This window comes from Ochotona princeps, chromosome 6 (genome assembly GCF_030435755.1).
Source record: "Ochotona princeps isolate mOchPri1 chromosome 6, mOchPri1.hap1, whole genome shotgun sequence".
Lineage (NCBI taxonomy): Eukaryota > Metazoa > Chordata > Mammalia > Lagomorpha > Ochotonidae > Ochotona > Ochotona princeps.
In genome coordinates this window covers 55,675,409-55,747,497 of record NC_080837.1, presented here as the reverse complement: position 1 = coordinate 55,747,497, position 72,089 = coordinate 55,675,409, and the positions used below count along the sequence as shown (strand labels likewise).

The window sequence follows — 72,089 nt, the reverse complement described above, 5'->3', positions numbered from 1 at the left end:
AGGGTCCCAAGGCTTTGGGCCATCCTCCACCCCATGTTCCCAGGCCATAGGCAGGGAACTGGATGGGAAATGAAGCAGCTGGAACTAGAATCAGTGCCCTTATGGGAGGCTGGCACTTACAGGTAGAGGATTAGCCAATAGAATCATTGTGCCAGCCTCAATATTCTTAATTCTTGAAAACATGAGAGGGGAATAAAAGCTATTTCAATACCATCTCATGTTTTATTTGTCCTATTATTTTGGAATTGGGCACATTTTTGCATGTCTATGAATTTATTGTGTTTTTTCTTAAATTTTCTGTTTACCCGTGATGGCAGTGGTGTGCTCCCTTGCCTGCACAGGGAATGATGGGAAGAAGTGAGCTCTTGAGATTCCAGGCCAATGGCAGTCGCCCTTGTGCATGCACACAGCCAAATACTTTGAGATCCCAAGAAGGGACGATAGGTTATTGAACCTCTTTTAGCTCATAATCTGGAAACCAAGGTCCAGGTAAGTAAGGTGCTTGCCCAAAGTCACAAACTGAGTTATATTCAAAGCAATATAAGCCTAAAGGAAATACTCAAATATTAATATAACTAGTCAGGCTTTTCAAAAATAATCTGTTGAAACATCTACATTTGGAGGAGTCTTCTACTTTAAAGTTGTCATTCAAGTCAGATTAATACTTCATTTTAGCAACTTTTCTGGCCAGAACTTTTCTAAAATTCTTTTATGAAACGGGGACCAACAAGTCACCATGGGTAGTCTGAGTATTCTAACATTCATTTTAGTAATACTGGCACATTCTTCTGATTTTTTTTTTTTAATTTTAGGCCTGAGTCAGACACACACTCTTCTACCAACACAGAGTTTTATCTTGTTCTGGAAAATAAATCTCAGGGTGAATAATTAGGTTTATTTTCTTTAGTTACAATACTAATTTTTAAAGTATACATCCGTATTAACTTAACTGGACTCCTGTGTCTTCTAAGACTCCTAGATAACCCATTAGATTAATGCAATCCATTATGTAAGTGGTTCCCAAACTGATGATTACCCCGGGTGGTGGTTAGACATACAAATTCAAGCCCACCCTGGGCCTCCCGAATCAGAATCTTTACAAGACTGGAAATACACGATACTAAAAAATTAACACAAGTGTGAATTTTGAAAAAATGATGAATCTGTGTAAGTTTGAGGTGTTTAACTTTCAGCTGACACTTTTGCCCCCAAATCCTCCTACTCACGGATTACCCTTTGGCTCTGAGGGCAGTCAATGCCACGAAGACTTTTTGGTGTAGGGCAAAGTCATTGGAATAATGGCACCACTTCCAAACACAGGCAATGGTTCATCAGCGTTTTTGGGGCTGCTTTGTAAAGGCATGAGCGCTTTAGTATGATCAGGTCTGTGCATGCCACTTTACAGTGAGAACCGCTAGACAGGAAGCAAGGGAGGTGACAGCAACAAGTTGTCAACTGCATGGCCAAAGACAGTCAGTCCTTCAGTCAACAAGAGTTGATGGAAAGAGCACTTGCCCAAGTACCAAGGGTGATTCATTGACCCCAATAATGCAGGTGCTGTTCTACATAGACTGGCAGACATCAGTGGGAGTCACTTGTCACCCCAGTTTCCTTTCACTGCTTCCAGTAGAGCTGTTGTCAGCTGCTGGTCAATTAATTCTTTTGTTATCCACTTATCTGTGAACATATTGTTTTTCCTTCTTTAACACTTAAAATCTAAGAACTAAGTGGGTATTTTGTGCAAGGATGGGGAAACAGTTTGGAGAGCTACTAAGAAAAATAAATACTCAGCCAAGTTGTTGAAGCTATAAAAATACTTAAGCAACAATTCCTGCTCAAAAGGAACTTAGTCCACTTGGGGGATAAAACAAACAAATAACTATTAAAACTTGGCAGGCAGATTAGCTAAGGAAAGATAGGTATAAAGAAAGTATTTTTTTGCAGTAATAAAAAAATTTCATTCTAGCATATGAATAGATAATAAACTGACAGATGAGCATAGCAATAAAACCAAATGTATTATATTTGATAATGATTTTGTTGTAAGTTGATAGGGAAAATACAGATTATACAATTAGTAATTATGGCAAGCAAATGTATGTAAATCCTTCCCTCCCTCCTCACACTGTTAATTCTAAATGGATTTAAATTGCTAAAATTAAGCCATAAATGTTTTAAAGAAATCACATACTCTCTAATCTTCAGGATTTAGTCAACAGAACTTTTTGAAGTATGAAATAAAAGGTGGAAGTTTGCTAATAAATTACTTATTTGCAGGCTGGGGGGTGGGGCGGGGAGGGAGGGAGAGAGAGAGAGAGAGAGAGAGAGAGAGAGAGAGAGATGCAATCCACCAGCTCACTCCCTCTGCAAGTCAAAGCTAAGAGTTGGAAATTCAATGTAATGTATGCATCGTGCATAGTAGGGACCCAAGCACCCAAGACATCACTACTGCGTCCCAGGGTGAATCTGCAGCAAGCCTGACTCAGGAGTGAAGGTCAAATGGAAACCCAGGCACTGCAAAATGGAACAGAGGCATCTTAACCAGCAGGCTGAATATCCTCCCCTAAAAAGGTTATTTTTAATACCCCAAAAAATCTAAAACATCCCCTATACAACATCAAAGGTCAACAACAATGGGAAAAATATTGGGATACCATAATGACATAGCATAGGACAGACAAAAGGCTGATACTCATAATATTCGAAGAGTTGCACATGTGAATAGAAAGGTAAAGAACTCAATAGAAGGATTATAAAAAGGCAGGATTGAGAATTCATAGTTGTGCAGATTATTTGCCTATTGCAAATAAAATAGTCTTTAATACTTAAAAAAATAAAAATCAAAATTTTGTCTATTTGATTGGAATTTTTTATTAAGTTCCCAGAGAGAATCACTATAAGTGGGGTATACATGAGTATACACTTTCATAAACAAACTGGGACCATTTGCTGAAATGGAAATGTGGATTCTCTCACTCAAAAATACTATTTATAAAATTGTAAGTTTACTGTGTACAAAATCATAAGAAGGAATTTCAAACAGTTTGCAGGAAATAGGATTAAAAGATAAAGCTTATTTTGATGCCAACAATTTAAAAATTCATACATAGTTTCTGGTAAGTGCATGTCCGTTAAGTTTTGAAGGTCCCTCTGATGTACAAGGTTATTCATTGCAGTACTATGTGAAAAATGGCAGCAGTCACTGAGGTAAATTAAATAATCACATTAGCACCCAATGACAGAGCAGAGTAAAAGGCTTCTGTTCTGATAAGAACTGCAGTAGGGGTGGGGTGGCATCTGTTTTGTAGTTAAAATGCTGCTTGGTGGCCCTGCTTCCCATCCAGCTCCCTGCTGTGGCCTGGCAAAGCAGCCAGGAATGGCCCAAAGCCTTGGGGCCCTGCCCCTGCGTGGGAGACCTGGAAGAGGCTCCAGGCTCCTGGCTTTGAATTGGCTCAGCTCTGGTCATTGTGGCCTCTTGGGGAGTGAATCTATAGATGGAAGATTTTCCTCTCCGTCTCTCCTCCTCTCTGTATATCTGACTTTCCAATAAAAATAAAATAAATCTTTTAAAAAATGCTGCTTGGGATACCTGCATCTTCTATCAGGGTGTCTTGGTTCAAGTTCCAGCTGCTCTGCTTCAAATTTCTTTTTCTTGCTAATGTGCACTCTGGGGAGCAAACAGGTGATTGTACAAGTATTTGTGTTCCTGCTGCTCACTGGAAGACCTGGCGACTCATTCTGGGCCACTCTCTTCCATCTGGCCCAGCTCAGACCATGGTGGGCATTTGTGGAGCAAACCAGCAGATAGCAGGCAAATATCTTTGTTTCTTTCAAATGCAATAATAAAATTAATTTTTAAAAAGAACTGTGATAGGTCTTCATTGAATCTTTTGTTAAATTGGAATATCAAAATTAATATACTTTAAACATAATTTTGAGCTAAACTAATTTAATGGAGAATTGCCAATCTTACATTGCTGAGACAGACTCTAGCTTGATTAAAAATCCAGTTCTTTGTTGAATTCAATTCTGTTTGTCTTTCTTGCATGAACTATAATCTCTCTCCTCACCTTCCCAAACTGCTCTCTTGTCTTTTCCACCTTGCTTACATGGTGCCTTTTTGGTCTTCCCTTCTCTTGCCTGTTTGACTGGTTGGCTCTGGTGCTATGCTGCTTCTTCGGACAGATTTTTTTCCTCTCTAGTTCTCTACTCCCATTCCTACCCCCATCACCTGAAATTACTGTGAGAACGCAATCATGTATGGACCAAGAAGTGACCGGTCCTTCACCAGAAGCCAACCTGCTGGTGTTGTGTTCTTGGGCTTCCCCGGCCCTCAGAACTGTGACACAACATCAGTTTATGGTATGTTGTTGCTGGAGTGTTCCTGGATTAAAATGCTGAAGAGTTACCCGATCTCAGGTTAACTGACACAGAGGGAGTGAGCCTAGCCACAACATAGAGTTGTCTTTCAACGAAACAACATGTTCTCTTGCAGCCACATACTGAAAGTAGTTCTATAACGAGCAATGCCTTCAGGTGAGGCTCTCCTGTGAGCCTGGGCAATCCCCTACAGAAGAGCAGCAGCTGGGGACCCCAGCTGTTAATACTCATGACAACTAGAGGTTGTGTGAGCTCTCCAGAAAAAAACAAGGGAGCTGAGCATTTTAGAGGCACACAGTATCTACCCCACCACTCGGACCAGAGAGATTGCTGCGCCATTTGGCTTTTGCCTGGCAAGGTTCTCCTTTGGAACTAAGGTTTGGGTGTAGTTTTCTCTACTAAATTCACATATGGGAACTTGATACCCAAAGTGATCATAAGAAGATGGAGGGCCTTGAGAAGGGCTGCGCCCTCATTACTGGGATCAGCAACCTTGTAAAAGAGAGCCAGCAAAGCCTTATTGCTCCTTCTGCATGAGGATGCCCAGAGCAGCACAATGTCTGAAGCCCTTCACAGATCCTGCACCTGCCTGTGTCTTGACATTTGACTTCCTGGCCTCCACAAATGTGAGTAATGGCCTTCTATCTTTTATGAATCACCCAGTCTAAGGTATTTTGTTTTAGCAACTTGATGAGCTGAGATGGATAGGTCAATCCCTCCTACCTAATACTGCTGAAAAACTCATGGAATGTAACAATGAGGATTGGAGAGAATATATGGTGATCAGGTACCCAAAAAATGTTCATATTCTTCATATCCTTAGGTACTTGGTGTGTCACTCTGAATTTCCTTTAGAGCACTTGACATAGTCTGTAATTTTTTCATTTATTTTCTGATTCCAAGGTATAAGGTTCTGTGAGACTAGGAGCCTTATTTCTTTGGCTTACTGCTATAGCCTAAGAACCTATTGATATGACTGGGAAATAGCATGATTTCAGTAAATGATAATTGCGTTCCAGATAGCACCCAAAATAAGCAATGCCACAGAGATAAGAAGAAAAGAAAGTGTAGGCCAGGAAGACATTCTGGGCCAGAGATTCTCAAACTATAATCCCTTGAACCAGAAGCAGTAAGGTTCATGGAAATTAATAGGAAATGCAGACACCGAGGTTCCAGTCCTCACACATCAGAAACTGTTGGGCTGGGCTCAACAACCTGCATTTAATAAGACTTCCAGGTGATTCTGATACACAGCAGAGTTTGAGACCCATCGTTTACACCAATTTGACTAACACACACATATGATTTATATAGGGGTGGATGGTAGGAAGGAGAGAAATTCAGGATCATATTATTGTGATAGGAGAATGTGTTGGATTTTTAATGTGGTGATTACTCTTACGTGTTGGAGGTTTGCTTCTGCTGTTTTGAAACCTAATTGAGAAAGAGAGGAAGAGGTAATTCACATTCCTGTTTTATTGGGAGAGCCATGAGTTCTTCGGATTCGAGACAGTCTTGCTGATGCTTGGAAGGCTGGTAGAGGAGTGGATGTTTCAGTTTCTCAGGGGAGGGGTTGTGTCACTCTGAAGATTTGCCTGGGTACCCCTACTTCATCCTCATCCACAACCAACTCTCTGCCTTACTGCACTCTGTTTTTAAGGTTACATTTAGGTTTTAAACATGGTTTAGATTCATGAAAAAAATTGCAAGTACAGTAGAGCGTTCCCTTATAACCTACACCTAGTTTCTACTATTATTCACATATTCTTTAAATATTTGTCACACTTCATAAGTGAAGGCTGATACATTATTTTTGACTAAAATCCATATATTCTTAAGATTTCTTTAGTGTTTACCTATATCCTCTTTTCCATCCCTGCCTGGATCCACCCAGAATCCCATACTACATTTCATTATCATATCTTCTTAGGCCTCTTTTTGCTCTTTCCCAGATCTTTGTTCTTTTTGATGACAGTAGCAATCTTGAAGGTTACTGGTTTGGTTTTTTTGTAGAATATCTCTAAATGTGGATCTATGTGACATTTCCCCTAAGGTTAATATGGGGTTAGGGTCTAGGGAAGGTGTAGATGATCAGTATGGTTGATCACTACTGATGTTGACCTGGATCTAGAACCTAAGAATAGTTACGGAAAGAAAATTAGTGAAACGTTACACAGGGAGGGTTTCAGAACTTGACCTTTATTTATACTTCAGTGGGATGGTTGATCGAAAAGTCAAAGGAGAGAAGCGAGCTAGAACCTCTGCCAAGTTCTTTCACAGGAGACTGGGCAAAGGCTTAGTGTTTACAAGAGCAGCTGAGGCACAGGGACCCTTACAGGTCAACAAATCTAAACTACAGTCAGTGAACTACCTCAGGAGTTTGGGGACAAGCTAGGGCAGGGAGAGCGTCCCTGGCGGAGGCTTCCACAGGAGCAGAGCAAGGTACCTGCTGGTCGCATCTGTCACTCACATCACCTGTGAAAGTTTCTTCTAGAATCTTTGTACTGGTACCTGGAAGATCTTTCTAGTACCTTGGACACCATGTAAGAATTTGCAGGCATTCCTCAGCATTCTCTCAGCTACTTAGTTCCTTGGAAAAGCAGTGGATGCTTAGTTCCTTGGAAAAGCATAAAATCAGAACAGTGGCTGTGGTTTCATTTGGTAAGGTGCCTTTAGCTGCAGAATGGATTGAGGAACACACTGGAAACGTGTGGCTGCACATCAAGCAACATGAAGATCCTTCTAAACCACTGGGAGTTAAGAAGAGGCAAGGGAGGTTTCACTCTGAGGGAACAAGGCTCTGCCAACACTTAGATTTCAGACTTCTCACCTCCAGAATTTGGAGACAATAAATTTCTGGTGTTCTGGGCCATGCTTCCAGTCTTTGCCTTGGTCTTCACCAGGGCCTGCCTGTTTCTGCATCCAGATTTGCCCCTCCTTACAACAATAGCTCAATGAAGTTTCAAGCCCATCCTGGTCTAGAAAGACATCCTAACAGGCATACACCTACAGTGGCCCAATACTCATTCACAGGTGCTGAGAAGAGATGCATTTTGGCAGGACACCATTCAGGCCTGTGGAAGGATGATCACAATTACTTTTCCATATATTTCCATATGATCCAAGTTTCTTTTTGCAAAAGCACATGTGACCTTTATATATGTTGCACATTACTTCTTAACCAGCAAGAGCCAAATAAAACATGTAATTCCTACAACCAATACAATGTTTTTCCCATTGGGGAATATATATATAAGAAATTACATGTGTGGAAGCATCCAGAGCTGTCCTGTCTGTGCCGATCAGGGTGCTTTGTGCTGTGGACCTCCCTATACACACCCGGCCAAACCCTGGGGCAACCACAAGGAGGAGTTGGGTTGCAGCTGTCTAGCAAAGGGGCTGAGCCTCTCTGTGTTCAAGCTAAGACTGAGGGTGGGGAATGTTTTCTGTCTTGCTGTGGGGTGGGCTGCCACCTGCCTAAATCCTGGCTTTCCCAGGGTCACCGCTGGGATTCTCTATAGCAGCATCCTGTTCTGTACACCTCAGGAGGGAGGCTGTGATCACTGAAGGCACACTTGGCCTAGCTGGGTAAACACTCCCTAGGGGTCGGCCTGTTTGCCTAGCCTTTCTCAGGTGCCAAGAGCCCTGTGGGGAGGCGATTTCTCTCCTGATGGCCACACCCCAGGCTGTCCTTTATTAGTCACAGCACACGCTGCAGTCTTGCTTGCTTTTATGTTCCCCTGATGTTCTGCACGCCCTGCCACGCAGTCACGCATGCTTCGCCCTCCCCAGGGTGACTTGGACTGCACAACATGCAACATGTCCTAAAGGAGTAGCTGGGATTTGGGATTTATACCTCAGATTTTCGGCACAACTGAGTTTAAAAAAAAATTCCCTCCAACGTGTCTGCTTATGTGTGCCAAGGACAGAGAGTGAACAAGAGAGGGAGGAAAAAAAAAAGGAATCCCTGTGTGTTCTGCTGAATCAAAAGTTCAGTCTGTTTCCTTCTCAAGGCTCGGGTGTTGGAGGGATGCTTTGTGGTTTTTTTTTTGTTTTGAATGTAAGAGCATCCTGTTTTGAGAGGGGGCTTTCAATGGATAGTTCTGGCGTTTAAAAAAACAACTGGTCCTTTAAACATGCAGAAGGAATGAGTGTTCTTTAAACAACCGTTCCTGGGCCTAAAACTCCTCTAGAATGTCAATACCAAGTTCAGTCCCACATGATAAAGCACAGATAGGCTTTCATGATTTTCCTGTGGTTCCTTAACCCTTTCCCAGCGTGGAAAGGACAGCAAAGGAGGAGAAAGAAGAAATCTACATCCTCTTTAAAGAAGGTTCCATTTGTTGCTGAAACACACCTCTTCCTGCTGGCTAGGGACAACCTTATGTAAATGGTCTCGCTCTGTCCTCCCAGCACCGCTGCTATTCCCATTTCACAGAAGAGAAGACAGACTCAGGGAAGTTGAATGATGTGACCCAAGCTGTGGTTACTGGCAACTTGAACCTAGCGTGGAGGGCAGGCAAAGCTTGGAATCTGGACCACTGCACTGGGCTACTCCCACAGGGGGCAACGCCCTTGGCAGTGCCCTCAGTGGAGGCTGAGGAGAACAACAGCCATTTGTAGCTGGCGATGGATTTGCCTGCCCTTTCCCCTCACCTGCCACTGACTGGGAGCCTCACAATCACCCTCTGTTCAGAGCCATGGGTGACCCACTTGAGGAGCACGCCCTGTCTCAGGGGTTTTCCACTGTTTCTCCAGCAGGCATCAACCATAACGTCATATTTTTTGGCAGCCCAAGGTTCCAAGGAAGAACCTGCAGGATATTATTGTCAGCCATGAATGCCAAAGACAGCCCTGGTCTGGAGCTTTTGGCCATCCTTGGCTTTGCAGTGGCACCCTGCATGTTTTGCACCTGGGTGCGGTTAGCAGCTGGAGGACCCTGCTCTGTCCTCTCTTGTGACTGATAATGGTGGCAAGCCTGGCCTCCTGCCAGGCCCATCCCTTCTGTCCATTTACTATGACACTTGCATCCTATGATGGTATAATTGTTATCTTCTATAACAATATGCAGGGAAGCACAAATTAAAAAAAGAAATTGCCACCCATATTCTTACAACGTACAGTTAGTGAGGATTGGCACGTTTGCTTCAGGTTCTATAGTTTATTCATAAATGACATGTATGTTAGCACATTTTTCTTTGAAGCAATTATTGCAATATGGAATAAGGAGGATCCCTATGATTGACATTTCAAAACTGAATTTCTAGTTTTTTATTCAGACAGCTCTATGTTTGGGATGTCTTTTTTGCCAGTATTATTTTTTAAAAATTACACACACAGCTAAGTTCTACGGATTTTTTTTCCTTTGGCATTTGTTCCTTCTTTACTTGGTATCATGCTGCATGTATTACTTTGTAACTTGCTGCTTTCGTTTGATGTAGTTTAATGCCCATTTTGACATACATTGATGCAGTTTACTCCTTTTAATAGCTCTGCCAGTATTCCACCTTTTATTTCTGGGTAAGTGCACTTGAATTTTCGATGTTTTGCTGTTAGAACAATGCTGAAATAGACATGCTTGCAGGCAGGACTCCCACACGGCACAGTTCCCAAAAGCTCCATTCACCGCCCTGTGAATGCGCGCCTCTGAGGTACAGCTCACAGCCTGCTTGCAGCACTTGGCGGCCCTTGCCCGCGTCTCCTCCATTCATTCTTTGGAGAATATTTATTGACTGCCTACTGAATTCAGGGCATTATTCTTTTTATTCCTATTGCTGTATTGCAGCCTACCAAAATACTAAGAAGTAAGTGCTGTTTTAACCATTTCCATGTTTCAAAAGGAGGAAAATGAAGGGAGCTGAGAGTAATCGTCTAGTTAGGTCATTCTGTAAGATGCTGTGTTCATCTCTGAGCAGCTGGGTCACAGTGTGTAAGATGCTGTGTTCATCTCTGAGCAGCTGGGTCACAGTGTGTAAGATGCTGTGTTCATCTCTGAGCAGCTGGGTCACAGTGTGTAAGATGCCGCATCCGTCTCCAAGCATGGGTGCTAAACCTTAGGCCTCAGGGCCCTCATGGCTGACTCTCCACTCTTACCACAGGGATCCTGGGCAGCCACCGATTGATTTGATACTGCCTAACCTCCATTAGGGGCTCAATAATATTCTCATAATGGAATTAAAAGATGTTCATTTTGGTGTTCCCCCCAAATGTCAAATCAACAGCTTTTTTTGTAATAGATTTTTTTATGAGCTTTTTAAAGACCTCTTATTTGCAGGAAGTTCAGATTACTTTTGTACCCAAATAGGCTAGCCTTTTTGTTCTATTTTCCAGGAAGTTTTGGAAGCAATGTCTCTCTCCCCACAATGATCCAAGCCTTCTTTCTTCCCACTGGCTTTGAAAAAATGACACATACACTTTTTAGTTGTACACATTGAACAGTGTCCCCACCCACTGCACTGTGAGTTGGTTTGGGGACAGTACTTCCCCAAAGGGCAAATAAGGACTGCATATGTTCTGCCCTCAGGAGGCCCAGACTTAAATATCCAGAGGTAGACAAAGTTACAAGAGATACTGCAGTGTTCACATGCCTGCTACAAAGTACTTCTAATTCTGTCTTTCAGCCGGCCCGCACGTAGACAACTCCCTATCATGAAGTTGTCACCAAGCAGGTGCTGAATTGAGGAAATGCTCCAGAACCAGTCCCCACCGCCAAGAGAGAAATGGTTGTTAAACAGGGACTCCCCACCCCTCTAACTTGCTTGCCTCTGCTTCCCCGATTTCACAAACAGGAGTCTGCAGCCACTCACGTGAGCTGCTCGCTGTAGGGGTCAGAGAAGGACAACAGATCCCGGATAAGGAGACAATCACGTTCCAGCTAAGAAAGAAGCACAGCTCCAGGCTCTGTCCTGCCCTTTACCCGCCTGCCGCCTATTCCAGGATGGGTAGCGCAGGTGCAGACTCTGCCCGGGGAAGGAGCAAGTCACACATGCTTTCAACAAACAGCCTTGGGGTGCGGCGAGAGATGGAAAACTCAGGCACCCCCCCTCCCAGGGCTGCAGGCACGGAGACAGGAGCGAGCGCCAAAGCTCCGGTGCTCCGGGCGCTGTGGGTGGAACGCTCTGACTCACACTGCTGCTACGTGAGCTGCTGCGCCCGGCTGGCGGCGATGGACCGGACAGTCCAGCCCTCAGCGGCTGCCGCCTGGCCCGTGCCGAGGTATTTGTTTATTCCAGGGCAAAGGTGGGCGCAGGCGCAGTGCAGTGCGTCTGCTCCTCCTCCAGAGCGGTCCTTGTACACCTAGGTAGGACTTTATCTCCCCCACCCCACTTTCACAGCAGCCAAGCCTGCCCTGCTGACGATTTTGACCTCTTTACTGCATAATGGCTGCAGCGGCGGTTGTTCGATTAGTAGTGATCGCACCAGTGAGTATCAGCCAGGCAGGAGTAAGGAGGGCTGCCCTGAACACCCTGGACATACTGGCTCCTGAGGATGCCCACCCCCCTGTTGGGTGGGCATTTACTACCCTCGTAACTAAGTCAAGAGCCTGTTAGCATGAGTAGCTCATTTTCCCCATTTTAATCTCAGCTGATTCCCCCAAAACCTGGAAGAGGGTAAAGGCTGTGTCCTTGGGTCCCTAGGGCAATGGAAGAAACCAAAGCATGTGTTCAGAATTTTGATCTTTTGACCCTGCTGGGGGGGAGGCGCCAGGTAGCTCTCACAGGTAGTCAGAGCTTGGCGCTCGGAGCAAGGTGCTCCATATTCAAGGAAAGACACACTCGATAGGGGAAAATGGAGGAAGGAGACTTACGTGGACACAGCAGGGCATGCAGTGAATTCAGGGTTGGCTCTTGAAGTTCCAGGGAGCAGCAAGGGGCCAGGAAGGCAGGCTGTTCCCGGGGCTATGTCCTGGGGCAGGGCGGCTGAACCTCTAGTTAGCCCTGCTGGGCAGCTGCTTGGGGGTTGCTGTGAGGTTCCACTGAGAAGCATGCTGGGTAGCTGTAACTTCTGGTGGTGCTTCCACTGTGGGATGGGACACGGAGGTGGTGGGCAGGCAACCGGGCTGGTCATCTCCGGAAAGCTGTTGCGTTTTTGTTTGCTCAGTTTTGAGGGGGGGAATCGGGGAGAAGCGGTTTCTATTGAGTTGGTAGAAGCCACAATGAGATTCATTCATGTGGAGATTCTATTCAGACTCACTGTCAAGGTTACACAGAACTAACTCATTTGTAGAGTTGTTGGAGTTTGGCCTATTTTAAAGGTGGTTTTGCTCTGATGTTTAGGGGAACCAGGCTTTCCCAAGTTCCCTCTAAATTATAAAAGGAACACACATTCTCATAAAAACAGAATAAACAAGGACTCAGTGGTTGAGCCGTAGCCTGGAATCTCCCTGCATCTCAGGGAGAATGGAGGTTGCAGCTGTGCCTCTGCTTCCAACCCGGTTTCCTGCTAACATGCAGAGAGGATACTGCAGGCAATGGCTTGAGTACTTGACTCCCTGTCACTCATGTAGGATGCCCAGATAGAGTTCTGGGCTCCGAGTTCCCACCTGGCTAAACCCTGACTGATGTGGGACATTTCAGGAGTGTTAGATGGAAGAGCTCTCTGTCTCATTCTGTTATTCTACCTTTTAAGTAAATGCAATAAATCAAACTTAAAAGAATGAAGGATAAAGGAGAAGAAAAAAGCCCTTACAATCCAATGTTCACATACCAATAGTCTTAGTGTTTCTGGCATATTTCTTTCCAGGTACTTTACAAGGTAGCTTTTTAACATAATTAAAACCATTGTGGCATTTACCTTGCTGCTTGCTCTACCGTACAGTTTCCCATGTCATTAAATTTTTATAGTGATTTTATGAATATGTCATATATTTCAACAGTTCTCCTACTGTTAGAAATTTAGGTTGTTTCTTATTTATTTATTTTTAGCTAAGCAATGTTCAAGTGAGTGCATTGTGTGTAAATATTTGATCATTTTATGACCTAACTGCTTAGCATGAATTTCCTGAAGTGGAAGTTTTAGATGTGATAGCAATGTGATCTTGTCATGAAAATGTTATTCAGTGGCAGTTTCCATGAAGGCAGGGTCTAACTACATTAGCTTTTTATATTTATATTGGTAGCATAGGGCATGGCAGTGGTTGTTGCTTTTCCTTTTGAAATATTTATTTATTTGAAAGAGCGACTGACAGAGACAAAGACACAGAAAGAAGTAAGTCTTCCATCCACTGGTTCACTCCCCAAATGGTTGCAAATGGCCAGCTCTATGCCAGCTGAAACCAAGAACCAGGAACTCAACGTCTCTCACATGGGTACCAAGGACCAAGTCCTTGGTCCATTCTCCATTGCCATTTCAGGTTTATGAACAGAGAGCTGGATCAGAAGTAGAACTGCCCAAACTTGAACTGGTACTCTAGTATGGGATGCTGCTGACAAAGTGGCCACTTGATCTGCTGTGTCACAGTGGCAGCCTCCAGAGTTGGGTCTTCAAGTGTGTTGTGGAAGAAATGGAAATACCAAAAGGCAAGATTTTATTTCCAATTGGTTCTAGCCAGCCCAAACTGGTGAGGAACTTTGACCATTAAAGACACCCCTCAGGTCATAAGGACTATTTTCCTGACTGATGACAAGGCTCATTTAAAACAATACCTGCCAGAGTGCTGGTTTTCCTGAACATAACCACCACACAGCTCTCACCCTTCTAGACTGTGAAAGAGGAAGTCTGAATTTTCTTCCCTCTGGAAATTACATATGTATCATTCCACCGGTTTGTGTTGCCTTGTCTGATAAATGAGCAGACTTGGTAGTGATTGATTTATTTTTAAATAGCTCCAGAGATCTTGATCTTACTCTTTGATAAATGAGCATCCCCAAAATGAAATACGTAAAATAACAACTCCTGGGTCTACTTCCAGTTTAAAAGTGTCTTGGGGCCAGCATTGTGGGTTAAGGCACTGCTTGTGCATACCGCCATCCCATCTTGGAACACCAGTTTGAGTCCTGGATGCACACGCCATTTCCAGTCTAACACCCTGCTAAAGCCTGGGAAGACAGTAGACAATTCCCTGCGAACGTGGGTTCCTGTCACCCATGTGAAGAGATGGGCGTGAAGTTCCTGACTCCCAGATTCACCCTGACCCATCCATAGATGTTGCAGTCATCTAGGGAGTGAACCAGTGGATGGAAAATCCCACTCTCCCTCCTGCTTGCTGACACTCTGCCTTTCAATAAATAAACAAACAAAGCTTGGGAAAAAAGTGTGTCATTCCTTCTTTGCTGATATTGCCTCTGACCATCTTTATAACCTTTGTTACTTAACGGGTTAAAATGTGAGACGATTTGTTGCCTTTTAAATAGGTTAGAACTTATTGGACCCATTAGGTCACTGTGCCTGAACCCTAGGCCTAAGGAAACTGGGTGCAGATAGATGATCTGGAGGCTAGAGAAATGCTTATTTTTCAGGAAAACCCCTGTGCCTGGGACATTCCAAAGTGTTAAGACAATTCACTGTAAGCTGCACCCAGGAGCCTTTCTGGGTGTCACCCAGCCTGTTATTAGGGTCCCTGTGGTGCTCTGCACCTTCTCTGACAAGTAGTGGAGAAGGGACTTGGCCTGTTACTCAGATGGGAGGAAATCTGACTTTAAAAACCCTGCCCTCTGTCCTGGCAGGCTCTCTGCCACCTGTTCTGTTTACCCCTGCCACACACACTGCCCCCCGCCCTGTGCCCCAAATTCTGTCCTTCCTAAAATAGTCATCTCTGCTTTAACTAGCCACTGCCTTGACTTCTGTAAATCCTGAAATCCTAAAACCTAACAAAATGAAATAGACTAAGCTTTGAAATACAAATATGGTTTTTACTTACCTAACTAGAAATTTTTTAAAATCAATATGTATGACCCACTTATAGCATTAAGAATATTGTAAAGTACATTTTCTGTGATATTTTCCGAGGAAAGTCTTGCTGGAAAGTTTATCGGGCAGCATGTTGTTTTGATGTATTACATTTTTGGAATAGTTGTTTGTTTAAATTACTCACTGTTGATGATGTTCTAAGGTGGAGGTGAAATGGGTGGTGGCTAGTTTCTGGAATTAGGTAAACAGAGGCTGTTTGACCCTGTGGCCCAGACTGAAACATTTGATGAGGGAGTGAACTAGCCGTGTTCTTTAATTTACCTGAAGACATTGGGATGTAGTGATTCTTTTTAACTTGTCCAAAAATGCAAGGCTAAAGGGCTGCAGGGGTGGTGATTAGGAGTTGGGGGTGTAGGGAGGAGATGCTTTTACTCTCATGACAGACTTCGCTGGAACTAGAGGCTGATTTCCTGAAGCTGATGCTCTTATTTATACTTCTAAAGCAAATCCCAGGATGGCTGAAAAATATGACTGCAATTCAGGCTGCTGCTGAATTCTAGCCCTTTAGAATTTATTTACCAGAAATAAACATGCATTTCCCCTGAAAGTGTCACATAAAGGACATGGGTTTTGTAACATTTCTCAATGGGTATTTGGTCCCTTCTATGTAATAGAATCTGAACACTCCTAATTTTGCATATTTATTCTTTATTAAATCTTTATTGTTGTAGATTAGTATATGTGTATGCCTAAGAATGTATGGAACATGAGCTATATTATGTGAGTAATTTAAGGGTTCAGTTTATTTCTTTTTTTTTTAAAAAAAGATTTATTAAGAAGTTATAGAGAGAGTTCTTCTGTCCACAGGTTCACTCCCCAAGTGGCTGCAGCATCCAGGGCTGGTGAATGAGTGGCTTCCTTGTGGGTAGCATGGGTCCAGACACTAAGCCATCTTCTGTTGCTTTTCCCAGGCCATTAGCAGAAAGCTGGAGTGAAAGTGGAGCAGCCAGGATGCAAACCAGTGCCCAACTGTCATGCCAATGTTGCAGGCTTTAGCTTTTCCCAATGTGCTACAATGCTAGCCCACAAAAAATCATATATAAGGATAAAAAACTATGAAAAAACTATGTAGGTTTTCAAGAATTACTTGCACCCAATAAGCTTATTTTAAAATTCCTCTTATGCCCAAAGGTTTTGGAGCCCCCTTGCATTTGATCATTTGTCTTCCCTACAGGATACAAATTTTGTGGGAGAAGAGACAAGCAGGATCTGACCCTATTGTATTCCTAGGATTTAGTACTTGATATTCTACAAAAACACTTATGGAATTGAATCGAATGTACTAAATTCCATGTAAAGAAGCAGATACAGAGATGCACAAGGGGCAGTGAATTTTGTGTGTGTTTGAGAAAGTTGCCTAAGCTGTGACAGGATCTGAGCACTAAGCTGGCATATTGCAGCCTTTGCCTAATTTAATCCTGCTACTACTCTTTGAGAATTCTCTTGTTTTTTACAGAGGAGGGATATGTGGTTCAGAAAGGTCAATTAATTGAGTAAACTAGTACGTGAGAGGACCGGGATATGTTCTAAGTGTATGCTAGCTTGAAACATGGCTGTGATGCTTGCAGTAAGCATCCCTAGGAGTGTCGGCTTATGAAAAGAGTTGGAACTGTTGACTTGGATGCGTTTGTGTGTGTGTGTGTGTGTGTGTGTGTGTGTGTGTCTTTCTTTTAGGTTGCTTTTGAAGCCTTAGGATACTCAGGATCAGTTGAAAAAGTGAAGAGGCAGGAGGAGGAGGCAAGGGAGAAAATGGAGAGGAGAAAGGAAAAAGGAATATGAAAAAGAAACTTTATACAATGGCTTAGGATTTTGACTGGAGATGAAACAAGAAATCAGGTTAGCCAGTGAACTGTTTCTAAATCTATTCAATGCAGGCCTGTGTAAGTACATGTGCCAAGGAGCAAACACCGATGACTTCAGTGGGATCTGCTGAGTGTGCCTCTGGGCAGGGTTCCACCCCTCAATAGCTGACTCCAGTTAGTTTATGATTTGCATGAGGCTTGATGGAAGCACAGGCAGCTGGGAGAAGGAACAGGGAAGTCTGCCAGGGGATGTTGTAGAAAGAAGAGGATGCTTTGAGGCTGGGAGTGTGAACCTGAGGGAGGGAGGAAATGAGCTTTTCCTGTGGGTGGATTCCATCCAGATGGGAATCCAAATCTGGCCTCTAAGAGTGGGAGGGTTTCAGGAAAGGGCCTGAATAACTGCGAATCCCAAAGCCAGGACAGTACAAAAACTGAATGGGTGTGGATTCCTGGGAAAACTCCTCATCATTACAAAGCATTATCAATTTCTATTTTTAAAAAAAGGGAAAGGTGATTTAGAAGATGTGAGAAAACTTTTCTGAGTAAGTGGCTGAAGGCAGGCAGCTGGACCCTGGCAATATTAAGTGCTAGGTGATCGCTCTACTCCCCTGCTGTGCCTGGGGCAACCCCTATCACTGTCAGTGCAGCCCTTCAGAACCCTCTCTCAGGCCTCTGTACACCTGCCATCCCAACAAGGTGACTTTCCCTTACCGTCATACCCTGCTGCCAGTGGCTGCATCCCAGTTTTCCATAACATTGCTGATCCCCTGAAATCAGCTTGCCTATTTATTATTTCATTTCCAGCACTGGAGTATAAGCTCAATGATGGCAGAGACTTCGAATTATTTGCTACTGGATTCTGCTAGGATAAAAAGAGGGCCAGTGCCACCACTGTAGCACAGTGGGTTAAACTGACACCTACAACAATGCCTGCATCCCATATCTAAGCACAATTTTGAGTCATGGCTGCTCCACTTCTGATGCAGTTCCCTGTTAATGTGCCTGGGTAACAGTGGAACATGGCCCAAGTGCCTGGGTTCCTGTCATCTACTTGGGAGACCTGGATGAAATTCCAAGGTTCTGACTGTGGCCGCATAGTCAGTGAGCAAGTAGAAGATCTCTCTCTCTCTTCCTCTTTCCCAGTCACTCTGCCTTTTAAATAAATAAAACTTAAAACAGAAACAAAAACAAAACAACACACGTAGTAGGTTCTCATGTTTTTTTGAATGAATGAATATTTTCCTCTTTTAGTTTCAAACTCTGCTTAGCTCTGGATATACTGGATGGGGGCGGGGCAAGGGACGAGGGGATGAGAAAAACTACAAACCATCCTTATTCTCATGAAGCAGAGAGTTTATTGAAGAAAAAATGAACGACTTTAAGGTACACATTACAACTGGGATAAGTGAACAGATAGACACCTGAAGAAGTTGCTTTGGTGGTTTGAGGAGGTATGGCGCTGGTAGAGTCTGGGACACAGGGCCTAAAGAAGGAGTGATTGAGTTGAGTGTGAAGAATGGAGCAAGAAAACTTTAGGAAGAAGGAACTGTGCATTGGGGAACCACTGTAGCAGAATGCAGTCTTTTTTTAAAAAAAAAAACAAAAAACACAGGTCTTCTGGTTGGAGAGCAGAAAGCACAGTGAGTCATGTGACATCATGGGGCCAGGCTAGAGAGGCAGGCACAGCCAGGCCATCGGGGCCTTATATGTTGGAGATCTTGCAGAGGATTTGACTATTTCCCCTAAAAAATGACAGGATACCATTGAAGGGATTTGCCTGTCTATGTGTATATGTATTGAGAGATAGAGAAAGAGATTGAGAGAGTAGATAATCTTTGTATTTGAAGTGAGTATTCCATGGATTATTAGGGTTTTCAACCCAAGTGACTAGCTAGGGAGGGACCAGTGCTGGGTAAAGCTGATGCCTAGAAAAGCCAGCATCTTATATGGGTGCTGGTTTGTGTCCTGGTTGCTGCTCTACTTCTCATTCAGACCTGTGCCGATGTGCCCAGAGAAGCAGTGGACAATGCTCAAGCCATCTTTAACTCATGTGGGAAATCCAAAAGAAGCTTCTGGCCTTGGACCAACCCAGCTGTAGTCATTGCAGCCATTTGGGGAGTGAACTTGCATATGGAAAATGTTTTTCTTTCTGTCTCCCTCCCTCCCTCCCTGCCTGCCTTTTTTTCTCTCTCTCTTTCTGTAATTCTGACTTTAAAATAAACAAATCTTTAAAAAAACTAGCCATGGAGAGAGCAATTAAAACATCAGTAATTATAAAAGTAGCTCCTGTAGTCTTGGTGCTTACACTGATGGAGAAAGTGTGGCAATAAGGGCGGAAGAGTAGAGGATGAAATTTCTAGCCAAATAGTGTTTTAAGGAATCTTTCTAGAACTTGATTCTGAATAAAGAATGTATGTGGTGGAACCACTGTGTTCAAAGATAAAAAAGGAAACCACATGAATGCTCTTTTCCTGTAAGGAACTTAGATATTTAGGTGTCCAAATGAAAAGAGCATGGGCAGGTCCCAAAACACGTTCAGCCAGTCCTGCTGCCTTCAGATCCCAGGGCCCTGTGAATGGACAACCTCCCAGAGCAGGTCTGGGTTGCAGTCATTTTTGCTCCTCCCTGTAACTTAACCAAGACATTGGCTAACAAATAAATGAAGATGAACCAGATGGACTCAGGAACAGAAAACAATTAGTCAGTAGGCCAGTCAGGTTGCTGATGATGTTTTATACTTTGAAGAGCACTTCTAAGAGTATAATCTACGTAAGAACAAACTGTGATTGTTCACTGCTGTGTCTCTGGTACCTAGTATATGGATACTCAATCATATGGTTGACTTAATAGTTCATTTAAGGAAGAGTTGTTTAAATGAACTAGTGGTTCCTCCATGGTGTCGGGGCAGAGTTCAGGATCTGGAACCTGTCACAGCAGAAGGCTCCCTGGTAAGGCCATGGAGTGAGAGCTCAGGCTTTATAGTGAAAGCATGGCTCTGCCACCTGCTAGCTGTGTAACTCTAGGAGAAATTATTCCATCTGAACAGTAAAATGAGTATAATAAAGGCCTATACTTGAGGATTCTATGGGAATAGCCAGTTAATCTAAGTATGTAAGGCAGTGCCTAATATAGCATCATCTGTGGTCATTATAAGAACTTGACATATATTGACTCTTTTAATCTTCATAACCCTGTGAAGTAGGTAACACTATGATCCATGTTGTTCATTAATGAACACATCTCTGGATGTGGTAGATAGAAACTGGAGTGAGGGGATTGCAGGAAGAAATGATTTAATCTAATTGATATTTGAGGAAGATCGCTGTGTCTGATATGTTAAAAACAGACTAGGGAAGAGGCAGTAAGAGGCCAAGGGCAGACCCATAGCAAGAATCTAGGTGGGACTAAATGGTGGCTTTCCTCAGAGTAACATCTGTGGTTGGTGTGAACAATAATTTGATTTAGGGTATCTTCCAAAGCTAGAATTCAAAGGATTTGGTGATAGAGTGGATGGCTGGAAGTGTGAAGATGATGATTTATGAATGACCTCATGATTTTAGAAGGAGGGAACTAACATTGACTGGGAAAAACTGTGGTGGAGTACATTTGGGGTACACAGTTGGAGGTGCCTCTTTGCTGCTGTTTGTCAGCCCAGCTTGTTGAAAGGTAGGGGAAATTTGAGTTTAGAGTTCAGGAGAATTCCTAGCTGGAGAAAGAAATGTGAGAGCCACCAGCCTGTATACACCATGTGTATGGCTGCATAGGATTGCCAAGTGCAAGCAGAAAGTGGAAGTCCGAAGACTGAGCGCCATGTCTACAGGTTATGGGAGGAGAAGAATCAGCAGAGACACTGAGATGGCCCAGGCAATGAAGCAGAAAGAAAATGTGTAGTGTATCAGATCCAGGAAACCATTGAAGAAAAAACTTCAAGTATCTCATGTGCTTTTGAATTCAGTCTTGCAAATGACCTTGTTGATGGCCCCCCGTCTGTATCTGTGCCAGGGATGTCATAGGTTAAGGAGCTAATGCTCACAGAGGTTGGCCCCAGGCCTTCTGACTCTGTGGCCTGTGCTTATTCACTGCACAATTGCCTGAAGTTCCCAGAGGGATACTTTGCCATGTCTGTTGTATTAAATTTCTTTGCTTTTGGCCTAGCTCCTTGCTAATGTCCACCCTGGCAAGAGGCATATGATGACTTGAGTACTTGCGTTACTCAAGAGTTGAAGAGTCCAACTGGGGTCTGGGCTCCTGGTATCAGCCTGGCCCTGCCCTGACTTTTGAAGCCTTTTTGAAAGCAAGCCAGTGGATGGAAGATCTGCTACTGTCTATTTCTCTGCCTTTCATACAAAAATAATAAATAAATAAATAAATTTTTGAGTCTTTTAAAATAAAACTAGGAGTTTGTGGCACAGTGGGTTAAATCATTGCTTGGAATGTCTGTGTCCCAGTTTGGAGAGCAAGTTTGAATTCTGGTTTCTCTGCTTCCAGTCCAGCTTCCTGTTAACATGCCTAGGAGGCAACAGATGATGGCACCCATGCTGGAAACTGAGATGGAATCACTTACTCCTGGCTTCATCCTGGCCCAGCTCTGTCTACTGCAGGTATTTGGGGACTGAACCAGCAGATGGAAAGATCGATCGATCGATCGATCGATCGATCTATCTATCTATCTATCTAATTTCTTTCTTTTTAAAGATTTATTTATTTTTATTGGAAAGTCAGATATACAGAGAGGAGGAGAGAGACAAAGATCTTTCATCTGCTGATTCATTTCTCAAGCAGCCACAACAACCAGAGCTAAGACAATCTGAAGCCAGGAGCCAAAAGCTTCTTTTTTGGGACACCCATGCAGGTTCAGGGTCCCAAGGCTTTGAACTGTCCTTGACTGCTTTCCCAGGACACAAGCAGGGAGCCCGATGGGAAGCGGAGCCACTGTACATGAACCAAACTGGCATCCATATGAGATCCTGGTGCATGCAAGGCGAGGACTTTAGCCACTAGGCTACTGTGCCTAGCCCTCCCTCTCTTTTTATTTCTCTCTTTGTTTCTGTCACAATGTTTTTCAAGTAAACATGTAAATCTTTTCAAGATTTATTTATTTGAAAGGTAAAGTTAACAACTAAGAGAGGGCCAGATAGAGACAGAGATCTCCCATATGCTGGTTCACTCCTCAGATGGTTTCAACAGTCTGGACTAGGATAACCTGACTTGAAAAGCCAGGAGCTTCTTCTTGGTGTGCCACATGGATATGAAGGCCCAAGCACTGGGATGCCAGTCTTGCAGGTGGTGACTTATGATATCACACTATCATTCCCACAAGTAAATCTTAAAAAAAAATTTTAAATGATTGAATGATAAGACCTAAGGAAGATTTATTAAAATTTGTAACTTACATATATTGAAGAAAAGTTTTAAAAATCAAAGTAGAACTAAATGATCTGAGCAAAGCAGTGTCCTTGAGATTACTGGAAATAATTCTGTCCCACCATCAAGGACCCAGCAGGCAGCTCCTGGGTGTTGTATCCCTCCATGCCTGCTGCTGGCTTTTGCTTGCACAGCTTGCTCAGGGAGGACAGCTGTGGAAGGCAGAGGGAAGAAGAAGAGCGTGGGTTTAGGGGTGGAGGAGAGAGCGGCAGCTCTATTGTCTTTTTTCTCAGGGACACGTAGATCCTGGTTCCTAGACACTGGGTGGAAGGAATGAGAGTTATAGAGGGGAAGAAGAAAGTGAGAATAGACGATGGAATAAGGGGAAACTGCAAATCATGACAGGAGACCAAGCTGATGGAAGTTGCGAGCACTCAGGCAGGAGTGGACTCAAAGCTAGCAGGGTTAAGGAAGCTAAGTCTCCAAAGTGAAATGACTCACCCAGATTGCATGACTATCCCAAGTTCCCATGCCACTGGTTGCCTGGATTCTCCAGGTCCTAGTTCAGGATTCTTTGAGGAGTATATTTGGGCTTCAAAAGCAAGGTAAATGCCTTTGATGATGACAGTCAAGTCAAAGCAAGAGCAACTAGAAAGCTACTGCCTGACTTCCAAAGCTTGGATGGAAACTGATAAATTCCTAAACATGGTCAGCTCTACCCTGCAAACTTTCAGTTGTCTCCTGGATTCCAGACTTGAATTTCGAGCCTTTCAATTCTGCAAAGATTATTCTTAGGACTAAGGTCTGCTACTCTTGTGGATGCCTTATAAGGAATACACCTATAAGGCTCTCTGGGTGTCCCTCTATAAATACCTAATGTGACAGCACCCAGCAGGCATAGGTCAAGTGGGACTAGGACTAGGAGCAGGAGCAGTGGTGGTGGTGGATGATTGTAACTGAGGGTGGTGAGCCCATGGAGGAAGGAAGGCCAAGTTAGTGGATGCTGGGATGCTGCTGCATAGAGCAGGTATAGTAAAAGCTCTGATACAGCAAGGCTGTCTCAGCATAAAAAAGCAAGAAGGACATAAGGAACTTGACTTTAAATTTCAGCCTCTAGCCAGCTGGCTCTGTGTTTGAGAGTTACTTCTGAAGAGGGCTTTCCCTAAATGGACTCAGGGAGCTTGACCACCATAAGTATCTCTAGGAAAGAAGGCAGCATGTGCCAAGTACAAAGACTCCCACAGCCTGTGTGTTCTGCTCATGTCCCTTACCCCAGCTAATGTGAGGAATAATAGGGTTCCACATCTGGGCAGGGGTGTGCTAGTCTGGCAATGGCCTCTCAAAGCAGAGAGAAGAGACAGCAGTGTCCCCATTTTATTGCTAAGAACCTGAAGTTCCAAGACAAATGTGTGTGTGTGTGTGTGTGTGTGTGTAAATAATACTAACAAGTGGCAGGGCCTGATTTCTGGACTCACATCCATGTTGCTTATTTTCATCTTCTGACTTTCAGTTTAAAAACTTTATTAAATGTTTATATGAAATAATCTGTGTTCCCTGTTAGACACATGCATTTTATATAGAATAAGATATACATAAAATTAAAAAGAAGGGAAAAATCAGTTTTGCTCTTTGAAGACAGTCATTACCACTTTTGTTTATGTCATTTTAGAATTTTTTAAAAATATTTTTATTTACTTACGTATTTGAAAGAGAGTGAGCATGAGAGAGAGAGAGAGAGAGATCGATTGATTTCATCTACTGGCTCACTTCCCCAATTCCCACAACAGCCAGGGTTGATCCAGGCTGAACCAGAGGTCAGGGCTCCATCTGTGTCTCCAGTTGGGTGGAAGAAGCTGCAGAATGTGGGCCATCTTCTGCTCTTTTTCAGACATTATCGTGGAGCTGGATTAGAAGCAGAATAACTGGGAATTGAACTGGAATTCTAATGTTTACAAGCAGTAGCATAACTGACTGTGCCACACTAGCACACTAGCCTGTCATATTTTTTCAAAAATTTATTTATTTATTTATTGGAAAGGCAGATTTACAGAGAGAAGGAGAGACAGAGACAAAGATCTTCCATCTGCTGCCTTACTCCCTGAATGGTCACAAAGGTGGGAGCTGAACTGATCCAATGCCAGGAGCCAAGCGTCTCTTTTGGGTCTTCTACATGGATGCTGAATCCTAAGGCTTTGGGCCATCCTCTGCTGCCTTCCCAGGCCACAAGCATGGAGCTGGATCAAAACTAGAGCAGCCAGGACAGGAACTGATACCCAGCTTGCTGGGGATGCCAGCGCTGAGGATTAGCCCGTTGAGCCATCACACCAAGCCCAGAATTTTTTTGATGTACATAATAATTATGGTTATAAATGTGGTTTCATATTACTCATAATTCTGGTAACACGCTTTTTATGCATTAATACAAAGAAAAAATGATCCCTTATACCCTTAATAATTTTTTGCAGCTATCTACTCATACCTGAGAACATTCAAAACAAACCCATTTTGACAATCATCTGCCATTACCCATCTTGCCACCCACACGATGAAGGCAACTTATTTGAAACCCTTTAACTTTCTAAACATGCTTCTGCTGCTGCTTTTGATATTGATGATTTGCATATTATGCATTGGCTTTCTGCTATGTAGGAGGGGGTTTAGTTTCCTTACCTTCATGACCCCCATTTCGCTTCACTCTTCCCTTCCTCCCTTTCTCCAATAAAGCAGCATCCCTGATGGAGATGAAATAGATATTTCACTTAGTGCATGGATTCTGTGATCTTGTTGAGCCATGTAGGGTATGAAGACTGTTCTCCCTTTCTTATTTAACACTTTACTCCTGTCCTTGTCAGTTTTCTACTATACTGAGACTGAAACCGAGAAAGAAAACAGCTTGATGTTGGCAGTGCTCAAGAGAACTAACCCAGTCTCCATTAATCCTCCTTGAAGACCTAAACACCTCTTAAAGGCCCTACCACCTGTTAGCACTGTTACATTGGAGCCCCAGCATGAGCTTTGGTGGGGACAAATCATATTCAAACCACAGAATCCCTGCAGTTAACAATTGGCTTATTTTTGTTTTAATTGGCTCCCTGACAGAGTTCTGAGTCATATCCTGAACCGTGCGCAAACACTGCTTCCTCTTAGAAACCCTTCTAGGGGACCTTGTCTTCTTATCCTTATTGAGGATGGTAGTTAACTGAGGTGGCTCCTTGTTTGTTTGTTTGTTTTCTGTTTGTTTTGTTTTGTTTTGGGGGCCTCATCTTGGGGATTTGTCTGCACTTCTGCCCTGGGATGCATTCCCGTGGGGTGGTGCCTATGGCTTCCTATATCTTGGTTTACTCTCTCTAGTACATTGTGTGCAGTCCATTTGGTGGGCAAAAAAAAGAAAAGAGCAACAGAAACAGTTCATCTCAAAGTTGATCTAAACTTCCCATTTTGTTTTGTATACCCAGAATCATGGTCAAACTTGTTCTCTGCCCTAGCCTAATCAGCTTTTTACATTAAAAAAAATTAAAAACCAAAAACTGTGGCTGTTTTGACAAACTATGGTGTCAAAGTTTTCTCCATTTAAAGAAAAGGGTATTTGAACCTTTAGGCTTCAGTGTGCTTCTCCTTGGGTGAGATTCCAGCAGGTGATGTGCCAATTGTCACGCATGCCTGCCCCACCTGGCTCTTTCTCAGACCTCTGCCCTGCAGGTGGCCTGTGGGTTGTCACACATGACGCCCAACTTCCTTGGCCACATCTTTCTTGCAGCACAAAGTACAAGCCTTGAACAGGTGCTGGGGGACTTGACAGTGGCTTCCCAGAAAGACAGTGACTCATCACAGGAAACCCTTTTTTTTTCTCTCTCTCTCAAACTTCCTGTTCCACCCATCTGTGCGTGAGCTTTCTCATTCCTCATTGAAACACAACCACTTAACTGGAGCTCTGCCAACAGTCATAAGCAGAGGCAGTCTGGCAGGAAGGGGGAACACCCATTTCAGCAGCAGGATCCAAGAGGGCAGCAGGTCTTTGCTGGGTGCCTTGACATCTCTGAGGTGTGGGTCCATTTCCAGTCTGTGCCCCCTGAAAAATCTTTTACCGCATGTCCTTGCTTAGAATAGATTGGCATACCATAAAAGAGAAATGTTTGTTCTTTTAGCCCTTGCTATCATCAAAGACTGTTTTTGTGCTATTCTTTTCTAGAATATATGCATCACTATGCATTAACAAGTTCTCAGTTCTTCTGGTTGTCATGAGCTAAACCATAGAGAGCATCTTTGGTAATGGACTCACAGGGCTTTGGGCTTAGCAAGGTCTTTGATGGCTACCAGTTGAACCAAATAAAGCAAATTTCAATGCCTTTCATTTAAAAGTGATCTTAAACATTGTCAAGTTGACAGACAAGTGACTTAAAGGATTCTAAGGCCGAAGGAAATTACTTTCTCTTGGCTACCTAATCAGGTCTTGGCTCTTCCACAGCTGTCTGTCTAACCATACCTGCCTTTGCATTGCTCTCCAGCTGGACTCAGTCTTCCCTTCCTTCACCACTTCTTCACTCTTTGCACCTCAAGGTATAGCCCTTAGGCTGACAAACAGCTCCTCCTGCAATCACACCCTTCCTTGGCCACTGGTTTCCTCAAAGTCCCTCCACCTTTCCAGGCTTCTCTCTAAGCTGCTGGCAAATTCAGACTGTTGATTTGGAATTTTGTCTGCATGGCAGAGGTCTAAGAAAGAGCCAGGTGGGGCATGCATGTGTGACAACTGGCATACCACCTGCTAGAATCTCACTAGAGGAGAAGCACCCTGAAGCCTAAGGGTTCAAATACCCTTTTTCTTTAACTAGAGAAAAGGAAGGAGCCAAGTTGTCCTTGAAGTGTCTGATCATCTCTGTAATCCCAGTAGGATGCTCAGCAGCACAGTGAAGGCACACAAAGCAACAAGGTGAATGTGAGTAATGAGCAACTCTAGTTGTGGTTGCAGAATAGTCTTCATTTTCAGTGATTCTGAAAGCAAAATTGCACCTGAGAAGCGAGACTTTTCTTCAGTATATTTCCAATCACTAGGAGACTGAATAAGAAATTGAAAGTCAGGATGGGCGAAAAATGATTTTGGGTGAGACTCTCTTTCCCCTTACTTTTTACAGCTCAGAACCCCAGACCATTGTAAAAACCCTTTTCTCATTTAGAAATAGTAAATGGCTATTTTTGCTTTGTAATTTCTTCAAGTTTGTATGGGAAAAGTTGATTTCTCAAAATGGAGGCAATAAGCTCCACTTCAAGGGAAAGCACAAATCTTTATCAACTTTTCTTAACGTCTTGGAATCTCAGTCCCAAGGAAATCTTGGTTGAGAGGTTAAATTGCTTTTAGATTGAAGACTACTCAGCAATCAAAAAAAGAAGGAATGATCGACTCATACCACATCTCCAAATAGGTGCTTGAGTGAAAGGAGCCAGAGCCTCTCCCACCGCACTGGAGACACGCTGTAGGCTTCCACTTCTGTGACATTCTAGAAGCTCTCATCTAGTCTATAGTAACGGCTCAGTGGTTGCCTGGTGGGAATGTATGTTGAGGTGAGAGGCTGGATTGATCAGAGCATTGGAAACCTTCTGGTAGCAATGGATATGCTCATTGTTGTGATTTCATAGGTGTATGCATGTGTCAAAGGTTGTCAGATGAATGTTACAAACACATCAAGTGTATTAGAGGTCAAGTTCACATCTTCAATAGCTATTCTAAAAGTGGCTGCTGGTAATGGAGTCTGTCCTGATCAAGTTGAGATGACTAGATGATTTGAGTAACACAAAGTTATTTCTCTGAATCAATAGTGTGACACAATGGGTTAAGCTGCCACTTGCAATGCCAGCATCCCATATTGATGCTGATTGGAGACCTGACTGCTTCAGTTCTGATCTGGCTCCCTGCTAATGTGCCTGGAAAAGCAATGGAAGCTGACCCAAGTGTTTGGGACCCTGTCAGCCACATAGGAGATCTGGATGGTGTTCCTGGCTCCTGACTCTAAATTGGTCCAACTCAGACCATTTGGGGATTTAGCCAGATAATGAAAGGTCTCTCTCTCTCTCTCTCTTCTCTCTATAATGACCTTTCAAGTAAGTAAATCAAACTTTTTTTTTTTTTTAGCAAAAGGGGAATTTATTTTTCTTAGTTATAGGGGTTTGGAAGTACAACATGAGGCACCAGAATATCTGGTGTCCAGAGAGGGTCAGTCCTCTTACTGGTTTAGCGACAGTCATTTTTTAAATGTTTTCCTTACTAGGTGGAAAACACAGAGAGATATGATTTCAGTTGTCTCTTCATACATGAGCACTAGTCTTGCCCATGGGAATTCTACCCTCGTGTCCTAAAAACATTCCAAAGCTGGGAGCCAGGAACACAGTTTAGGTCACACAAGGGTGACAGGTAGTCAAGGACTTGAGCTGTCAGCAGCTGCCTCCCAGGGCATGCATTACCAGAACACTAAAATTAGGAGCTGGATCTGGAAATTGAACCCAGACATTTTAATATGGAATACAGACATCTTAATCGACGTATTAGCTGCTTAGTAAAATGCCTACTCCCTTTTAACTATTTGCTAATAATTTGTTTTCTTTATTATAGAAAAAACTAATAGCCCTTAATGATTGGAAATCATTTTTTAAAATGATAAACTGGCCCTTAAGCACAGTTTTTTTATCCTCATTTTTTTCCTTCATGTTATTTGATTTTTTGAAATTAATTTATTCATTAATTACATTGTGTTACGTGACACAGTTTCATAGGTACTGGGAGTCTCCCCACCCCTCCCCAAACCCTCCCACCATGGTGGATTCCTCCACCTTGTTGCATAACCACAGCTCAAGTTCAGTTGGGATTCCCTCATTGCAAGCATATACCAAACATAGAGTTCAGCATCCAATTGTCCAGTCAAGTTCAACAGCTTCTTAGGGAGACCCTCTCTGATCTGAAGGCAGAGCCAGCAGAGTATCATCCTGATCAATTAGAAGAATCCAGGTACAATGAGGCTGGTGCAGAGTCCACTGATTGACATAGTCCATCATAGAGTGTCCCCTTGTCCAATATTTCACTGCCAACATATAGCTGAGGTGGTTGGTTGATCTACTCCATCTTCCATCTTTTCTTGGTTAATGTTCTGATTCCTCCATTTTGATTGAGGGGATCCCCAAAGAAACTTTGAGGTGTTCCTAGACCAGGTTCCTATATGTACTAGTAAGCACAGTGCCTGCCACATTCCATCACCCCATCAGCTGGTGGTTGCAACTACTGGGTTGGTTCTAATCTCAGCCGCGACCTCCACCGGAACCAATGAGTATTGCAGTCCATCCTGGCTCTGCCCATCATATTCGACCCTCACCTAAACCAGTGGGAAGTGTGCTGGTTGGGTGCTGTGTTCCTAACCGGCACAGGCAGCCTCGCCTTGGCATTTTGTGTTGTGTACTGTTTTTATCACAACCGAACCTGGCTAAACACAGTTTTTTTAAAAGAAGCATTATGCCAGTTCTGTAATCTCTGAAGGACAGTTCTGGGTACCTTCTTGCTATTAGACAGGATGGGGAAACTGTGGGAAGATGACGACAGCATCAGGAGAGATGAGGAAACCCAGCTACTCCAGTATGGGGGCTGGCAGTCTTAATAACCAAGCTAAAAGCCTACCAAGTGTGACATTGTTTAATCTACAGTGTTTGGAATTTAGGAGAGGATTTTTTGTTTTGTTTTGTTTTTATTGTTAATTTTTTGGAAAAAGTTTCCTTATTTTTTTAAATGTGAAAAGCGGGTTTACAGAGAGAGAAGGGAAAGCATAGAAAAAGAGAAAGATCTTCCATCCTCTGGTTCACTCCCCAAATGACCATAGCCATCAGATTTGCAGTGGTCTGAAGTCAGGGTCCTGGAGCTTCTTCTGGGTCTCCCATGTGGGTACAAGGGCCCCAAGACTTGGGACATCTTCTGCAGTTTTCCCAGGTACATTAGCAGGAAGCTGAATTGGAAGAGGGGCAGCCAAGGATCAAACTGGCACACATATGGGATGCCAACACCGTAAGTGGAGGCTTAATCTACTATATCATGGTGCTGGCCCCAAGGTTTAGCTGAGATGATGACTGACCCCATGCAGGCAGACATGCCTGCAGCATGAGGACCTATCATAAAGCAGAAGCAGGATTAACCATTCAGCTACCTTGCTCTTGTGCTAACCCAGTCAGTGGTAGTTGCATCAGGCACTTGCCTTGGAGGATACTATGCATTGTCTGAATCCAGTGTCAAGTACTTAGAGTTGACGAAGGATAGTTACGTGAAATCCACTTCCATCTAGCATTTCAGAAACTTGTGAAACCAAACCAGCGCTTTGTAAAACTTTCCTGGCCTCCCTGCCCTCAGAGAGACCAGACTGTGGGTCTAGGTTCTTAGCAGTTCCTGGGTGCCTGTCCTGAAATATCCCTGAATAGCCTGAAATAATATGTATCCCACTGTAATTCCCCCAAAATTTATGATGTGAATTGAATGGCTTATAAGACGCTGGCAAAGGTGAAAGGTGGTGAAGTTGCTTCAAGATATAGGGGCGGATGTGGATCAGAAGAAGAATAAGGGAAGGCTCCCAGGAAAGCTGGGTTTGGACTGACACAGAGCCCTTCCCTCCTCTGGGTGATGATAAAGATGGAGTCCTAGATTGCCCAGGATTTACCCTGGGCAAGCATATCAGTTCTCTTAGAGCCACCATCTACAAGACAGGTTAAGTAATAACTCCGCCCTCGTATGTGTGTAGGTGTGTGAAGTGATCAAAATACCTAGTCCCAGAAGTGGCTGGCAACGTGAGCTCTCTTCGTTATTTCAGTGAGTGCAAGGGATTCCCTTTCAGAGAGTGACTTACCCTAGTAGACACAGTGTTTAGGCAGGAAGGCTGCTGAATCAGGCAGAGCTATGAATAAAGCATAAATCAGCAGCTGCTTTTCCTAACTGCTCCCAGTTCCCCCAACAGGGCTCAATTACAAACATCTCTTAATGCAGAAATTCCATAGCCTGCCTTGTACCGAGAGGCATGCTTTGTCCAAGTTCTCACTTGACCAAGAAGACCAGAGTGCTTAGTCATTGTGTTTTTCAGCAGTTTAGCTCCCCTGCCTAGCCTCTCCTAATTTGTAAACATGCCCTGATTGTCCTCTACACAAATTACAGAGCTACAGAATCCCAGCTCTGAACTAGAGTGCTGTCCATTCTTTAAGAGCAACTCTAGGATTAGGATGCTTGAAAAAAATTTTTTTTGTAGCCAGTAAGAACTTGTTCATGAATCAAGAGAGACGGTAGTATAAAGGTTAGAAGCATGCACTGTGGCTCCAGGCTTGGTTCCCAGCTCCGTTACTTTATGAGCGATAAGATTTTGGGTAAAATGTATTCTCTGTGTCCCTCAGCTTAATATATATATATGGCAGATTTTATGCAGAGAAAGAGAGACAGAAAGTAAGATCTTCTATCTGTTGGCTCACTCCCCAAATGGTCACAATGGTTAGAGTTAAGTTGATCTGAAGTCAGCAGCCTGGAGCCTTTTCCAGATGTCCCATGTGGGTGCAAGGTCCTGAGGCTTTGGGCCATCCTCCTCTGTTTTCCCAGGCCACAGGCAGAGAGCTGGATGAGAAGTAGAGCAGCTGGGACACAAATTGGCACCTGTTTGGGATGCCTGCTGTTGGAGGTGGAGGATTAGCCAACTGAGCCATTGTGCTACACAAGTTTGTTCAGTTTTTATATGGGAAACTAATCATACCTATCTCCCAGGGTTGCTGTAATGAGTACCTGAGTTAAGATATATGTAATGTTCTTGGGTCGATAAGTGGCACACATAATTGAATGTGTTTGCTATGATGAATGCCATTATGCCTTTGGGGGAGATCAGGCCCCTCAAGAAGAAAGTATCAGGACAGCCAGTACTAGCAAGCCTGGCAGCAGAGGTACAGGAAAAAATATTCTTAGGAAGCTAGGAGCCCAAGTGCCAAATCCTTAATGAGATGCCTGGGTTGGCCCATTAACAGGAATCTGCCATCAGAGAGTCCCTTTAGCATTTGACAGCCTCCATTCTGGTTTCTGGGATTCCTAGATACAGTCTCTGTGCCAGCTGGCCCAAGATTTGTTTCGGTGAGAATAACATACTCCCAAGGGTTGAGTCAGGAGCAAGCCCTTTGTTCTGTGGCATGGACCTCTGAGTGCCACTGCATGGACATGTCCAGCTTTGCAAAGCAGCTGGCATGTGGAGGATTCAGGCTGTTATCAGATGGACACTCACCCACCAGAGTCCCTCCCAGCCTGGTGCTGAGTGCAGCCGTGCACGTAGGCCTGCATACCTCAGATCTCTGCCCAGGCAATTATATCCCAAGCTCCCTGCCCCATTCCAACGCAGCTGGGGCCAGCTGGAGCACAGTGCTTAGGGCAGAAGCCAGACAGTTTTTCTTCCTTTCATCCTTTTTGATCCCGAAGGTATTTTCTTCTAAGTTTGGGCTCCAACTGCAGTATCCAACAACAGGCAAACAAACCATGAAAAGTCAGAACTAGGTTGTGTCTGATCATGACATTGGCCTTTGCCATTCAGGAAGGCAGCCTCAACGTGTGGTCTCTGCCCTCCAGGACCCAGGAGCTAGAAGCAGCGTGTCTTCCCCCCGCACCCTCCAAACGGCAGCTGCCTGTGGTGTGAGTGTGTTGCAAATACCCATGCATTCGCCGTGCGTTGTCTGGGCTGATGCTCAGATCTATAAATACTGCTGTGGGATTCAGAGCCCGAGTGCATCAAGTGCACGTCTGGGCATGCTCTCTTGGCCAGACTCCAGAGTTCGCAGCCCACCCAGCTGGCTTCTTGCATCAGAAGTGACCCCACGTGGTTTCAGTGGCAGACAGTTGGTGACGACTCACCTGGATTTGGGAAATCTCCCTGTGGTGTGCATGCTCTTATCTTGGAAGAGAGAGTCATATAAGCATATTCACAACAAGTATCCTTTCGTGGGCATTTTCCATATGCCATTAGGTTCCCTGCTGTTTCCCAACAGCACTTCAATGAAAGCAGGATGATCAATTTTGCTTTACAGGTGAGGATCATGAGACATGCTGACATGACCTGTGTGGAAAGTCACCCAGGGAGTAAGTGGTGAAGCCAATGTTTGAACGATGTGCTCTGATTTAGCCAGTGTCCTAAACTCCCGTAGATGTTCTCATCTCTGACATTTCTCTGCTTATTTGTCTCTAAGCATTAGGCCAGGGCTGAGAAAGCATCTCCATCCATCGATCTTTTCTGCCAACAGAGAGCAGGAACTTCTAAAAGGTTGACATTTTGGGCTTATTTGCTATATCCTTGATATTTGAGGCGAGTGATGCAAATAAGCCGTTTCCTCATTGGTTTCTATTCCTTTGATTTAACAACTACTTAGTTGCTAGATTATAGTAGTGCTGGCAAAGAAGGCCACAACCAGGTCACTGTTTTCAAAGAACTTTCTCTCCAAAAGAGAAATAACCTTCCTAAAGTCCCAAGATGATCCCTACGAGTCCCTCAGATGGGACCTTGCATCTCAAGTATCCTTCTAGTTGCTTTGTTTGCTGAGTTCCCATTCACCTCTGGGCCTCTGCACCTTCCCTTGCGTCAGTCGGAGATATTTCACATCTTTGCATGGTAAATACTTTCTCCTCCTCTTCCTTCTCCTCCAGGTCTCATTTTTTTTAAAAAAAAGTTTATTCATTTTTATTGGAAAGGCAGATCTACAGAGGGAAGGAGAGAGAGAGAGAGAAAGATCTCCCCAAACGACTGCAGTGACCGGAGCTGAGTTGATTCAAAGCCAGAGGCCAGGAGCTTCTTCTGAGTCTCCTGTGTAGGTTCAGGGTCCCAAGAATTTAGGCCATCCTCCTCTGCTTTCCCAGGGAATCCACAAGCAGGGAACTGGATGGGAAGTGGAGCATCTAGGACATAAACCAACTGCCATATGGGATGCCTGCGTTTGGAGACAGAGGATTAGACAATTGAGCCATCATCCCGGCTCCTCCAGGTCTCATCTTAATCTTTTCTTTAGAGGAGTCACTCTTACCCTCAGATTATGCCAGACCCCTCTGCTTCTGCTGTAGCTTCTATTAACACACACCCAAGGAAGCAGTACGCAATGGCTCACATGCTTGGGTTCCTACCATCCTCATAGGAGACCCAGTCTGAGTTCTAAGTTCTTGGCTTTCACCCCGCTCAGCCTGGCTGTTTTTGAGCATTTGGGGAGAGTACAGATGGGAGATCTCTATTTGTATCTCTACCATTCAAATGAAAAAAAATTAAAAGTTTAGAAAGAGATCATTTATAAGGGAGGGTGTTTGGTGTAAAAGTTAAGGCATCACTTGGAACACCTGCATACCATACAGGAGTGCCTGGTTCAAGTGCTGACTTGTCTGATTCCAACCCATGTAGTCCCATGGGAGACAGCAGATGATGGGTTCAGAGTCAGGTCCCTGCCACCCATTTGGGGGAACTAGCTTGAGCTCTTGGTTCCCCACTTGAGCTTGACCCAGCCCTGGCCATTGCAGGGTTTGGGATGTGAACAAGCTGATGGAAGATTCTCTCTCCCTTTTCTTCTCCATCTTCCTCGCCATCATTCTCTCCCTCCTCACCTCCATGTTTCTCTGTCTTTAAAAAAAAAAGTTAAAATGTAAAAGATTTGCCCCCTCCTCCCCACCTTCTCAGCTTTTATGATTACTCCAATAGGACTGGTGATCTACTGTTTTAAAAAAATCTTCCGGCTTAGGGAACCTGCTTTCCTTATAATTATGCTCATGAACAATTCCCTGGGACTCTTCCTTAAAGATTATTTAAAGTAGAAGAGCCACAGTTTAAATAAGATATCAGCACTAAGGGAAGGTTCTTTATTGAGTTACCATATTAGAGGGACTCTTAGGAAGAAAGGACTTAGTGGTGTGGGCTGATACAGTGAGCTCATTTGAGGGTTGTTTTCTCAACTTTTAGCTCAGAGGTGTAGTGTTCACTCCCAGGACATGGCTTGGTCACTGTTCTTTCTGTGGATGATGTCAATTCCTGAGGGAACTTGAATTCAGTGTGGGGGACCTCACCCCCTTTCCTCAATGCCAACCGAAGGAGGTGATCTGCCCTTGCCCTTCCCTTCTCTATATACTCATGCTACTATATCCAAGGGTACTTCAGAAAGCTCACAGGAAAGTAAGTTAAAAGTATGAATTTATTTTGGAAAAAGTGTTTGCAAAATCCATGTACGTTTTTGTTGCATGGTATGCATTTTTGGTGTATTATGAGAAAATTGTTTTGGACCAAAATAAATTCACACTTTTAACTCCATTTTCCATGGACTTTTTCAAATATTTTTGTATTGTGGTTTCATTACATTTCTCCCTTCAATGCTACTTTGAAAATTCATCTCACTCTGGTCCCATCTATTCAGTTGGCCTGTCTTTCTAAGATGGCACTATGATGCAATCACTGTTCCCTGAGCAGCTACCTCGTAGGAACAGATATTGTGCCTCAGTTTCTAACACACAGCATGAGGGGAATGTATATTTCAACTGGAAATGAATATATGAGATACATTGTATCTTGATTATAGTCATGTATGCTTGCATAAATGTATATATGAAAAGAAAATGGTTCTAGAGTCTATTGGAATATGAGTGTATTACAAAGCATCATAGGAATGAAGAAGAAAATATTTTCCAGGGTGAGCAGGCAGTGTTTGATTCAGGGCTGTGTTCATCATTGGAGAAAAAAGAGATTCCACAGTGAAGCGGCATGAGCAAGGGCAGAGTGTTTGCCATTCTCATGCCTTAAGTGAGTGATCTATAAAGGCTAAAAGGTAGGGGAAGACATGCGAACAATTGAGAGGAGAAATACAGCAGTGCAGGTTAAGTATGGCGTGGCAGCCCATGAACAGCCTGACTAGGAGCATAGTAAGTCAGGGAGACCCACCTGATGCTTCATGAGCAAAGAGCAAAGTTTGAGTTACTTCAGAAAGAGTTTAAGTGAAGCACAGAAATGAAATGGAATAAATAGTGTCACAATAGTGAGCAATTTAGGTGAGAGAGGGAGAAGCCTTTTTGGGACAATGAAAATATAGATATAACAGTGGAAATGGATGTGAGAGTGGAGGAGAAAGCTTTGAAGGTGTCCCAAGATTTTAGTCCCCAGATAAACAGGGAGCTGAGTTCAAGAGGAGGGAGTGCTAGGCTAGAAATGGGCATATTTCCAGGGGCTGGCAGGGTGTGCACTGGCAATGAGCAGCATGAATGTTCAGATCTGGGCGGTGGAGGGAGACTTGAGAGTTGTCCTTTCATTGAAATGGAAAGTTTCCTCAATCACCTAAGAAAAGGCTTGGATTTGGGGATGCATAGTGACAACAGGTGGATGGCTGTTTTCTGGTGCCTGGATGACCAGTCATAATATGTTTATGACTGGTCATCCAGGCACCAGCAGAGTCTTTGCATTCTTGAGATTCCAAGGAAGGTGTCCCTGAGTTCTGTGCACCCTTACTTAGTACAGTTTTGCCCTCTTCTCCCTCAGTTGTCCAGCTTCTAATTCTGCAAACAACAGCTAAAGAGAGTGAGGGCCAACTAACAGCTGTGTGTTGGGGTGTGAACAAAGCGTCCAGGATAAAGACACTGCCAGGTCCCAGCTGCTGTCAAACTGAGTGCATGCTCACATGCACGTGCGTGGGTGTGACATGGCAGGGAGTAGGCAAAAAAAAAAAAAAATGTCTGCCAAATGTTTTAAAGCATGATAAATAAAATATTCTTTACAAATAATTTGAATTCTGTACAAGGGGCGTTTTCATTTTATATTCCGTTCTAACTCCTGGTGATTGGAAAAATCAGAAATCTAGCCCACAGGATCCTGATGGCAAGTGACAGTGTGTAGACTAGCCTGTCCCCACATTAACAGTGGAGCGTGCACAGAAACTCTGCACTTGGTTGGATGCTGTGTTTCAAGGAGGGACCAAGGACCCTAGCAATACATGAAATGATTAAAAGTTCAAGAAAAGACTGTTGTCCCCAACCCAAGTTAGAGATCAGCCTCTTCTTGGAAAGCAATTAAGGATCTGGCTAAACATGAATCTCAAGCTAGGTAGTCTGTTTCTGAACATAATTGATACTATCACTCACATTAACCAAATGTTTGTTTCTTTGAGGAGGCCAGTCCCCAGGGGCCAGGAGAGAGGTGTGACAAACCTCCAGGGAAGGACCGGAAACTCCCCCGCTGGTAGATCCATTCCAAAATTAGCTGCCTCCAACTGCCTCCTCAGCATGCTGGGGAAGGGCAGGAAGTCATGGTGCTGCATGACATTTCATCTTCGTCCATCTGGAGTTGTCTCTTCTGGCCACTGTTGATGCTCACTGGATTTGCCATCCTTCTGCTGCCTTCCCCTTTTTGACATTAGGTACAATCTGGAAATTTTTGCCTGTTACCATTTGGGAGAAAGGGAGGAGTCAGCCTGTATGAAGTGGGTAAAAAGAAGCTAGAGCTGCTGCTAAACATTCCATAATGCACCTGACAGCCCTCCGTAATAAAGAATTCATCTGGTCTCAAATGTCCATTGTACCCTGTAGGATAGCCAGCATGAATTAAAACTCTACCATCACCAATGTGTGTTTGTTCCTAAGCAACAGAGAGTAGACAAGACTTCTGATAGGTGGATATTAGTATCCCATCTCTCCAATAAGCTTAAAGGCCTAGATTTTTAGCTGTTGCCTATTTTTCTGATGAATATTCTCACCATATTTGACATCCAGCTACCCAGATGATGTACTGAAGGTAGAATTTGGGATAGTTCCATAGGATATTCTCTCATCAGCTCCACAAACCAGTGCCAGCTATGTATCTGGAGCCCATTGGTTCCCAAATCACAGTAAAAGCAAGGAGGATCAGCACACCCACTCTTGATCTACAGCTATCAGTGCTATGCTGAGTCACAGTGGAAACAGAAACCAAAGGAAAACAGTACACTGACCCTCTCTTCATTTACAGCTTTGGAGTTGTATTTATCCTGAGTTTTTGCATTAATCCAAAACATTCCATTGACTGTTATTTATTTCATTGTTTGCCTCCTTTTCCTTCTCCTCATCCTCCCTCTCTCCTCTTCCTTGTTTCCTTCTCTCCTTCCCTCTCTGCCATGGAACAGTTTAGTCTCCAGAACTAAGGTCTCCTGTTCAGGCCAGTGCCCACCATTGAGTCAAAGCCAGAAAGTTTGGGATTTCATGAGGGATTTTTGGGTTTGGAAGAGTCTGTGAGAATAGTTGAAATCTGTGTCATTCTCCATTTCCAGAGGATGAGAGAGGGATGGTGATTAACACTCTAGAAAGCTCGCAGTTACTCCTTTATCCTTCCACTGAATGTGAACTCTGACTTAAGAAAATGGGAAATTTATCACTGACTGGCTAGGTGTGCAGTTCCTGAAGCTCTGTGTGTAGGTTCCCAGGTGAATGGTGCCCGGAGTTTGTCATAGGTGACTCCACATTTTGAGGTTTCTCTAAGCTCTTTACAATGTACAGCAAACAATAATGCCAATCTAGGTTTCCCTCTGAGGCAAATCCTGAATGACAGCTGCTTTTCTCCTAAGGAATCTTCCCCAGACCTGGAAGGCAACTGTGAGAAGCACATTTGGGCTCTGGCACATACCCCCAGGGTCTACTGTTGAGGACAGATGGTCTGAAAAATGCTGTTGAACAACTGCCCTTCATTAGCTCTGCCTGTTAGGCTCCTTCCTGGCATCCCATGCATCCAGGGAGCATATATCATGACTCTAATGATGCGGCTATTCACTTGAGACCATTTGCCCTCCAGAGTATAACTCCAAGATGGCAGGCCCTGGGCTCATTTTGTTCTTTGCTGTGTCGCCAGCACAAAGCATGGTTCACTCGAGTAGCTCAGTAACTGTTAGCGGAGTGGGTGAATGAAAGTAACACAGTGAGACCTGACACATATTCAAATGGGAGGAGGGACATGCAAGGACCCTGAAGTCAAGGCTGAGCAAGGTCTCAAAAATCTCACTCCCTGATCTTTTGGGGATGGAAATGGGCCTGATATGAGAACCATAGGGATCCCCTGCTTCAGCTCCTAGTTGTGAGTACGAGAGTTGGGAGTGTGGGTAGGCCAGGCTTGGCAAGGCTACATATAGCACCCATAGGCCATAGATATGCAGGTGGGCTGGTTCTAGGGGTGGGCCAGGCTGGGCTAGGCCCCAGCACTTGCTTGTATTCACAAGAGCATAATGGGTTTGGGACAGGCCAACCTAGACTGACTGCACCACCCTGTAGGTCAAATGGGAGCCAGATCTGGGGGCAGGGCTAAGCTACAGCACCCTTGAGTGTGCACAGGAGCCAGATGGAATGTGGACAGTTTAGGCTAGGCCACAGCACATTGCTAGCACTTGGAAAAACCAGGGCTGGGGGGCAGGCCTGATGTGGGTTACTGGGAATCACCTCAAGTAGGCTGCTACACCTACTGACCTGTGACAGACTGGGTTAGGCTAGACTGTAGCACCTGTCATTTTGCATGAGAGATGGATTGGGGGTGGAACTGACAAGGCAGCTGCATCTACTGGTATGTGCATTGGCTGGTGCATGTGATGGACTAAACCTGACCCTGCCCTGGCTGTTATACACAATAGTCAAGTATGAGGTCACCCCAGGCAAGCTTTCTTGGGGAACTCCCCAGCTTGACTACAGAATTCAGAACCCAGCCACAGGTAGCTAATCTAGGCCAGCAGAGGATGTTGAGTGCCTCATCATTGGATGAAAAGCAGAGCAGGTTGGGCCACTCTCCTGGCCAAGCTTTGCAGCATTTCCTGGGTCTGTGGATGTACTAAAACAGACTTTGTCAGCTAATAGACTTTGGAAAGACTTTCTCAACCCAGATACAATGAAGCTGACACTGTCTCAGAACTATCAGAACCCCTCAAGTAACACCCTCAGAACATTCTTGCCCACATCAAAGTCTCTAAGGCATCATCAAATAACTATCCCCCCTTCCCAGGCATTGTTGTAGTTTGACAGCTAGGAGCAGTCCCCTTCCATTCCTATGTTGGGGACATAGGCATCTGGAGGTCCCACCAAGATGAAGAACGAGAGGACGAAGGGTCATCCCGGGAGGCTGGCCAGCTGATTTGGAGGTAAGTGGGACATATTGAACCTTTGAAGCTTTGAAAATAGGATCTACATTTTCTCAGGACAGGTTAGTTTCTCACCAGCTTGTCCCCGGTGGTTCTTACGGCTGAAGGACACTGTCTGCCTCAACCTCAGTAACCTCAGGGCTTGCTATAGACTCTAAACCCCGAGAACTGGTGCCATGAACAGGGACTTCAGGGTTTTAGGGCTTCAGGACTTTAGAACTTCAGGACATTAAGACTTCAAGACTTTAGGATGTCAAGACATCAAGTAAATTTGGGTGAGACCCCAGCCTCACCCGGTTTGTGGGCTCAGTTTCTACCTGGTGTAGGGGCAGTCCCGGTCTGTGGGCTTGGACTTCCCCTGGAATCCTGTCCCCTCCCCCTTCTCTTTTTGTCCGTGTGTAGAAACTCTCCCTTTAAATGAGTCTCAGTGTTTAAAAAAAAGATGGATACATTTGTCCCACCCATTTTCCTCCATAGCTCAACCCTCCCCACCCTAATTGGAAGCCCACATGGGCATGCATTCCTCTCAATTATGTCAACAATATGAAAAATGAAATTAAAAAAAAAATCTGAAAATCTTGTTCCCCTCCCATGGAAAGTTAATAACAAGAGCCTAACATGATATCTCAAGCAGGGTAAAAGTGCTGTTAAATCGTGGCTTTCTGTGAAATACAAGTGAAGCTTCTAATCTTACAGATCATAGCTGGAGGAGTCAAATCCATTTACGTGAACTATTCTGCTCACTGTACAAGGCAACAAAAGACATGCAATGTCTTCTTGAGGTTTGAAGCTCTGGGTGAAGGGTGATGGGGGCCCGTGACCTCAGGGACCTCAAATCATTGTAATCTACCCTAGAACGGAGTGCAGTTCATCTCTTGGGGACTATCTAGAAGTGACCTGGAATTTCCTCTCAGACTGTGTTGAGCCATTGATCTGGATGTAAAGTTAGGGCAGGGACTTCAGGAGAAAACTATGTAGGAATGGTAGCATCCATGTTTCCATAGTGTTGTTTAAACTCAAAGTACAGATAGGACAGAGGCCAAATGGAATTAGCACAAACAAAGCCAAAAGTAGCTTAAAACTTCACTTTGGAGAGCCTCCAGACTCGCTAAGAACGTTTCCATGAGTTTGTTGTTGACCAATGGGCCATGCATATTTCATTGCTTTTGAAAGTATCTAATATTTTTTTTAAAAATGTTATTGGAAAAATACACATACAAAGAGAAATATCTCCCATCTGCTGTTATCTTTTTCAAATACCCATAACAGCCAAAGCTGCATAAAGCTAAAGCCAAGAATTCAGAGTTCAATCAAGATCTCCCATGTGAGTGGCAAGGGGCTCATGTATTTGAACCATTACTGGCTAATTCCCACAGTGCTCATTAACAGGAAGCTGGAATTGGAAGTGGTGCCAGGTTCCAATATAGGATATAAGAATCTCAAGCAAAATCCCACCCCTGAAAGAAGCCAACTTTCACAAATTCATCCCTTGCAACACTCTTTATGGAGAAAGTGTGGCACTTCAGGGCTACAAGATAGATGACACGAAGAGGAAAGAGTAGGTGGGCTAAGAAGGATGTGGATGGCTTAGAGAAGAGGGAGTATCGCAAAGAGGCTGGAGACTTCAGGACTGGAAACAGGTTCATTCTTGTTATGGTGTGCAGGGAAGCTTAACAGCATCATGAACACTTAACTGACAGGGACCCCACTCCTGCTGTGAGCACATTATAGGACGGAAACAACTCTGCTGCTCTGCCACATCAACGTCACTGCTTGGTTTTAATAGCTACAATAATTGTTTATGGGAATAAAGGTATGCAATTATGTTTCTACTCTGAGCTTTCAAGAAGAAAATTCCGAAGAAGAGATGATTAATCACTATTTGAAAAGTACTTTGAGGTCTTCTGAGGAAGGGTTGTTGGAAGTATGAGACATGATTGCTGCGTGTGAACTTCATGTTTGTGTAGTACCAGATATGTGGGATTGCTAAGTGTGGGTTACGCGTTAGAGCAGTACACACCCTCGTCCATCTCCAACTAGAAGGTGTACACTGGTGGGGCGGGGACAGGGGTGAGAGGATGAAAGAGAAGAGATGTTGGAGGAAGAGCTGCAGTATTTTCTGCTATTCCAGGGGAATGACAGTCTGGGAATCCAAGAGTCTGGGCTCAACTTATACATTTGTGGGAATGAAAAGGGCCTAGCTTTGTTCCCCCAGAGCACTTTTCTCCCTTGTGAGGTTTGATCTCTGACCCTCTTGTAATCTGAACTCTCTGGGCTTTTACGGTGGTCTATTTGTTCAAGCTTTACTCCAGGAGTTAATTGCTAATGTGCCATCACGGGGAATACTACCTTCCATTTTTCAAGAGAATTGCAGAATTGTTTTTTGCTTATTTGCTGCAGCCGACATCTCCTAACCCTTATCATGGGGAGATTCCACCATCTCACCTGCATGCAGGTCACAAGGATGCTTGACTGATCTGAGGATTGTTTGCTCAGCTACTTGCACAAACCTTCAGGAATTGAGAGTGTATATCTTGGGCCATCCCACTAACCACAGCTTCCTGATAGTGTGTCTGGAGCTTCCTGATAGCGTGTCTGGAAAAAGTTGAGCAATGAAGAAATAGATAAGCCCCCAAGAGTGGGGGTAAACAAGGATAGAGCACTAGAAGATAGTATAAAAACAGCAGCATTTTCTTAATAAATCGGCATTTTCCTTACACGAATGTCTCAGTGTGTGGTGTCTTCCTTCCAACCCTAGTCCCTCTGCTGGGCTCTGCTCAGGTATAGCGCCACGCAGGCATTGCCGGCATCTGGAGGTCCCACCAAGATGAAGAACGAGAGGACGAAGGGTCATCCCGGGAGGCTGGCCAGCTGATTTGGAGGTAAGTGGGACATATTGAACCTTTGAAGCTTTGAAAATAGGATCTACATTTTCTCAGGACAGGTTAGTTTCAGAATTGAAAGAATTGTTGCATCAACAAGGCACTGCTGTAAAACTAAACACAGTCAGGGACTTTGTAAAAGCAATTCAGTTAAGTATTCCTTGGTTCATTGTTTCTGGGAGCCTTAATATTCCCGATTGGGATCAAGTTAAAAAAGATTTACAAGAAAGTTTTAAAAAAAGGACCCCAGTTATTTCCCCATATCCACCTTTTCCTTATGGCGCCTAGTTTGAGATGTCTTTTTGACTACCAAAGCTAAAGTGAAAGAATAATTACGTGAGGCCCTTTGAAGAGGCACAAGGGAAAGAGGTCCAATGCTCTGCTGAGCGTCTGCTGCGCCTAGAATGCCTCCCCTGAAGAAAGCGATAGCAAAGAAGATGAAGAAGTTTGCTTGACTAAAAAAATTGAGATTTTAGAAAATCAATTTTTAAAAAATCATCCAACTGTTTTTCCCAAAATAATTAGGCAACAAGCTGTTCCAGGAGCTCGTGTAATATTTACTGATGGCTCAGCTAAAGGTAAGGCTGCTATAGTCTCCGGACATAGAGAACGGGCTGTCTCCATTCCCCACAAATCAGCTCAAGCCACCGTGATAGCCGCTGTTCTTTTTGCCATTCAAATTTATCATAATGAGCCTCTGAATTTATATATTGACAGCTGCTATGTAGTTCATGTCATTTTATCTTTAGAAACCGCAGCCTACAATTTATTTACTCCTCAATTTATTTACTTCTTTTACAATTACAGCAACAGATTTGGCAACGCATTCACCCCCTATTTGTTGGGCATAAAAGAGCACATTCCTCCTTGCCTGGTCCCCTAAGCAAGGGCAATGCGCGGGGGACGTGCTGACTCAAGTGCTGCACGCATCCCTGACCACAAACCCTTATGAGCAGGCAGTGCACCTCCATAAGAGGTTCCATCTCAATGCAGCCTCCTTAAGATTACATACTAAGATAACTAGAAATCAAGCCACCCAAATTGACACCAATTGTGAAGTTTGCACCCAATATTGCCCTGTTCCATTTTTTGGAATCAATCCTAGGGGATTGTTACCTAACCATGCATGGCAAATGGATGTTGCCCATGTTTCCTCCTTTGGAAAGCTTCAGTTTGTACATGTTTCCATTGATACCTGTTCTCATATGATATATGCCTCAGCCCATTCAGGGGAAAAACTGAAAGATGTTAAAGCCCATTGTTTACAAGGTTTTGGTTATATGGGAGTCCCCAAGCAAATTAAAACTGACAATGGGCCTGTACCAGGCAAGGCTTCGAAAAATTTTGCAAAGATTATAATATAACTTGTAAAACAGGCATTCCTTATAACCCTCAAGGCCAAGCCATTGTTAAGCATGCCAATCGCACCCTTAAAGTTTATTTAGAAAAAAAACAGAAAGGAGATGTGGCTGAACACTGCAGCTCCCCTCATTCTCTATTGGCATCCGCCATTTATGTGATAAATTTTTTAACTGTCTCAAATGATGAAGTCCCCGCGGAACACCATAGCTATGCTCCATAAACAAGAATAGAGGACGGTGAAATGGAAAGATGTAACCACTAGCATATGGCGAGGGCCAGACCCAGTATTAACTTGGGGTCGAGGGTCTGTCTGTGTCTTCCCTCAAGACGAAGAAACGCTGAGATGGGTGGCCAAGAGACTCACATGACAGATATCCTTAGCCCCAATCCATCCTAATCTCCCCCCAGATGTCGAAAAAGAGAAAAGTGAACCCCATTAATAATAGGAATTCCCCTGTTACAGAAAGATTGTATTTGGTATTTCCATGAGAAAAATCAGGGACCCTTGGGTCCCAGGCCTTTGTGTTTTACAGATCTTAGCCCTGCTAATGGAAGGAACTGCTTGCAATGGGTATCCAGCTCCCCAACATCATTTTTACACACAGAAGATCATGAAGATTGCGGGACTGCTCATAACTCCCCCTGGTGGTAATGTCTACCCCACATCTCCCCCATAACATGACCTGGTTGATTATGAATACTTCCACAAACAATATTGTCAATAGCACCCCCAAAGTAGCTCCTGTAGGCACCTGGTGGCCTGATCTTTATGTAGATCTGTGCGACCTTATGGACTATCTATTTGAGCCAAGTGAGCAAGAGCCTTTTCCGGGTTATGGATGTTGCTATCCTGGCAAGAGGTTCGCCATGACAAAACTCCCCTTTTATGTCTGCCCAAGGAGGAACAAAAAATAGAAATAAATTTAGTCAATGTGGGGGAGCTGAACGCTTCTTTTTCAAAAATTGGGGGTGTGAAAGTACTGGTTGGGGCTTGTCTTGGTCTCCGATAAAACAGGATCTCATTCAGGTCCAGTGAGCACCCACAGACTTCGGTCTAGGATGGTGTGGCTCCGCGGGCAGTTTGCAAGCATGTGGGGCATGTTATGATTCTAATATTCCTAGCAAAAGGGTTCCCAAGAGCACTCCTGGAGGCACGTGTAATCTATTGAAGAGCAGTTTCACATAACAGGGCAAAAAATATGATACCTGGCAGTTAGCAAGAACATGGGGGCTAAGATTGTATAGGTCAGGATACGATACAGGTGTCATTTTCTCCCTTCAGTTACTTGTTTCAAGTCTTTCCCTGGAAGTAGGTCCAAATAAAGTTTTGGTATCAGAATCCTTTGGGTCCAGCCCCCTGTTCCTAAAATAAAATCTGGCCGAAATATTTCTTTAGAGTCCAGCTCAACTACCCCTGCTAATGCAGCATTTATTTGCCCCTCCACTCCCCAAAATTAATGGACAGAGATTTATACAGCTTGGACCCTCTTTGGGCCCTCATGCAGGCTACGTGGGGAGCCCTAAATATATCTGGGTTCAATTTTACTCATCCTTGTTGGCTATGACTTAGTGCTCAGCCCCCCTTTTATGAGCGCCTTGCTGTCGTAGGTAACATGTCCAACCAGTCAAAGCATAACCAATGCCACTGGCAACAATTAGGCATGGCAAGACTCATTATCCCCTCGGTGTCCAGGCAAGGACTTTGTATTGGTACTGTCCCCGCTTGGTACCAGCCTCTATGCAATCAGATTATAACCAACACCTCCACCTATGAATATTTGGTCCCCCCGAATGGCACCTGGTGGGCCTGCCAAACTGGGTTAGCCCTTTGTGCCCATGGAAGAGTTTTATATAATAGCAGTGATTTTTGTGTTCTGGTTATATTGCTCCCCAAAATTGCTTATCAGGAAGAAATACACCCCTTAGGCTTTCCTGATCCATTGTTAAGAATCAAACCAGAACCGGTAACTGCTGTCACCTTGACTGTCCTAATGGGTTTAAACCTTGCAGGAGCAGGTGCAGGCATCTCCACCTTAGTTCAACAAGATGAGACGTTACAAACCTTACAGACCGCTGTTGATTTGGATATCCAAAGAATAGAGCGGTCCGTCAGTTATTTACAAGAATCCTTAGCATCCTTATCGGAGGTCGTTCTCCAAACCAGGAGAGGCCTTGACCTTCTCTTCCTCCAGCAAGGCGGGCTCTGCACTGCTCTCAGAGAAGAGTGTCGCTTCCATACCGATAGCTCAGGAATAGTTAAAGATTCAATGGCTAAGGTTAGAGAAAGCCTAGCAAAAAGAAGTAGAGAACAGAATCAGAATCAAGGCTAGTTTGAGTCTTGGTTTAATTCTTCTCCATGGCTCACCACCTTGCTTTCCACGCTTTCTGGCCCTCTGGTCATTCTATTATTTTTGCTTACCAATGGTCCCTGTGTTTTAAACAAAATTGTCAGCTTATGCAACAGCGATTCAGCACTGTGGCCTTATTGGTTGAAGTAGTTGAAGATTGGCTGCTGACCATCGCCCACCTGATGCCTGGGTCCATGCTGCCCTAGAAGAGATCGCCAAAACAGGCTAACCCCCCCTCTGAGATTGTTCAGCCCATTTTTTATTGTTGTTATTCCTATTTTTTATTTTTATTGTTACTTCATTTTTTATTGTTGTTATCCTTATTTTGCTTGTTTTTATTATTTTTGCTTTGCTAGAGAGCCAAGTAGTAGTGTGCCTGAGTGCTTTTCCATCCCACAGTTGGCGTAGAGGTGAGTCTAATTGGCTCTCATTAAAATTCAATTGGCAACCTAACCCTACACGGACTGCTAGTGGGGGGACGGCCGTAGGGTGTGAGTTTGAGTATATGTACCCTTCTTGTGACCATGCTCCGCCACATGCATGGGCAGCAGGCCCGGGAGCCTACTACTATTGGTTAAATATCTATAACCTTGGCTTTGGAAACTCCTGTCATCTAAATACAAGTGTTCGCCCCCATGAGCATTTGACCAATGACAGGTAAGATCAGTGGCGACACCGACCAACCTAAGACAGGGACCCTACGAGCCCTGGGTAGGACTCCCCACGACGGGTAAGGCGTGAGTCGACCACCGGCAACCTAAGACAGGCATTTGCTGAAACCAAAAAGGGGGAGATGCTGCAGCCGACATCTCCTAACCCTTATCGTGGGGAAATTCCACAATCTCACCTGCATGCTGGTCACAAGGATGCTTGACTGATCCGAGAATTGCATGCTCAGCTACTTGCACAAACCTTCAGGAATTGAGAGTGTATATCTTGGGCCGTCCCCCTAACTGCAGCTTCCTGATAGTGTGTCTGGAAAAAGCTGAGTAATGCCATATGAAGAAATAGATAAGCCCCCAAGAGTGGGGGTAAACAAGGATAGAGCACTAGAAGATAGTATATAAACAGCAGCATTTTCTTAACAAACCGGCATTCTCCTTACATGAATGACCCAGTGTGTGGTGTCTTCTTTCCAACCCTAGTCCCTCAGCTGGGCTCGGGTGTAGAGTGACACAGGCGTTGCCGGCAGTTACTGATATTGTAGTGATAATACTCATCAATGGCTCTAGTCTTTATTGTTCTCTGCACATATGGAACTCCTTTTCTTAGAAAGTCATGATCTCTCTTACAACACAGCCTTATTTTAAAAGAATGCTTTCTCTAATATCGCACTTCTAGAAGTGAAGCCACTCCTTTGGCTTGCAGCTGTCTCCTAGTGTAGGGGCCAAGAAGCAGCTGTGTGTCCTAGCTGAACCTCAGACTCCATATCTAACTCCCATGCCAGGTCCTGATAACTCCTACTCACATGACCTTAGGCAAGTTATTCAGACGTCAGAGTCAGAACTTCCTCCTCATCTGTGAGATAAAACAGGAAACGCATCTGCTTGTGTGTTACTGTGAGGACTGAGAAAGTAATTTTACATAACACTATAATCGGATGCAGTATTTTGAAAGCACCCAATGAATGTTTGAAACCACTTCTGCTTCTGTTATTATCTCCTAAGGAATATTACTGTTGTTGTTAGGATTAAAAACTTCCTCCCTAAAAGCTCAGATTGATTGAAAGCAAATTGCTCAAGCAGTTAAAATTATTTGTGGTGTTCTCTTACTTCTAATCTTAATTTCATTCTTTTCCTTTTGACTCTTGTCAGTTTCTGGCTGAGGGTTTTAGTAATGCGTTAAGCGCTTTTCTCGCGAGTTCAAATTACTAAAGGTACAGACAACCACAGGGCTTAGTTCATGATTTTAAAGGAGGCTGGAAGGATGGCGTTTTTCTGAAAAACAAAGAATAGAGCCAACACTGCCTGCAAGAACCTTGAGTCTGGATTTGGGGAATCACCTGGTTGAGCAGTCAAGTGGCTCATCCTTGGAGACAGGTACAGCTAGTGAGTGGCAGAGTAGACACAGGTGTCGGGTTGAATTACATATCCGGAGCTGTGAATCTCTGAATCTGGTGTATTTATAAAACTGCTTCTACAGAACTACACTGGGATGAGAATAGAGATCTTCCATCCTCTGGTTCACTTCTCAAGTGACCACAATAGCTGGAGCTGGATCAGGCTAAATCCAGGAGCCAGGAGCTTCCGCCACATCTCTCATGTGAGTGCCAGGAACCCAAGCACTTGGACTGTCTTCCACTGCCTTTCTCAGGCTGGTAGCAAAGGGCTGGATCAGAAGTGAAACAACTGGAAATTGAGCCAGTGAACATATGGTGCCTGTTTGCCTCTCTAGTTTTATAAAAAATAAATTCTGGAAAATAAAATAAGCCCTGTTTGAGTTCATGGCAGTGCAAAAGTTGGTGGACTTGATTGTTTTTACTTCTTTACAGCACAGAGAAAGTCTGGGATTTGTACACTGATATGATGGCCCTGGTAGCTGTAAAATTGATTATTTCCAATCTAAAAAATTAAGTGTTCAAGAATATATGTTCCTACAATTAAGAATTTAAGTTTGCCGGGCCTGGCACAATAGCATAGTGGTTAAAGTCATCACCTTGCATGCGCTTGGATCCCACAAGTGCGTCGGGTCTAATCCTGGTGGCCCTGCTTCCTATCCACCTCCCTGCTTGTGGCCTAGGAAACCAGTCAAGCACAGCCCAAAACCTTGGAACCCTGCGCCCATGTGGGAGACCTGGAAGAAGTTCCTGGCTCTTGGTTCCGGACCGGCACAGCACCAGCCATTGTGCTCATTTGGGGAGTGAATCATTGGATGGAAGATCTTCCTCTCTGTCTTTCCTCCTCTCTGTATATCTGTTTTTCCAATAAAAATAAATAAATCTTTTTAAAAAAATTAAGTTTGCTACAATGAATACTAAAGTTAGAAGCTACTGTCTTTAAACAAAGCTTTATATGCAACTTTAAGTGCTGTTTTATCCATGTCTAATCTAAAAGATTTCTTTAAAACATAAATCCTAAGAGTATTAGATACAAATTTCCTTTGAAAGGCTTCAAGACAAAAAATGTAAAGTTTTGTTAAAATTCTTGCTTGGTACAGAATGCCTCTCTCTCCTTGCTTTGCTACATGTTTGTATGATGAGGGATCTTGGTGGTGGATCTTCCGGAGTCATGTAACTGGATTTATTTCCTCAAGCATGTGAACTATTCAACAACTAGATTATTCATTCACAGGCACCTTATAAGATCCTTTCCTTCCATTCCCCATTAAACGTTGAAACAAACAAAAGGCAACAGCAGAGACCCCATGATATATTCTACTATGTATGGGATCATAGGGCTCTGCACTAGCCATAAGTGTGTTTCCTGGGAGTAAGCCTGGCACTTGCCCCAGATAACATACCAGTCTCCAGACTATAAACTCCTTGACCAGTGAGCCAAATTCAAGGGGAGATAGCAGAGCAAAATGCCTTGTCAAGCCAAAGATGTAGGGACTGACTTTCTGGCTTGGATCCTGGGGTGATAGTAGTGTGTTCCCCTAAACTGTGGCTTTCCTGGGGTCTCTCTCTTTGTGTCTCGGTATGTGTGTTGAAAGAAAGAGTTGCATATTTTATTATTCCTATGTGCTTTTTATGTGTTAGATATGATGCCACAAAAATGCATAAGGTCCCATTCAGCCTGCAGACAGACCCGTGATGGAGGAGAGCACATTCCATATGACAGATACTCTGAAAGATCCATGCAGGCCAAGGAGGCAGGAATGAAGGGTCTGTGGAATGTGGAAGACACTGATTTTACCTTTAATAAAATTACTTCCCCTGCTTAATAACAGCTAGCATGCTAGAGGGAGAAGTAGAAGCTCTTAACTTGTTTGGAGGTTAATTTGGGAGACATTGACTGGTCCTATTAGCTAAAATCTAGTTTCATATTTTTAACAATTCAGTGATTTGGCCTTAATCATTTCAGTTATTGAAAGACAATGTTACCCTCAAAGGGAACACTCTGGAACCTACCCTCAAGTTTTGCAGATGTAGATATTCTAGAAATTATTTTTGACTTTACAAATTCTTAGCATTAGCTTTACCTAATTTGCTAATTAAAAAAATTTTTACCTAATTTTGTGGCAGACTGTCAGAAAACAGGCAACATATTTAAATTTTCGTAAAGATGAAAATGCAGATATTCACCGAAGAACAGATTTTAGTTTAAATTTCAGAGGAATTTTTACAAAGTCCAAGAACATGTAAGCTCACTCCTTGCATCTGCAGCTCCTCTAAGAGCTGACATTAGAAACTGACTAATAATCGTACAGAATTTATTGGAGTATTTTCAAGTTGATTTCATGAGACCGAACCATGGATGTCAATCATGATATGTAGCATGCATCAATTCCTTGGCTGTATAAATAGTTCTCTATTTTGATGTTAATGATAGCTATTCCTTCTCCTTAATATATACTCCTTTTCTTTAGATCTACTACTCCAGGTGCTTGTCACTCCAATTCAAACTAATGATGATTTTTGGCTCTCTATATCTGCAACAGCCAGACCCTGTTAGCCCTTTGATCTGCTGTCATGGAATTGAGACAGGACCCAGGTAGCTGGTTAGAAAAAGTCCCTAAGCAGATGAAGCATGGGTCCAGCACAGCAGTTTTAGCTTGAGAGTTTTCCTCCTACAATCCATAGTATACTCCCTTGTGGTATTTTAATATGTATCTGTCACTACTACTCAACCTCAAACTCCTTAAGAACAAGGAATGTGTCACGTTTACCTTCATGTTACATAAAGGAGGTACTTTAGGAAATATTTGCTTATAGGTTCTTCATAAATTAGATACTCCTATGCACTTTCCTCTGCGCTAACAGTGACAAAGAGCAGGTACCATGAATGGAATTCTCAGAATCTGACTTAGAATATTTTTTTTTTTCAAATGACAAAGAGTCTGCTTATAAAAATACTATATGTGAATCTTTATAACCCTCATTCCTATCCTGTGTGATCCAAGTACCCTTGTGTTGAAATAGGGCATGCTACTGCAGGATCTGACAGTGTTGATCCTACATTATTACAGGAAAGATGAAATCTGAGCCATGAAGAAAGAGATCTTGATCCCATGTGGATAGCTAGTCCGCACAGAGTGATATCTAACATTTCAGTAACATGCAGCTCCCATTTCCTGAGCATCTACTGTGCCACGCATGCATGCATAGGATCTCATTTAATCTGCACAGGGATCCTGAGGCTTTGAGGGCTCATGAGGCTTCCCTAGGGTCACACAAGAAAACATGCCTGAAACTAAATCTATGAGCAAACCTCCCTCAAATCTGGCAATCTCCCAGAGCTCCCTGTCTCAGCGAGCAGAGGATTTAGTATCCAGTTCTTCAGCAGAGAAATCCTTCCTCTGTATCCAGCTTTGCTCAGTCTTGTCAGTGTAATGTCCTCCAATCTCTACACTGCTTCCATGACTTCCGCCTTTGTCCCAGTAACCATCGGCTCTCCTCAGTATGCTCCTGTGTCTGTCAATTCTCCATTTCTATGGCAAATACCCAAGAGGATCTTCTTAGGAGTGAAGATTTATTCTGGCTTACGGTTTTGGAGGTTCACAGTGTCCAAGATTGGGTGGCTTCATTAGTCATTGGTATCTGATGAGAATGGTGGGTGATGGGATGCCTGCAGAAGGAGTATCACATGGCAAGCCCAGAAGCAGAAGAAAGGCAAGGCCCGACTTAGCCTTTATAGCTAACCCTCTCATAAGTGGAAACTTCTGAGATACACCTTCCATGACCTAAGGACCTCTCTCACTGGGCCCACCTCCTAGATATCCTAATTGTACCAGGTCTCTGCCCTTAATCCATGAACATGGACATTAATCAATTAATCATTAACACCAGACTCTGTTGACCTTCAGTCCCTGGAAAATAGCAAAGGGCACACCCAAGCTATTATCTAACCATTATATCACATCAATAGTCCACTTTGCTCTTCTCAAACCTGTTCCCTATACCACAGCTTGCATAGTCTTCTCAATAGTCACATATAATCTTGAGATTTTCTTATTTCTCTAGCAATTTTTCCATTTACTCTGGAAATAAAGACCAAACTCCCAACCTGGTCTGGCCTCTAGCGGAGCACTGTAGTCTCTTATTCTCTGGGCTTCAGTTACACCATACCTTTCCCCAATTGAAAAAGTTCTTTTCTTTCCTCTCATAGTCTAGATTGATGCCACTTTAGCAGCAGAAACTTATCTTATTAGCATCTTCTTCAAGCTGCTTCTTTGTACTTGGATGACGCTGGGCCATCTTTCATGGTTCTAAGTTGCATGTTTAATTGTTTAATTTATATCTGATAATTCTATTAGCCTGTAAGGTTACTGAAGGCGGTGAATATTTTTGTTTGCTGGACCATAACCTGGAACTTAACTTAAATACTTAACACTTGTTAAGTATTTATTGAATAAATTAGAGCCCCCAAAGCTAGTAAGAAGCATTCAGGGTTTCAAAATCTATTTTTAAATTCCTCCCCCAAGATTGCGTTGTGATCAGGGTATAGACAGGCCTCCAAATGGTCACCGTTATCAAGTGTCTTCATCCATAAAAATGGAGGGAGATAAAGGCTGAGGATTTGGTCCATGCTTTCCCTTGGGCCCGGTATATTTAAAAAATATACCTTCTATCCGTTAATTGTTCATTCCCTGTAAAAGAATATACCTGAGACAAGCTACTCAACCCATAGGGCTAGACGTTCAAAGTCTAAGATTGGTCAGGGTCAAATCTTTGGCCTCTGGGAAGGGTAGCAGATGGAATCACATCACAGTGGGTGCACATGTAGGAGCAAATGGTCACATCTGGAACAGGAAGCAGAGAGAGTTGTGTGCGCTAGGCTTGCTCCTTTTGTAAACAACCCTTGCATGAGAGCTCAAGGGTTTGAATTAGAGCCACTTTCCCAGAGCCCATCCTTCATTACCTAGGGACCTTCCACCAGGCTCTACCTCCTGAAGATTGCCCTAACTCCCAGCACTGCCACTCCGGGGACCAAGTTCCCAACACGTGAAACTTTGGGAGGGCACAGTTCGCAGCACAGCTGGCAACTGAGTTTGTGGGCAGTCCTTGTACACTCGCTCTGCCCCAGCATCCTTTCAGTTACCTTGCACAGATTCATAATATTCATCTCTCAGCAAGCCTTAGCTTTTTCTTCTTACTTTAAAAAATATTTTTTTAGACAGGTTAACTGGATTTTCTAAAGCCACCTATAAATTAAGGAATAAATATGGAATATAAAAAGTGTAAGAAAGAAATAATCTTTAGATATGGTTGTCGTTTTTATTTAGCTCTTGTTTAAACTCCTGTGGAACTGTGGTCTTTTGGTTTTTTTTTTTTTACTTACTGAATATGTGGTTAGTGCTATATGAAGCCTGTGATTATGGGTGGGCTGAAATTGCGATTCTTAAAAATTAAAGAAAACAAAAGGAAGAGGATTGAAGGAGAGAAAAGGGAGAGCAAGAAAGTATAATTAGAATTATAGCTATGAAATACATGTGAAATTAAATGATGGAAACTGGGTCTAAGTCCAAGTTCACTTGGCTCCAAACCTGTAATCATAACCCCTTTAGCTTTCTGTCAGCGTAACTTGTTTAATTATTTTTTTTTTGTCCTTTTGAGGATTTTGACCTCTTTTTCTCCTACATCTGCATTTATCTCTTTTTAAAGTTATCACCTCTCTTCTCTCACCACTACCGCTTTCCTCGCCTTTCCCCCTGCTTTCTTTCGTCTCCTAATTCCATTAGTGATGAGAAGAGCGACATTATTTGCCTGAAATTTATGTTTCAGGAAGCTTTCTATCAGCAAACAGGAGTAACTTGGCTACTTTGTAAAACAAAATGCAGATGGGGATGATACATCTCTAAGGCTTGCATGCCCCTGGTTATGAAGTAGTTTTAAAATCACCTCCAGTCTTGAGCTTTGAATTTGCACTGGTGGAGACAGTCAAAGCAAGAGAAAGAAAGAGAAAAACTTCAAAACTGCACGTATTTTTTTCCCCTTTCTCTCTTCCTGTAAGAAAGCTACTGTAAGTTGTGGCACTGCTTTTCAAATAAGATTAGATTCTGTCGCTGCCTGCTGCTTCCCCACACATTTCATCTCCTTCTAGAAGTCGCAGGAGCCTCTCTTGGGACCCTGGGTAATGTGAAGAAAGAATAGAGTGTTCAGGCACACAAGTTGTACAGAGAACTGAGGCACACTGATTTGCATTTCTGGGTCAGCATGACTTCCCTTTCATTTAACCCCAGCACTGACCCTTGTTTTCCAACACATTGGCTCTGTCAGCCAGCTGTGAGCATGCACTGGGCTCATCTTGGGGGCAGACACTGGGGTAGGCGTGGCCTCCCAGCTTCCCAAAGACTGCAAACCTCCCTGGACACTGCTGGGCCAGTTTCCCAGCATCATTAAGATCATTTCCACGAGGAACTAGTCATCATTTGAAGTGTCTCTGAGTGCAGATTTGATTCACATTTAATTGGGTAGCTTTGTGGGTCACTGGAGAACAAAATGAATGTTAGAAATCACGTATTCATTTGTACCCATGGAAGCCAGAGAAGAGCAACGGAGAGCAATACATATGTATTCTCTTTCCCTTTGGGTGAAAGTCAGGCCGGGAATTCCATAAAGAGTATGTCAGAAAGAGGTACATCCTTCTAAGATTTTTAGAATCTAGTCCTTTGTGCTGTCTCAGTCACAGTGTAATTTCCTTCAAGAAAGAGAAGAGACTCCAGAAAGATTTCGTTACTGGAGTGCAAGAGGGTTGGTCATCAGTTGTTCAACTGCAGGGAGCTCCACTTGGCAGTATTCTATAAAAGTAGTGGTGGATTGCAAAGTACAAAGTGTTGGACCAATGCCAGACAGAAGCCCGGTGCTAAAATGAAGAAGATAAAATGTTGGTTCAATGCTTGCCTGAAAGAGGTTTACCTCAATCAGTAAAAATATTTTTATTGATTTTTTTATAATTACAAGACTAGTAATGTATTTATATAGTATGTGAATAATATCTCAATAAAACTTTTTATTTTTAAAAGGAAAAAAAAATTTGCTTTTATTGAAAGGCAAATTTACAGAAAATGAGAGGCAAAGAGACAAAGATCTTCCATCCACTTGATTCACTCCCCAAGTGGTCTCAATGGCAAGAGCTGAGTTGATATGAAGCCAGGAGCCAGGAGCGTCTTCCAAGTCTTCTATGTGGATACAGGGTCCCAAGGCTTTGGACCATCCTCCTCTGTTTTTCCCAGGCCATATGCATGAAGTTGGAAGGGAAATAGAGCAACCAGGACATGAACCAGCACCCATATGGGATGCTGGCACTTGTAGGAGGATTAGCCTGTTGAGCCATCACACTGGCCCCAACAAAACTTTTTTTTTTATTCCTTTTTTTTTTTTATTACATTGCATTATGTGACACAGTTTTATAGGCACTGGGATTCCCCCCACCCCTCCCCAAACCCTACCCCCATGGTGGATTCCTCCACCTTGCTGCATTTCCACAGTTCAAGGTCAGTTGAGATTCTTTCGTTGCAAGCGTCTACCAAGCATAGAGTCCAGCATCTTATTGTCCAGATAAGTTCAACGGTTTCTTGGGGAGACCATCTCTGGTCTGAAGGTAGAGCCAGCAGAGTATCATCCCGATCAATCAAAAGCCCCAACATAACATCAGCAACAATTTATAACGTTATGGAATTAGTGGACATAGTATTGAGTAACCAATACCAGGATCATAACTGGTAACTCATAAACAACAGACTCGAATGAAGAAGTCACAGGATGTGGTTAAAACTTTTTTGTTTAATGGTAACATTTCTCTCTGATCTGTGACAACTAATACGGAGAGCACAAAAATGTAATCTCTATTGGCGAGATTGGCATATTGAGAATTAACAGCTTTGCACAGCAAGAGCGTATTCATAAGTAATAGTAGGATTTTTGTTTTAATTTACTTTTGTATTATATTATGTAATCTTTTTTTCTTTTTCTAAATGTTATGCCATGGTAACTTTAAATACCAGAAAGTTCAGCTTATTACTGCAAGTTTAAGGAGTGAATAGACTTTGTAATAATTTGGCGAAAATAGTAAAGAAAGAAGATAGGGATGGAGAAGTGGGAGTTTGGAATGCCTGTGCAAAAAAAAGTAGTAACATGAGCACTATAGAAAAGATATATAAATAATGAGAATAAAAACAAAAATCGCTAATCGTCCTGATTTCCAGAAATAGCTATAATAGCATAGCATGTTTTCCATTATTTTCAGTGTGTAAACCTGAAGTAATGTAATAAATACTGATGAAATCACCTTTTGCTTCATGAATCCTAAATATTAGCTATTCTTCCTTTTCACGAATGCTTTTGAAAATATTTAGACAGTTGTCCATTGTTGGATTGTCTTTAAGCTATTATACTGCATAAGTTCTCTAATGAGCTCCTTGTAGTTTCATCTTTGTGCACATTTTGTTGATTTGCTAGGTAAACTTCTAGGTATTTCACTTCAAAAGCAAAGCTTATATTCTCCTTTGATATTTTAAAATACACATGTATGTTTGTATATAGCGTAGGAAATGAGTGTTAGAAATCATATGTTCAGTTATGCCCATGGCTGCGTGCTGTGTGTGTCCTCTGTGGTTGTTCATCATTTATGGTATCAGGATAGCCAGTGGAGAACCGTGATTGATGTGTTCTCTCTCTCTCTGTCTCTCCCTCCCTCTCTCTTTTACTTTTGGGTGGGGGTCATGCTGGAAATTCTTTGAAGACTTGTTTATATATTTTTCTGAAGGAATCTATATACAACTTGAATCAATTTATACTAGCTGAGTATATCATTGGTCTTATTTTTATATACATATTCCAGGATTAGGTACTGTAATTTAAACATTTCCCCCAATTTGACATGTGAAAAATTGGTATCTCATGCTTGTTAGAATTTGCATACCATGGAGTCTTAATAAAGTGAAGCTTTCTTTCAAATGATTATTGGCCATTTTCGAGTTACTTTTACCCTTTAGACTTTTTTCTTATGGGTACTTTATCTTTTTTGTTAGTTTGCAGGGTCTTTTATCTAAGAAGGCTATTAATCCTTTGTTATCGTTTTGTTGTGATTTTAAAAAAAGAATCTCTGCTGAAGTGAAAGTGATGCATGCAGATTTTTCCTTAGAAAGAAGAGCAATTGAGCTGCAACCAATTACAGAAACAAAGCTTACCCTTGACCGGGAACGCTGGGTAGGTCAGGGTGTACCTCGTTGTTTTCTGAGAGATGCTTCCAATCAAAAAGGCAGATAGCATCATCTTTAAAAATAATTGTGACTTCAATTTGAGATAAATAATTACTTTAAGTTAAATACAGCAAAATTAGTTTTTGAGCCTTAGTCAATCTTGTATTTATAAAGCTTGCATTTCCAAGGAACTTTTATTTGAAACATTTTTAAAGGTCAATTTATGTTTTCGTTTCTTTTTAAATGTAACTGCTCCATGAGTGAGGTAGTATCCCATATTTTAGCTATGATCCAATTTGGAAGAAACTAAATCAGAAGTTTGAATTCTAAGGCAAAGGAGCTCTGAGGGTTGGTTGATCTGCTAAATCAGATATATAAAAAGAAGTTGATGTTTGATGATGTTAAATTCCAATTCCCCCCTTCTGTATCTCTAGTTGGCTACATTGTCTTTTTTTTTTTAAGATTTATTTATTTATTTTAAAGGCTGAGTTACAGGGAGAAGAGAGCAACAGAGAGAATGAGCTTCCTTTCTCTGGATTCCTTGGCAGATCACCACATCAGCTGGTGATGGGCCAAGCCAGAGCCGAGTGCATGCCTATAATTCCATCCAGGTTGGCCATGTGCAGTATTTTGGCAGTGGCCCAAATACTTGACCTTTGTTTTACTGTTTTCCAGGTACATTAGCAAGGCACTGAATTAGAAGTGGGTCATCTGGCACACAAACTAGCATTTATACGGGATGCCAGTGTTGTGGGTGATGACTTGAGCTACTATTCTACAACCATGGACACGCTTCATGATCTTAAATGAACATCTTTGTTTCTTCCCAAAGGAAATAACAGCCCCTGTGTTCACATGAGGGTAGAAGGAGTGTTTGAATTGCCAATGAGATCTTTTAAGCATGTGGTGTTTTCCAAAGAGAAATGAATAATCATTTCACAGTTCTTTGCTGCTACTTAAAAATGTAATTTTACTTAGGTGTGGGTGAATGCATGACTGCTGGTTCCACGCATCTTGTTGCCTATGTGAAGTCACTCATCATTGGAAACTGTTTTTTTTTTCAGTTTTCCTTCCATAATTAATGCATATGTATTTTTAAATCCTAAAATGATTGCTATTTTCATCTTTTAAACAGGAGAGATTAGAATGTTTTTAAAAATGTCTTTGTGTTCATTTTGTTTCATTTGAATGACAAAGAGATAGTTGCAGAGAAATCTTTCACTTCCTGGTTCCTTCCTCAAGTGCCTGAGACAGCCAAAACTGGAATCTAGGCATTTCATCTATATTTCCCACATGGATGTGAGGGGCTGGAGTACTTGAGCCACCATCTATTGCCTTTTATGATGTGCATTAGCAGAGAGTGGGACTGGGAGAAGAGGCTATAGGACCTGAACCAGCACTCCAATTGGGGATGGGGGGGTTCTTCACCAGTGACTTAACTGTCACATGGCCACCTCAAGATTGCTATTTTTAAAGGTTTATTTATTTGTTTGAAAGTCAGAGTTATTAAGAGGAAGAGAGAAATAGGAAAAGATAGAGAGAAAGAGAAGTCTTCCATTGACTGGTTCGCTCCCCAAATGACTGCCAACAGCCAGAGCTTTCCAGGATGAAGCCAAGAGCCTGGAGCTTTTTCCAGGCCACTCATGCAAGTACAGGGGTCCAAGCACTTGGTCCATCTTCTTCTTCCAGGCATATTAGCAGGGACCTGGATTGAAAGTGGAGCATCTGGGGTGTCAGTTGGTGGTCATATGGGAGGCTGATGTTGCAGGGGTTGCTCAGCTCTGTGTCACAGTGCTGGCCTGGATTATTTTTTTTAAATGTTCACATATTCTAGTGATAGATAATTATTTATTTATCACTTATTTATTTACCTACCTATTTAAAAGACAGAGAAACAGAGCTCTCATCTATGGGTGTACTCGTCCAAGTATCTGCAGCATCTTGATGGGACAAAGCTGGAAGCTGTCAACTCAATCATATCTGCCTTGTTTAACCCAGCAGTGTGAGCTGTGCTTGCTGCTTCCCAGGGTCTGCATTAGCAGCAAACTGGAATTGAGAATAAGTCCAGTACTGGAATCCACATATTCCAATATAAGATGAATGTATCTTTTTTTTCCTGAGAAATATTTCATTTCTTTGAAAAGCAGAGTGATAGCTAGAGAGGGAGAGATGGAAAGATGTTTTCATCTTCTAATTTACTCCCCAAATGGTTGCAGGATTCAGGACTGGAGCAGAGTGGAGCCAGGCGTCAGGAACCCCATTCTGGTCTCCCACATAGATGCAGGAACCTGAGCACTTGGGACAGCTTCTGCTGCTTTGGGACATCTTCCACTGCTTTCCCAGGTACAATGGCAGGGAGCTGGATGGGAAGCATAAGAGTTGGAGTTGAGCTGGTGCTCAGATGGGATTCCAGTATCCCAGGCAACAGCTGCATGTGCTGTGCCACAGCAGAGGCCCCAGTGGGGTATGTGCATCTTAATGTTTGGCCAAAGGCCCACCTGAAGATGGCTGTTTTAAAATGATTGGCAGTAATTCTTTCACCAGTGACAATAATGATGTCTTAACCTAAAGCATAAATAAAAGGCTCTGTCAAGATCCCCTGCTGGAGAACAGAGCTCTGCTCTTTAAGTACAACAGGCCTGTGCCTTGTCTCCAGATTGGTGAGTGGGAGTGAGGATAATGCTTTAAGTGATGAAGTTGGCATTTCCCATCTGTTGTACCTCAAATACAGGCTTCCTTCTCTCTACCAATCACAAATATAAAATCTCTGCCAATAGTCTGACCATCTGGATTTCCCATCAAACCCTGTTTTCCCACCTGGAGATTCAGAGCAGGTCTTTGATTGATGTTTTTCAAAACTGCCTCATAAAATCAAAGGACAGATGAACAATATTTTTCTAAAATTGTAAATGGTAGAACCAACAGGCATAATTTCTGTCATTGCATTTAGAATTGTTAATAATCTTGGCCTCTGGGGTGTTTTTTTTTTTTTTTTTTTTGTCTTTAAAACAGGCCACACATTCTCACTAGCTGCTTTTGCTAAACAAAGTCAGAGCTGAGATTAAAGCAGCGAGCCAGGGAAGTCCCAAGTAGTTGTTCAATGTTAAGCACAATGAGTTTTACATTTTAATTAAAATGATTAAAACTTCAATTAATATTAAGTTGGTTTGCCTTCTCTTAGGGTACCAAGTACCACCTAGGTTATGTCACCTGGCAGGCTCTGCTGTTGGAAGTATCATTTCAGTGTATTTAAAGGAAAAAGCATTATTCAGAATTAGTAGCTGCTTGGCTGTTTCCATAGACCTATCAGCTTTCAGTGTGGTGGGTTCCAAATTTCCTTTGATACTTAGCAAGCTGGAAATTTATCTACTTTTGTTCTTACCTAATTTCTAACTGGAATGACAGAAAAAGTATTAAGCTATGGTTTCTTTCTAGATCCTATCAGTTTCCTTAAACACAGTTATCTCTTCTGCAAGTCACTAGTGTGCTGCTGAGGGTTACTGGGCCTCACAGGCCAGCTGCTGTCTCTGCCCTGCAGAGCTGTTTGCTTCTGGGGAGCAGGGAGCTACTTCCCCAAAGGGTCACACACTTGGAGACTCTTGAACATGAACCACAGTGCAGAAACAGGAGCTCTCGCTGCTTTCCTGGCATCAGACAAAAGGACATGGCCACGTGAATATCACGTTTTTACTTCCTTTGTGGTTCAGATGAGAGAGCAGGTGCAATGGCACAGCAAAATGAAGCTGACCCCTACTAGGAAGGTATTGTCTGCTAGCTCTGCCCCAGCTAGGCCAGGCCTTTTTAGCTAATAATTAATAATATTTGAAAGGTCCAGGGTGCAGAGAGACAATTCAACACCAGGTTGGGACTATCCACTCTGCGTCATGTAGCATTACTAATCAATGTGATTAAAGCAACTTTTATCTGGCTCAGAATGTGGTGTTTGAAACACACTTCTACCTCAGTTGGTAGGCTTACTTCCTCCTTTTTTTGTAAAGCTTCACAACAAGTAGCCTGATGTGAAACTGGAACTCAGTGTGGGGCAAGAGGATGGGTGGAGGGATGGTCACATTATGAAGTTATTGCAAATGTACTGACTGGTGATTTCACACGTACACATTCCACATTACAGGAAGCTCTCACGGTTAAGCAAACCATGCCCTGTTGGCCCCTCACCACCAAATTTTCCATTGCTGATCTCTAAAATCCTAGCTTCCAAAACGCTTCCTTATTTTAGCACATCCATTGCCTTTGTGGAGCAAAACAGGAGGAATATGATCACTTGAATTTCAAGAATAGGAAAACAATCTACATGAATGAAGAAAATCTGGAGGACGAAAGAGATTTTTTAGCCCCTTGCACATTATATGTTCGTCCTTCCTTCAACAGTGCTTCGTTTACGTTGACTTTTTAAAGACTGAAACAATATTGCCCATGGATCATAGAAATTTTTACCAACTCTATTTGTTCACAGTAGTCATTCCTTCTCCTTTCCTTCTTCACATTTATATCTTTAAAAAAAAACTAACCTATTTATTCATTATAAAAACTAATAAAAAATCAAATACTATAAAAACATTTAAATTAAAGTCATCCACACCCTGCCAAACCCTGTTTTATTTTCCTAAGCATTCTCTATTAACCTTTTGGTGGGAGTTCTCCTGGTCTCATTTACTTTTACATGCTTGCACAACCAGAGTCTGCGTAGGTTTCTATAAATCCTGGGCAAGTGTAGTAACAGAGGCAAAGACGGAACTGACTTCCTTCAGGCATAGATCCAAAAAAAAAAAAAAAAAAAAAAAAGCACTGAGTGAAGGGGGAGGGAGGCAGGAACGGGAGGATGAAATAAGTCCCAAGAGAGATGAGAAGAAAGATACAGCTCCTTTCTCCTAGAAGTCAGCTCCTTGGGAATATGGTTTCAATCTTAATCATTTTTATACATTTTTCAAATTAGAAGACTCCCGAGGAGGTAGATGATGTTGAGTGAATGCGTAAGAACAACGAGCAGAAACTCTGAAGCTCAGGTTTGGTAAAGTTCCTAGAGATAATTTTAGTTTTTTTTTTTTTTTTTTAATAATCTAAAGGCTTTTTTTGCCTGATTTGTGATCTGTAACTTAGTTTTATAATCTGTATGCAATCAGCACATGCCATTTGAAGGTTCAGTACCATGGGTAGTTTTTAAAAACCCTTCTGGAAGGAAACCAATCTCAGCAAAGGAAGTTTTGAACCATATCTTCCAGTTGCTTGATGGGAGGTTTTACTAGAAATGTCAATGAGACTAGAAATAGCTCACAGGCCCTCTGCCTCGCTTTGGGAAAAGGGGGCTGTTGGCTAATGACTCCCCAAAACAGTCAAAGCCTTTCTCTTGGGCGGTTTGAATGGCAAGACCCAAAAATAAAGAAAAGCAAACTAATAATCAGAAGTAGCCCCAGATTGTCACAAAAACCAAGAGAAGTGGAAAGAAGGCAGTGAGCAGAAACTATGAGGCAACAGATGACTTCAGTCATCAGAGGCTTCGAATGAAAGCATAGAAAGCCATCAGCTAGTAGGAGATTAACAAGAGGAAGCAAGAAGAGAAAGGACGAGAACAGGAGTTGCTTCAGGAATGGCAGGCTGGCGGTGAAGTTGCTACTGGCCTCTGAGCTATGTTCTGATTTTCCATGAAGTCTAGCTTGAAGCCTTGTTGCTTGACTTCCTGACCCCTGCTAAGTTGTATTGTTCTAGATAAATGAGTAGGTCTCCATATTATGCAACTTGAGCAGCCTATCTGGAGTTTGTCTTTGCATTCCACTCCTTTTCAGTTTGAGGGAAATGGTGTAGAGAGACACACAGACGCTCTCGAGAGGGTTTTACATGAGAGTAACTGGTTTGTTGATGTCATCACACTTCAACGTTTTTTCTGCGTTGAAATTCTTGAAATTTGATTTGATCTGTGCAACCATTGTTGACTTAGATTAAGAAGATTTATAGCTAATCCAATGGACAAATTTACAATTTGCAGTAGAATTTTCTGGAGGCAGGTATCTTTTATATGTGTTATTGCGTGTCTTCTTATGAGAGCTCTCTATAGAGTCTTTACCCTTTTCTCTGAGCATTACTTCTCTCTCTCCTCCCTTGTGATGACAAAGTACATTTATGAACCGTGTTTGCCTTTCTCTTCCTTCTCTCCATGGAAGTGCTACTCCTCTCCTCTTCTCACATTGATTTCTCTAACTAGACTTACCACTGTGAGACCTTTACACATTTCTGAATCTCCATGAGACCCTAACACTGGAAAGATGTCACCAGTGTCTCTAATTCATTGAGTTCAATTGCAAATATTCCTCCCCTGAGATTTTCTTTGTGTTCTTACCCCTTCTCAGCAACTGAACCTCCGTGGGCCAGGCCCACAGCTCAGAATCTTTTTTTCCTTCTCTACCTAGTCTCCACTGTCTGTGATAGCACAGTCCTAGCAATTATACTTTTGATACCAATTTTATTCATCCCTCTTTGTGTTCATTATTTATTTCTGCAATAATGAGGATAAGCAATTTTAGCAGCTAGCAACCAACATTTTTAAATACTTTTACTCTGTTTCCCAAGGTTAAGAATTAGGGCATGGCAAGCTACTGTTTGAGGCTACAGATGTGCCAAAGTTTGATTAGGATTGGAGAATCCCATGTTAACACTGCTTGTTAAAATTTGTTCAATTTGATTGTTAGTAAGTGTTGGTTCCTTGCTGGCTATAGGCTGGAGGCTTCAATTCCTCACCATTTATGTTTCTCCATAGGGCTGATCATAGTATAATGCCTTGTTTATCCCATAGGGAAAGAGATAGAGAATGTCTCAAGCTCAGGCAGATGCTTCAGTTTCATTATTCCTGATCTTATAAGTCACATACCATCTTTTTTTTTTTTTGTCATATTCTGTGTGTATTTCTTAGACACAAATCACTAAGTCCAGCCCATACTGAAGAGGAAGGGAATTAGGGGGAAAGAGTCACTAAAGACGTTTCTTATAAAGATTTATTTATTTCTATTGGAAAGTCAGATATACAGAGAGGAGAAGAGACAGAACAATATATTCTGTCCACTGATTCACTCCCCAAGTGACTGCAATGGCTGGAGCTGTGCCAATCCGAAGTCAGGTGCCAGGAACCTCCTCCAGCTCTCCCACGCAAATGTAGGATCTTAAGGCCTTGGGTTGTCCTCTACTGCTTTCCCAGGCCACAAGCAGGGAGCTGGATGGGAAGTAGGGCTGCTGGAGTTAGAACCAGCACCCATATGGGACCCATACGTTCAGGGCGAGGACTTTAGCCACTAGGCCACCACGCTGGGTTCCTGAAGACATTTTTTTTAATGCCGCTATAACTCTTTCTGCTTCTATGATCCTAGCTCAGACCTCCTACTACAACAACACTTGGTTTCAAGATAAAGATGGGAGCCCAGTCATTGTGGCATGGTGGATATAGCCTCCATCTGCAACACCAATATCCCATATGGGAACTGGTTTGTGTTCCAGCTGCTCCACCCATGATCCAGTTCTCTGATAATGTGCCTAGGATAAGTAGCTTAAAAATATGTCCTGAGTTCTTGGGCTTCTGCACTCACTTAGAGACCCAAATGGTGTTCCAGGCTTTTGGCTTCAGCCTGACCCATATCCAACTACTGTGGCCATTTGAGGAGTGAACCAGTAGGTAGATCTCTTCCAGTACCCATGTGACTCTGCCTTTCAAATAAATAAATAAATAAATACATACATACATAAATAAACACATAAATAAATAAATAAATAAATAAATATTTTAGAAAGATAAAGATTATTTATGTGGCCAACATCTGTTCCTGCATTACTACCTGATTGTCATATCTGTCAGTCTGTTTTTGTTTGTTTCCAAGATTTTCTTTTTCTTTCTGTGTCATTTCAGACTTCCCAAGAGACAGGCTTTGATAGGTCCAGGCAATTGATATCCGATGTCATTACAGTTCCCCTCATAGAGGCTGTCTTTTGGTCAAGTGCTGATTCTAGGCACAATCAGTGTGGCTAAGGTGATGAGTAACTTAACCCTGCATAAAGCCTGCCTATCTTGAGCCGGTTCAACTCTGGCTCTGCCTCCACTGGCCTATTTTCTTTCTTTCTTTCTTTTTTTTTTAGATTTATTATTATTGGAAAGCCGGATATACAGAGAGGAGGAGAGGCAGAGAGGAAGATCTTCCATCCGATGTTTCACTCCCCAACTGAGCCGCAACGGGCCGGTGCGTGCCGATCCGATGCCAGCAACCAGGAATCTCTTCCTGGTCTCCCACGTGGGTGCAGGGTCCCAAAGCCTTGGGCCGTCCTCGACTGCTTTCCCAGGCCACAAGCAGGGAGCTGGATGGGAAGTGGAGCTGCCGGGACTAGAACCGGCGCCCATATGGGATCCCAAGGTGCTCAAGGTGAGGACTTTAGCCGCTAGGCCATGCCGCCGGGCCCCACTGGCCTATTTTCAGAAGGCCTACAGAGCCCTTTCCCCTCCTGCCTCTAAGCTTATACACATCCTGTTTCTTCATTTGGCAAGCTCTTTCCATCCCCACTCAGCTCATGCCAGCCCATCTCTACCCATCAGACAGCTGTTGCCTCTTCTGTCTGACTTCCTCACCTTTCCAGTTCCACTAGGTTCCTTATGAGTTCTCAGAACACCCTGTACTTTGAGACATTTTGGGGATGAGTAATTTGGATGCCATCATTATGTTCTTGGCTGCTTTTCTCATCTGTACCTTTGTACTTGATTCATTTCCAGACTTAGTAAACAGGAAGAAAGAAGAAAAAGAATATAAGGATATCCAGTTATGTTTGCAATTCAGAGATGCAACCAAAATTTTTTGGTACAAGTGTTATCCATATTGCATAAGGCACACTGCTAACTAAAAATTTACTGGTGGATCTTCAGAAATCCAAATGTAAACTCCAACATGTATTTTTCCTGGATATCCTCATTGTGGCTTTCAAACTGGGACCCTTAGGTCCCTCTAACTACCGTCACAGGGTGTGATCTAACTTTTGGCATTTCATGGGAATTTCATGCTGGGTTAGCATCCTGCTCCATGCAAGTCTCATCCAGTGTGAGTGTATTGTTCACCATTCTTGCAATGCAGAATCAGCTGGTATCAAGACTCCCAAGAGGTATAGATCAAGCTGCTTTCCCAAACCGTACCCTACTAGGAAATTTGAGAACAAAATGGATACAGTTACTCTTGAAAACAACTAATACAAATACTAGTTTTCAAGAGTTGGAACCAAACCAACTTTTGGAAGGCTGCCCTTTGGGTAGAGACTCGTTAGTAATAAACTATTACTCAACACAATGTGTATGTTAAAATATCATTACAGGTACATAAATAGGTGCTCTCCTGTGTATTTATTTATTGAATCACAAGTAAACACACACTGGTTTCAACTTTGAAGTTTTAGTAGTTCAACTTAGATAAACTAATATTCTACGGAGCAATATTTAGGAAACATAAAAAAGAAACTTAAAAGGCAAGCACACGTCTTAATCTCACTTTCTTTGCCTTTGGGGAGATTCATTCCAGGCTCACTTTGAATGCCCTCACCCATTATTACTCCCTCACATGCTCAATTAGTTTAACTCATAGACATTATGACATTTTACTCTTAAATATTCTGAGAAAATGAGGACATGTTCTGACTCAATCACAATACTATTTCATAACTACAAATCGACAATAGTTCATTTATATTATCTGTACTTCGTTTGAATTTTGTTGGCTCAATGTCTCAAAAATGTCTATGTAAAGTTAGTGCGTTCAAATCAAAATTCAAGCCAGGACCAAGCACTGCACGCAGTGTTCATGCCCCTGACTTATCATGCATCACCCACAGCTCTGGACCAGCATCCTTTATTCTAATCTCAAGGATGCGGCTCTGACAGGATGTAGGTAACGCAGAAGTTGAGAGCCTGGGAGTATTACAGGCTCAGAATTTTGACTGTTTTTAGAATACCCTAAAACAACTTAACTATATACAATTTTAAAAAATAAATTCACAAAATGATGCATATATATGGTATGTTAGGTGATGTTAGGTGATGTCTCAACACACATGTAATGTTCAACTCACGGTAAATATGTCCAACTCTTCAAACACTTAACATCCGTCACACTGAATTTTTTCTTTATAGCGAGTCATTTAGTATGTCTGTTTTACTATGCAATAGAATGCTAGAGCTTCATTTTACTTAACTGAATATTCATTAATTCACCTCTTCCTACTCTCATCACCACTCTGGTCTCTTAACAACCATCATTCTACTCTCAATTTTTGTATGAATGTTTCAGAATGTACACTCGAAGGAGACCATTTGGTAACTTGTCGCTCTGTTCCTAGCTTGTTTCATTCAACACGGCATCAATTCAATTCACCTCAATTCACCTCGTTGTATGGACAGGACTTCATCCTTCTCTATCGCTGAGTAGTATCCATTGTATATGCATTGCCATGTATTCTTTGTTTACCAGTGGTAGACACTTATCCTTTTTCCAATGCTTGGGTACTGTGAATAGTGTTGTTATAAGCGTGGGAGTATAGATATCTCTTCCACAGACTTTTTTCACTTTGTATGTGTACCCAGTCATGGGATTACTGGAACATATGGTAGTTCTGTTTTTAGGGTTTTTTTTTTTTTTGAGGAACCCATATACTGTTTTCCACATGGCTATACTAACTGAATATTTCCATTAACAGTTTGAAAGCATTTTCTTTTCTCCATATCCTTACCAGCACTTGTTACTGTTTTTCCTTTTGATAATAATAGCTAATTTAACTGAAGTAAGGTATTGTCTTATGCAGGTTTTGATGTGTGTTTCCTTGATGATTGGTGATGTTGAACTATTTTTTTTAATTTCTAGTGGCCATTTGAAAAATGTTCATTTTAATTGATTACCTGTTTTAAAATTGGATTATTCGATTTTTTTTTTTTTGGTGTCAAGTTGTTTAAATTCTTTGTTGTGTTTACTAATCCCTTGTCAAAATTGAAAATACTTTCTCCTATTCTTTGGGTTTCCTCTTTACTCTGTTGACTGTTTCCTTTTAGCTATGTGAAATCCTATTTGGCTTTTTTTGCTTTGTTTCCTGTGCTTTTAGTGTCTTATCTAAATAGTCCATACCCTTTCCAATGTCTTGAAACACATTCATTGTATTTTCTTCTAGCTGTTTCAAAGTTTCAGGTCTTTTCAGTTTAATTCATTCTGAGTTGATTTTTGTATATAATGGAAGCCAGTAGTCTAGTTTCAGTCTTCCACAAATGATATCCAGTTTCCCCTTCACCATTTATTGCAAATACTGTGCTTTTCAGTATGCATATTCATGGCAGCTTTGTCAAAAATCAGTTGGCTAGGGAGCGGGTGGAGTGGATAAAGCACCACTATATATGGGTGCTGATTTGAGTCCCTCTTGCTCCACTTCCTATCCAGCTCCCTTCTAATGGCTTGGGAAAATCAGTGGAAGATGGCCCAAGTACTTGGTTACTGCCACCCACTTGGGAGACCTGGAAGAAGCTCCTGACTACTGGCTTTGGCCTGACCCAGACCAGGCTATTGCAGTCATCTGGGGAGTGAATTAGCAGATGGAAGCTCACTCTCACTCTTTCTCTCTCTGTCTGTCTCTCTCTCTCCCTATTTCCCTCTGTCCCCTCTCACTCCCTTTTTCTCCCTCTCTGTAACACTAGCTTTCAAATAAACAAACAGATCTTAAGTTTTAAAAAATCAATTGTCATGTGGGTTTATCTCTAGGTTATCTGTTCTATTCCACTTTCCAATATGTTTGTTTTAGTGCCAATATCATATTATTTTAATTATGATAATGTTTTAGTTTATCTTGAAGGCAGATAATGTAGTGCCTTCTGCTTCGCCATTTTTCCTTCCTTAATGTGGCATTGACTATTCGATTTTCCAAGGTTATATATGAACTTTAGGATTATTTTCTCTAGTTCTTTGAAGGATGACATTGGTATTTCTATAGGAATTGCATCAGATCTGTAGATAGCTTTGGGCAATATGGGCATTTTAATATTGTTAATTCTTCCAATCCATGAACAAAATGGCTTTCCATTTTGTGTTCTGTTAAAATTTATTTTTTAGTTTTCATTGCAGAGACCTTTAACTTCTTCAGTTAAATTTATAGCTAGATATTTTACTTTGTGTAACAATTTGAAATGAGATTGTCTTCTTGATTTCTTATTCAGATAATTTGATATTGATGTGTAATGATACTGATTTTTGTCTTCTAATTTTGTATCTTGTAACTTAACTAAATTTATTAATTGTAATAGTTTTTATGGAATATTTGGGGCTTTAGAATGTAAAAAATATATCATCTGCAACCCATGACAGTTTGGTTTCCTCCTTTCCAATCTGGATGCTGCTTTGGTATGCATGGGATTTGGATCCTGAACTTAAGCAAAATGTTAAGCACTAAATCCTTAAGTTAATGGTATGAAGAGAGTAGAAACTCAATATATTATGTTGTCTAGAAGATCTTCTAAAAGGTTTCTTTCTTGATCTACTGTTGTTCAGGAGTAAGTTGTTTAATTTTTCTTTTTTTTTAAGATTTACATATTTTTATTGGAAAGGCAGATACACAGAGAGAGGGAGTAACAGAAAAATCTTCTATCCATTGATTCCCTCCCTAAGTGGCCATAATGGCTGACACTAAGCTGATCTAAAGCCAGGATCCAAGAAACTTCCTCTGGGTCTCCCACATGGGTACATGGTTCCAAGGCTTTGGGTCATCCTCTTCTGCTGTCCCAGACCACAGGCAGGGAATTAGGTGGGAAGTAGAGCAGCTAGCTGGGACATGAACCAGTGCCCATATCCCGGTGCATGCAAGGTGAGGACTTTATCCACTAGGCTTTTGTGCTTGGCCAGGTTGTTTAATTTTTATATATTTGCATGGTGTCTGCAATTTTTCTTGTAACTTATGTTAATTTTATTGCACTGTTGCCAGATATTTATCAATATTTGTTTAGCTTTGTTTTGTGACCTAGTGTATGATCTACCTTGGATAAAATTCTATGTACATTTGGAAAGAATTTGTATTTTAGAACTCTTAGGAGGGATATCTCATAGACATCTGTTAGGTAGAGCTAGTCTGTGGATACTTGGTCATTGCTATTTCCTTGTTGATGAGCAGGATGGTCTATCAGAAGGGTGTTTAAATCTTTCACTAATGTTCTAGTGGGATCTGTCACTCCACGTAGGACTATTACTTGCTTTCTACGTTTGATTGGTCTTATCCTGAGTGCATGTATGTTTATAATTGTTATAGTCCCTCACTGAATTGATTCCTCTGTCATTATACAATGACCTTTCTTGTCTCCTCTAAGTACTTTTGACTGTAAAGTCTGTTTTGGCTGATATGAATATAGCTACTTCAGCTTTCTTTCGAATTTGCATGAAGTATCTTATTCTATTCCCTTTTTTTTTCAGTCTATGTTTGTCCTTAGAGATGAGTTTCCTATAAACAGCATATAGCTATGTCTTATTCTTTTTTATATACCCATTCCATCTTTTAACTGGAGGTTTAATGAATTTATCTTTAAGATAGTTATTGATAAGTAAGGGCTTACTATTTTAATTTTG

General features: G+C 42.6%; 1 long non-coding RNA gene across 2 annotated transcripts; it reads left to right on the top strand.

Moving 5' to 3' along the window:
• Positions 1–43,434: 43,434 nt before the first annotated feature.
• LOC131480584 (uncharacterized) lies at positions 43,435–59,786 on the top strand. Of its 2 annotated transcripts, none has more exons than XR_009245639.1 (4): positions 43,435–43,462; positions 45,324–45,472; positions 59,149–59,334; positions 59,671–59,786. It is a non-coding gene; the product is annotated as an uncharacterized LOC131480584 (long non-coding RNA). The 2 variants fall into 2 exon arrangements; XR_009245638.1 differs by lacking the exon at positions 43,435–43,462 and adding an exon at positions 43,986–44,040 and having other exon boundaries at positions 45,341–45,472.
• The last annotated feature ends 12,303 nt before the right edge of the window (positions 59,787–72,089 follow it).